The 61,730-nt window shown below is 46.9% G+C and overlaps 2 protein-coding genes and 1 non-coding gene across 3 annotated transcripts; 1 reads left to right on the forward strand and 2 right to left on the reverse strand.

Moving 5' to 3' along the window:
• Window positions 1–245: 245 nt before the first annotated feature.
• On the reverse strand, window positions 246–17,112 carry LOC136626986 (hydroxysteroid 11-beta-dehydrogenase 1-like protein A). Its single transcript, XM_066601940.1, has 7 exons — window positions 17,075–17,112; window positions 16,718–16,971; window positions 14,520–14,650; window positions 10,855–10,966; window positions 5,513–5,701; window positions 1,919–2,062; window positions 246–498 (listed from the first exon to the last, which is right to left on the reverse strand). Exons 2-7 carry the CDS (start codon window positions 16,800–16,802, stop codon window positions 284–286), a joined length of 876 nt encoding a protein of 291 aa, XP_066458037.1. The 5' UTR covers window positions 16,803–16,971; window positions 17,075–17,112; the 3' UTR covers window positions 246–283.
• Window positions 17,113–21,660: 4,548 nt separating this feature from the next.
• SIRT4 (sirtuin 4) lies at window positions 21,661–28,669 on the reverse strand. The gene is given in 5 exon segments (XM_066603652.1): window positions 21,661–21,953; window positions 21,955–22,101; window positions 25,112–25,406; window positions 25,576–26,105; window positions 28,488–28,669. Coding segments are annotated over 4 exon segments (969 nt in total). The 5' UTR covers window positions 26,070–26,105; window positions 28,488–28,669; the 3' UTR covers window positions 21,661–21,920.
• Window positions 28,670–40,585: 11,916 nt separating this feature from the next.
• Window positions 40,586–40,726, forward strand: LOC136630941 (U4 spliceosomal RNA). The gene has a single exon (XR_010792948.1). It is a non-coding gene; the product is annotated as a U4 spliceosomal RNA (small nuclear RNA).
• Window positions 40,727–61,730: the final 21,004 nt, after the last annotated feature.

Consider the following 61,730-nt stretch of genomic DNA (forward strand, 5'->3'; position numbering starts at 1 on the left):
AGTGAAGGGCTGGTTCCCCTCTGCGTAAGACGCAAGGAGCAAGTAAGACGCAGGTCTTTGCAGGGGCATGGGTCCGCATCCCACTGAGAGAATTCTCATAGAGGGATCCAACCCGGCCGTCTGCAGGCGGCCTAATGCAGCAGGTAAAAATCGCATTATTTTTTTCGCCCGTGTGAAACCACCCTAGCTATGATGGAACATAACATTTTAGCATAATTCATCTAGTAAAAGGCTTTACAAAAATATAGAGAAGAAATAGGAGTATTTTATTGATACAGGTGGTTCACTTAATATTTTCTAGGATAAAAAAATGACTTTGTAGATATCCAATCAGAGATGGAGCCAAATCTCGCAACAACACAAATGGTCTAATACCCCAGTAAGGATAAAAGAGCTCTGGCTGGCGTAATACGGCCGCTTTAACCACCTCATCCGCACATTCCTCTTTGGGTGATGCTCTTAAGGTAATCTTGTCCCCTACTTTCTTCACAGCATTCTCTGAAAATAAAAATAATTTGTCAGTCCTCCCATCTGATACAAATAGATCTGAAATCATTGATTACACATCTAGACCATTATTAAATCTGCAATGCAGGTCACTTTATTATATTATACGGGTAGTTCCACCAGGTCAACTTCTGTCCATATGCCCTATTAGTACATATGGACAGGGGCGAAGCTAAAGGCTCAGGGGCCTGGCTACAAAAGTTTATCTTGGGCCTGCCCCCCCCCCCCCAACTTCTCTTAATGTAGAGGCCTAACTTCATGAATGTGTGAGTGCTGCCTCTGATTGGCAGTCATTGAATAGCTGAGAGCTGCTTCTGATTGGTCAAAGTGCTCAGCCAATCAGAGGCAGACCTTTCTGCTGAAAAGACCCAGCTGGATGCAGCTGAGCCCCGGCAGCTGCAGAGAGGTGAGTATATATATTTTTTTTTGCCGGGCAGCCCATTGCTTTCAATGGATCCGGCTGTATTGCTAGCTCTATTGAATTCAATGGGAGAACATCGCTCTCCTCTGCCACAGCTGTGACAGCTGTGGCAGAGGATTTCTACATCTCCGCGGGGAGTCCCATTTTCACTAAACAATGCTGTCACAGTGTCCAGTGACATTGGGACTCCCCGTGGAGATGTAGAAATCCTCTGCCACAGCTGTAGCAGAGGATCGCGATGTTCTCTGTATGTCAATGGGGCCGCCGCAACTGCCACTGGACCCATTGACCACAGGTGAAACCCCTGGATGTGACAGCATCCACGGGTTCCACATCCAAGGAATCCCCTACTGCAGCTGTCACAGTCGCAGCAGGGGATAGGGGCAGCACTCTTTTCGAGCGGATAAACGCTGCCAGCAGCGGTTTTTCCGCCATGACGCCTGCTTTGGTCTCACAAATTTTTAAACGCATAACTGATGCGTTCAAAAATTTGTGCATCAAAACGCCCGTGTGACTGAGGCCTAAGGCTCCTGGGCCTGGGTGCAACCGCATTCCCTGCATCCCCCATAGTTACACCAGTGCATATGGATACCCTAGAGAGTGCTCCCACCTGAGACCCCCCCCTAGGAGCACACCACTAATAACAAGCAGCGGCTCCTACTCTGGCAGAATTGGAACATCCATTTATAATATGGAATATCTAAATCTGATGACAGCTATGTAATAATACAGAACATCATCCAACAACTTCCACCAGCAAAAAAAAGCTATATGCTAGCGGTTTGACTCAAACCCACTGCAATGACAGCTGATTACTGCCACAGCTGTCATATATATGTATTTATATTGTATATTCAGCTTTTTTTTAACAGATGTCATCTGTGGTGGGCCAGTTATTACTTTTTGCTTTTTCTTCTACCCTTGTTTTCTTTACCAGGTGCTCCAGAAATGTTGTTTAAAGCCTATGGGTTAATGATATGTCAACCTCACCTGTATCAATAAATCCCAGAACGGCCACAGTAACAGATACATTATTCTTGTTGAGCATAAATTCTTTGCGGAGAGTACTGTAGAAACCTTCCAGTGCAAACTTGGCTGCGCAGTAATTTGTTGTAAATGGTGATCCAATACGTCCTGTATGGAATGAGAAGAGCTAGGTTTACATGTTCTAGTTGATAAACCCTTGAATTAGGCATTCTATATTATATTTAAATGGTCACTACTACTAGCTTTTCAACAATCCTGTACACATCTAATAGCCAATGTAATGATTAGCAAAATCACATTAATTACTTAAAATTATGTTTTTGTGCCGTCCACTACCTGTTGTCATGTGATGTCTTTCTCTAGTAACAGACATTGAGATAGATTACATGAAGTGAGGTTAGGTATTTGCTGCTGACTCATTTTTCCCATAGAAGTCAATGAAGAGAGAAGGGGGGGGGGGGAGAAAAAGAAGATTCCAATGCATCAGATCAAACGGGCATATTCCTGTGGCGTAGAAGCACTTTCCTGGGCACCTTTACGCCGGCCAGGAGAGATAGTCCTGGATCTATCTTTCTGGCCGGAATATGGTGGCTGCATAGACTCCTATGGGAGCCTATGACAGCTGCCAGAGAAGAGAGGTTGGAGGGAGTTTAGCAGCCTGACTGGTAAACTCCCTCCCCCTTCTCTCCTCCTCTCCGCCCCTTGCCGACTGTTTGCAATGGGAAGGGCAGAATGGGGGCAGAGCTAGTTGCTAAGCTTCTGCCCTGTCCCGCGCCCTCCCATTGCTGGCTGCCAACAAGGAGCGGAGTGGGGCAGTAGCTTAGCACACTAACTCCCGCCCTGTCCTGCCTTCTTCCCTTGCCGAGAGCCAGCCAGGGGGAAGGAAGGGGAAGACAGTTTAGCAGAGCTAAACTGTCTCCTCACACCCACGGCATTGCAGGCTCGGCGTATATATGTGGCGGGCCCAGGCAGTCTGAATGGGCGCACAAGCGTTAGACTTGTGCACGCGTTTTTACGGCACCGGCGGGCAAACGTAAAAACAGCGACGCCCGTGTGAAAGAGCCTATAGGCTGAAGATAGTTCTTAATGACATTGGCTGTATTTTTGGGGCTCATTGTACTACACAAAGGTTGTTAGATTTTTTGGAAACAACTTCCCTGTGTGTAATTTCCTATTAGAGGTGATGTAAGTATTATAGAATCTGTTATCTAAATATAATATGTTCGCTGGTGTTTGTTTAAACATTAGCAGGGAAGTAATTTTTAATCATACCTATAACCAGCTGTAGAAGAATCATGATTAGTTGTGGAGCACAAAACATTTTAGTGACAAACCATAACATAACCTGCAGTCTTGTAATTTCACACAGTCAAAGATGTTGGCAAATTTAGGATAATAGCGCTTCATTAAGCAGCCATATATCTGGTTTGTAGTATTGTGGCAGCAATGAGCAATGACAACAAAACAGCTGAATTATTGTGTGAAAAGTGGGACAGTTTGTAATTTTCCATTGTTACTAATCTTCTAACAGTTCCTGCATCGCCTAAGCAGCTTACCTATAATAATGCACATTCAATTTTTGTTTTAATCTAAAGAAGACAATTTTAAGCATTTTTTCAATTTATTTAATTAACCAATTCTCGGTACGTTTAATAGAAAATTGCTCTAGATACGGCTGCCCCTATCCAATTGAACTATGCAGCTGAAGACAACCTGTGCTCTTGGCACACAGGTGTACATCTAAAGCCCCATTTACATGCAACGATTATTGCTCAAAATTTGTTCAAACAATGGCTTTTGAGCGATAATCCTTGCTTGTAAACGCTTCCATCTTTCACTCTTTGGCTGAACGATGATTTTTAGGAGCGCATAAAATCCATTGTTCAGCTAGAGAGAGATAGCAGGGACCGCATGCTGTGCTCTCCACTGGAGCAGCTGACAGCATTGCATTTAGCCGACTGCCCACAGCAGCCTGTGCGAAGACAATTCAGCTAAGTCCGAAGTCGAGACCACATGCTGGAATTTGCAAACAGCTGCTGGAGGCTCATTTACATGCAAATAAAGCTGATAAAGTGCTAATGGGCATTAGTACTTTATGCAAAATGATCGCTAGAACTGTCAATCTTTCAATCGTTTGAAAGATGGTCTTCGCGTGTAAATAAGCCTTTAGTTTGGTACTAATCCTGGCTTATCTAGCTTTAATCACTTTATTTGCCCTTGGTATCTTCTGTGATGCCTAGCTGCAAACACTGCGACAGAAGCCGTCCTCCCTTAGGCCCCTTTCACACATGCGTTAAGAAAACGGCACTCAAAATCGTGGCATTTTTACCGTGATTTTTAGCAGTAAAAACAGAACAGACAGCGCTCGAAAATTGCGTCATTACAAATGCCGCGTTAAAGCAAATTTCTGCAAGGCCGCATTGAAATCTATGGCGGTGTTGTACCGCGGTGTCCTGAGTGCTGCGCTTATTTGTCGTAGAAAAAAAAAGGCATGTATGAGAGTCGCCTAAGAAGAAGCTGCATTCAGCTGCTCTTCACAGCACGCCATCTCAGCTTCCCAAGTACCTGATGTACTGTATCTTCATCATTGGGTAGAATACTACCCAAGAGACATACCCAATGCACTGAGACACTGAAACACAATGCATTAGGTACTCAGGGAGTGGAGACTACATGCTGGGAATGGATAGGGAATAACTAGTTGATTGCTGGAGACTAACATCTGGGCCAATCTGGAGGACAGTGGTCCTGATCACCCCACATGAATGAAATGATGGTTGCACATGCACACCACCACTCCATTAATTTCAATGGAACTATGGTCAGCCATCTCTGGAAGACCTATTGCAGTAATTGAAGTGTTGATGCACATGTGCAACCGTCCCTCCATTCATGTGAGGACGCTCCAGACCCCTGTTCCCCCTATTGGTCATCCCCTATTCTGTAGATAAGAAATAACACATTAAAAGGTGTAGTCCCACACAATTAAGCTATCTTTGGTAGTTTAGGGTAGTGAAGGGCTCAGTGTCAGCATTAATGGTAGTCTAGATTGGTGAATGGGGGTGAGGGGGGGGGGGTTAATCATCTCCCCAGGTTCCAGGATTGTCTCTTTTCAGGTTCCTCTTCCACTTTGAGATCAATATAAGGCAGAAATAGTGGGACCTGTAAGGAAATCTGTGCCTGTGCAGCGAGAATAGGCAGACAGACAGAAACACTAGGATAGGGCGCAACCTTTTTGCTTGTTTAAAAAAACACTGAGTCAAGATTAACACTTGACTTTTATTTTAATGAAACAGCAAATGTGATGCATTTTAAGGCTAATGCCTCATTCATAGATATAGGGGGTGGAGGGCACTGTTCAGTGAGAACAATGAATAGGTGAATAAAATCGATATATAGAAGGGACACATGGCAAATAAAGAAAGTTTTGATGCTGCATGGACTTGAGGCATTCTCTGAATTCTGACTATTCTTCCAGATTTTTAAAGTTTGGACTGCTAAATTAATCTACTCTTACCATAACATTCTGTTTTCATAAACCTTACAAATAAGGTATAATAAATATACTGGACAGTACAAGCAAGCCATTAATATTACCACTCAGTGAGGACATAACAACGATGCTGCCTTGGGATTCCAGTAGCGCCTTTAAAGCCGTGGACGTCAGTTGGATGTAGCTGAGATAATTTACTTTGTTTGAACTCAGCACTGCCGCCATGTCGCCCTGAAAAGTTCCAAATGATCCACTTCCTCCCACATGATTTAAAACCAGATAATCAAGGCCACCTTGATAAAAAGATCAGAAATAAGGTCTTGGTAAACAGTTTTGTAAAATATCACTCTGGCTGTAGTTACGGGGGCTGCAGACTATTTCACTACATTATACATATCACAATGTGTGAGCTTTTTAGGATTCAGAGATTACAGGTGGAAGAATTGGATGAACAGAATTAGTTAGGAGTAAGAAAACTTTATTGTACAAATGTGTACCATTTAAACATATTGGAGCACTGGCGTAACTATAGAGCATGCAGGGGATGCGGTTGCACCTGGGCCCAGGAGCTTTAGGGGGCCCATAAGGCCTCTCTTTTCCATATAGGGAGCCCAGTACTATGAATAAAGCATTATAGTTGGGGGCCCTGTTACTGGTTTTGCATTGGGGCCCAGGAGCTTCAAGTTACGCCTCTTTATTGGAGGTATACTCACTGAGTCCCTTAACAGTTGTATAATGACACTCAATAAAGAATTGAATGCTATAATTTGTGCTCCAGTAAGGCAACCTTTTATAATCCATCTACACTAAAGTTTGTGTCATTCTTACAAGACTTGAGGGGATGCGTCGTCAGAAAATGGCCTATTGTTTAAATAAAGTTTTTATGTAAAAAAAATACATTTTGTAAAAAAATGTTTATTTTACCATATCATTATGTATATTTTCTAAAATCCTGAAATCTTGCAGTTTTCACACTTACCAATACACTTTAGATACCAGTCAGGCAAACACTCATTAGGACGACACCCATCGCTCCCGACTTTCCCATACACATACAGGCCCAGCCGAGAGTGCATAGGTTTTCGTTAAGAAGGAATGAAATTACTGCTAGATGCCTCTGGCAGAGACTTATGTCCAGTGGGAATATATATAAGGCAACAGAAGCTAAATTACAATATAAATACTGTAACAGAACCAAGCTTTCTACACAGATATGGTAATAGAACCAAGCTAAGTACATACAGTTGCAGAATTTAGCTTAATACATAGATATGATAACAGAACCAAGCTTGTCACATAGACAGCACCCAAACCAGGCTTATATAAATATGGTACCAGAACAAAGCTGTTTACATAGACATGTTACCATAAACAAACTTACTATATAGATATGATAACAGAATCAAGATTATTACATAGATATCTTTCTAGAATAAAGCTTGCTACATAGATATGGTAACAGAACTCAGCTTACTTGATATATATGATAGCAGAACCGAGCTTGTAACATAGATTTAAAAATAGAACAAGGTTTACTACATAGGCACAATACCAGACTTATGTTTGCCTATGTCAAAAAAACATATCCACCAGCATTGAAAAAAAATGAATCCTTCAAAGACAGAATATCATAGACCTACAGTTGCATCCCATATTTCGTAGTGAATGTTACTTCCTTACACTTGAAAACATGGTACAAATGCTGTCCAATTTCCAGATTTTTGTAATATGCCCCAAACATCTGAAGGTTTCCATGTGCTTTTACATACATGTAGTAGTTTTTTAGGGTACATCCATGTGCAGTGCATTACAGTACAAGTAATGTGGATGAGATGTCAGTGGGACTGCGGGTAAAACTCAACCAGATGCTGCAGGAAAAATCTTCAGTATAAAATGATCTGTAGTGCATATTATAAATCCATAGCCTGTTTATTTATGCTGCAGATTTTTGTGGATTTCAGTTCTGCAGAAATGGAGTTCCGGCCGCCCCCTCCTTCCCACTCACTAAAACTAAAATCCCCCAAATGCCAACCGGCGGCTGAACATTCCTAACCCTGCTGGTCACTGGCTGGCTCTGCTAACGCCAACAATTAGCAGAGCCCTGCAGTGCAACATTGCACTATTGGAACGCAGCATTCCTGCAAGTCCATGTTGGACTTTTAAACAAGTCTTATAACAATGAATGCTGCCTTCCAATAGGTGGTGCTGCAGAGGTATTGTTCCATCTTGCCATTTGCATATTTCCCAGAGGAGCATGGATGGCCTTATAAATCTCTTTAACTAGTAACAGCTAGCAGTGACATCAGCGCTTGTGAAGTCGTTTACATGACCGTCAGCCCGTGTAAAAGGGCCCTAAGAGAGACGCAGATCCTACAGAGCGTCTCTGTGTAGTGGCCGGTGCGGAGACTTCCGCTGCTTCTGCCCCAACCTCTGTGTTATTGCGACGCTGATAGCTTGCGCCCGCTCAGCTGATCGGTCGGGGTCCCGAGCGATGGACCCCAGCAGATCAACTATTGATAACCTATCCTAACGATAGGTCACCAATAGTATTCTTCCTGTAAAACCCCTTAATCTTGTTCTGATGGTTATGCTGTATGATGTTAAAATGTGAAAGTGATGTAAATAGCAGATTAGATAACAAGAATATGTACCATTATCTAGTATTAAGTAGAGAAGAATATAGGTGATACATGCCCCTTCATATACACACAGACAAACATTCCTTGAGCAACTTGCTGAAAACCTTTTCACCTAGAAGATATGAGGTAAATCACCATACTTCTTGTCAAACGAAGTCAATGATTAGCAAAATAACGTTATACAGCTTTGAATCGTGGAGAATCCTGACTAACCACACAGAAAAAGAAGACAATACAAATATCATGCAATTCTTTCACTGCAGACACAAGAATTATTTAAAGGTGTATTCTCATTTTAGATCTTATATTTGCTATAGGATGATCAGCAGGCACCTGACCTATGGAGCCTCTACCAATTCCAGGAATCAAGGTTGCTTTTACATTTTTGCTGCACAGAGCAACTCCCATTCATCCACTGGGATGGGACCAGGGAACCAAGGGAGCATTTGCCCCCCGGCTAGTCCCCCAGGGATATTTCGGATTGCCCGATTTTGTGTACAGACCTCAACTCTTACTCTTCTCTCTGGCCCGTTGCCTCAAAGCACTTATAGTTACATTGCAAGAAGGAAGTGCCAGGGCCAGAGACAAGAGCAGGATTTGAGTTCTGCAAATCCTCCCAATACTCCATCAACTGGTCTCCTCACTTCCTAGAGATTGCTGTAACATAAGAGGGGATACTACACAATGGTAGACAAGGCCCTAGTCCAACTTTTTTTAAATGTTTTTCTGCCATAAAATGCTAAATGAGTTAATTTTAAAAAATGAAAATGAAAAATGTCTCACTTTCACCTTCATATCTGCGTTCTTTGTTCTATTGTGTATAAAATATTTTGACATATATGAAATGTTCAAATCATCGCATTCCTTTTTTCTCAACATTTATTTCCATTTTACACAGGATGCCAATTTTACGGCATTGGGGTTGTAAACATGTTGTCTATAGATAGATTTTATTTTTTTTTTGTCGGAGGGGTGGGGGTTTGGAGGCAAAACATATGTCTAGAGGTTTGTGCCCCTGGCTTTTGATCTTTTTTGAGTGAGTATGTGGGAGCCATTATGTGGCACTTTTTATTCCGGGTGCATAACTTCAATCGGGGGGAATTTTTAGGGTGTAGTAAGACTTAATAACTAGCGTGAATGCAGAAAAATTTCAGGATTTATTTTAACAAATGCTAATTGAAAAATATATTTAACAAGTTAGTTATCCAGGGGCGTACCTAAAGGCTCAGGGGCCCGGGTGCAAAAGCTCAGCTCGGGCCCCCCCCCCCCCCCCCCGGGCCCTTTTTCCCCCTCACCCCGTACCTATGCCTGAGGGCCAATGTCCACGTGCGGGTTTTATTTATAAAATCTGCGCGTGGCACCCGCACGAAAGATCCGTGTGTCTTGCTGCCCATAGGGATGCATTAGCATCAGTAGGGCAGCTAAAAGCAGGCAGAGGGGATTCCTTCCCAGCGTGCGGGTCACACTCACAGGAAAAAAATAAAAAAAATTTAAAAATCGCAGCATGCTCCATTTTCCTGCAGATCTACCGCACGGACGGCTCCTGCGGCTTCCATTGAAGCTGTTTTAGTGCTGTGCCGCAGATATGCGGGAGAACCGGAGATTTTTTAACCTTTTCCAATCCAATGTCGGGCCTGCCCCGACATCATCATTTCCCTCCACAGCTCTGATGTCGGGGCAGGCCCGACACTGCAGTGCAGGAGTGCATCTGCACCCGATCATCAGACATATCGGGTGCAGATGCACTCCTGCACTGATCCTCATCAAGCACCTCCGAGAAGAAGGCAGAAAGGGTTTTTAACCCTTTCTGCCTTCTCCTTTACACAGTACATAGCGGTCAATTAGCGCTACGTAATGCAGGAGATTCCGCCCGGCGGTCACATGAACGCCGAGCCAGGAGCCTGCACCGTGGGGGAACCTGCTTACCTGTCCGGCGTCTTCCGCATTCTCCCTTCTGCCTCCTGGCCTGGCGATCATGTGACCGCTGGGTGCCGCCTGACACGATGCAGTGAGCACCTGCACCCTCCTGAACTCAGTTCAGGAGGGTGCAGGGAAAATTTATTTTTTCTCATCCATTCTCCCCAGCTCCAATTTATGGATTGGAAAGGGTTAAAATATTGGTGCACATGCACGCGGCCCGCTGCCGGCGTGCCGAGCATATCCGCCGACCGGGAGAAAGAAAATCCGGCCTGCACAGAGGGGAGCCCCGCAGCGTCCGGAGAGGTGAGTATAATGAGATAGAGAGATAGATATGGGAGAGAGATAGATAGATACCTCGATGCCCAGACTACGTCTCTGGTGAGGAGAACAGCTGTGTCAGCAGGAGGGAAGCAGCAGGAAGACGACATCATCATCCCTGGTCCACTTGATGCCCCGTGCTGTGCTGTGCCTGTGAGTCTGTATCTCTGTCCTCTCTGCTCCTTCCCCCATCCCCCCTCCTCTTCCCCTGTCTTCTCTCCAAGTCCTTCCTTCTCCCTTCTCCTACTGTCATCTCTGGCTCATGCTGTTTGCCGGACCGCACTAAGCACGCGGCCGCCGACAGTGCAGTGCGAAATGAAAGTGTATGGTGGAGTGCGGCCTCTGGGCCCCCTCAAGTGCAGGGGCCGGGTCGCTGTTGCGACCCCAGCACCCCCTGCCGGTACGCCTATGTAGTTATCACTAAAGCATACTAGATTGTCCTTTCATTGGTCACCAAAAACACCCGACAAGAAAAACTCTCCTTATATTATAAGTTATTCAGATGGATTTTACTGTACTCGTAGCTTAGTGATGGTGCAAACACTGGTCTATATAAAATTACAATTTACCTAGTTTTTTAATTGCTTCTTCGGCCACATTCTGAGCTGAAGTCAAATTCTCCATATCAGACACAACATAATGGGCTGATCCTGCCCCTAACTGCAGACACTTCTTTGCCACCTAGGAAACAAAAGCATTAAAAATAAAAGTGGAATGCCATTATTTTGATGATGGCATTTTTAATTTCTTTTATTGACAGTACAATTAGAACTTGCACCAAGGTAGCCATTACCATGAATATTTAGGTATTTCTGCCATGATACGTGAAAAGAGGAAAGAGTCAGCTCACCCGGATTTCTCCCACGTTCCCCTCCAGAGCACAGATAGTCACTTATTTAGAACTTCAACATGATAAAGTAAAAGATCCAGTAAATTAATACATTTTCATAGATGCGGTAAAAATGCTTTTCAAATGCACTTAAGCATTCTTACTCATGGCCTCTCCTGACTAATAAACTGGCACTCAAATACAGGCAATAAAGTAGGCAAACAAAGTCACATGATAAATTCACAAAAATTAATCATTGGCAAAGTCTGTACTGGTATAAAAATCCTCATAGTTCTAATCCGTATAACAACCCTGCTCATGTCCCCACAAGGAGGCTTAGATATCTGGCAGCTGGTAAAAAAAAAACGTTACATGCATAATAGAGGACACCATCGCTGTCTTAGCAGGCTGCGAAAGCAGAGAGACACACACAAGTTTGTATCGCCGACAAATACAAATCATTGAGGATCAGTCAGGAGCTGCGGCCTGAAATTTACAATGGTGGTCCCCATTTACAATGGTGGTGTCTAAGAGGAGATGCGCGCCGGAGCCTGACAGCGCCTGTAGGTGATGTATTCCTTTTTTTATGCAGCCAGGGCTTAGTTTAGGGCTTTTACAGTAGGATTTCCTACTGTAAAAATTGCATCGCACTGTACGAAAACAGCATTTTTGTGCGATGTGATGCAACACAAAGGAAGGGTCCATAGGGAAACATGGGCTACAAAAAAAACCCTCAAATCGCGGATATATAGAGCATGCCGCGATTTGGTAGTCTTGCAGTGTCGCACGCTACAAAACATCGCTTGTGTGGAAGAACTCATAGGAAAGCTAAGGTTCTACATACATGTGATTTGTCGCACTGTCCCATTGCAACAAAATTACATGAGAAAATCGCCCGTGTGAAAGCAGCCTTACAGAACAAAAAATGTCAGTCTATTATTAGGATTAGTGGCCGTAAAGAAAACTGCAAGATTTCAGGATTTTTTTTTTACCATACATAATGACACGTAAAATGTAAAGGAAATAACCAACTTTTTAAAATACATGTTTAACATAAAAACTTGATTTAGGTCTTCTTTAGAAGGCCATAATTTTGTCCTGTTTTGTGTCTGTGATTTTCAAAAAGGGACAAAAGAAAATAATTGATTTCAATGGTTTTGTTTTCACTAGTGGGATTCTCGCGCATTACCACGTGCGAAAAGAATTTTTCTACATGCAAGAAAGATAGGACTTGCCCTATCTTCCTACTTTTTTGTTTCAATAGCGCAGTTTGAATAGTCAAAACAGAAAAACAAAAAAACACCAATTTATGTTCTAATTTGCTCCCTAGTGGCGAGAATATTTTTGCACGCGACAGTCTGTTTTAGCCCTTAAAGTGCAGGAAATTCTCTGATAACACATTCCTTCTAGGGCTTATTCAGACGAACGTATATCGGACGGGTATTCACGTCGGCCGATATACGGCGTCTCTCTCTGCAGGGGGAGGAGGCTGGAAGAGCCGGGAACAGTGCTCTGACCTCTCACCCCCTCTCTGCCTCCTCTCCGCCCCCCTGCACTATTTGCAATGAGAGGGGGCGGGGTCAAGGCTTGTCAATTAGCTCTGCCCCGTCCCGCCTCCACTCATTGCAAATAGTGCAGAGGGGCGGAGAGGGGGTGGAGAGTTAGCGGAGAGTTGGCGGAAGCACTGCTCCCATCTCTTCCAGCCACCTCCCCCTGCAGAGAGGGATGCCGTATATCGACCGGCGTGAATAAGCCCTTAAAGTGTACTTGCACTCCCAAATGACTTTTCAGAATAAGTGGTTATGTGTGTATATTAGGGACAACAATATTTCTGGTCAACATATGACTTGTATCCTGCATTGTTCACCATTTTTCACCTCTGCTGTATCTTAGTTACCTGCTAGTGTCTGTGTGGGTATCTATCCCTCTTCCTCCTCTCCATGCATTGCTATGGGCAGCATGAGACATCACTCTCCTCCATCTCCTGTGTTCTATCCCTTTATTTTTGTTACTAAAGACAGATTTCACTTGACAACAGGAAGTGGACAGCAAAATAAAAGAAAGGGACACCTTTAGGCTGCTCTCACACACAAGTCTGTAAAAAAAACCTGCTTTTTACAGCTTTTTAAACACACCACATCATTGGAAAGGATGATGAGGTACATTAAAAAAAAACCTGAAAATGCACTAAAAATTGTTTGCAGAGCCTCATTGAAATCAATGGAGGAGTTTTAAACGCTGTAAAAACCGGCCTGTGTGAGAGCGGCCTTAGTGATCAGTATTTAAAAGCTCAGTCAGACGCGTGTGTTATATGTGCACGGAAAATGAACGCTCCTCAATAAACCAATGGGTTCTTATAGAAGCATTCATATGTGAGGAATTAGCAGCGCAAAACGGCGCGCACCTAAAAAAGATAGAACACGCATTATCTTAGGTTGTGCGCCGGGCAGGAGTTTCCATTGAGTCCTATGGGAGCAGGAGTTAAGGGCAACTCCTACGCTGGCAATAGATTCCCTGCTGAGCAATTCCCCAGCAGCAGGGAGGGGGGCAGTAGGGGACTCCACCCTCCTCTCCCCCCCCCCCCCGAGAATTCTCTTAAGCGGGGAGAGAGAGGGGGGACGGGTTTCAGGGCTTTTCCTAGAGCTTCCCCCAAGAGCGTGGTAGGAGTGGGCGGGGCTACAGGAATCTGCCCTAGCAAACCATGTAGGAAGGGGGGTTAGGGGGACCTTAACCCCCTCCACCCCCCTCTATCAAGGCCCACCCATTCTATGCTATGGGGATTTCCTCATATAAGAGAGGGACAGCGCTGCTCTGGTTAGTTTCCCCAGAGCAGGGACAGCGAGCTGACCTATGGAGGGGTTCCCCATAGCCACGCTCAGTCTCTCTGTGCTATGGGGAAACCCCCAATATCTCCTCTCACGGTCCATACTCTGAGGAAATCCCGAAGCTCTGCGGGGCTTTTTCTCTCTCTTCCTGGAGTGCAGCTGCTCTAGTCAATGGGCAAAGTTTCATGCCCTGCACATATAAAACTTTGCCCGGTCACGCATTTTCTGCATATGCGAGCAGCGTATTTTTTTTCGCACAAATAGGCGCGCAAAAAAACATGCTTAACTGACTGAGCACTTAGATGGATTTGTCAGTATAAAAGTTTCATTTTAGGTAATTAAGGTGAATTACACCTTTGCAAGTTATCACACTGCCTATCGTATTAACACAAGTTGTCTCATCACAGCAATGGTAACATACGTATAATGAAAGCAGTTAGTTGCAAGTGACAAAAGCTATAAGTGTCACAAAACTGGTACCAGTGTAGACGCATAATGTATGATTGCCACCAATTTGTGGTAGGGTTCATGTAGTGTAAAATGGATCTATACATGGAAAGATGAATCTGTATAAACATACCTCCTCAAGTTGTTTAGCTCTTCGGGCGGTGAGCATCACATGAGCCCCCATTTCTGAAAATTTATATGCAATCTGTTCTCCAATCCCAGTACTTGATCCAGTCACCAGAACTCTCTTCCCTTTTACCATCTCTAGAAGAACCAAGCAAAGTTACACAAAATCCAAACAGCACCGAGGGAGAGGGAGAGAACCAAGAAAAAAAAAAAGCTCGGGACGCGGCGTCCCACATACAAAAATGCTTGAGTCTTCCATTGTAGTCAATGGGGTTCGTTACTCGAGTAGAGCTCTCGAATTTTACGAAAAGCTCAACTCGAATAACACAGACCCGAGCATTTGTGTGCTCTCTCATCTGTATTTACTATTCATGTTAAAAACTGGAAGAAAAGTAGGATACATTTATATCTCTTCTGCATTATATATTTAAAGGTAAATCGCACTGTACACTGTAATCTTGTACTCTGCCCTAATTTTATATCTCTTAATACATTTATATCTCGTATCCCCTTAACGCTCTAGGACGTACATTTACATCACGGAGGTTCGGGATTTGTATGGAGGGGGAATCAGAGGTTGATCCTGCTCCATACAATGCTGGTCCCAGCTGTTTCTTATAGCGAAACCTGGCTGCAAGAGCTCTGATCGGTACTCCTGCTGATTGCAGCTATTGACCCTTTATATGCCACAGTAAATCTGACAGTGGCACTTAAATGTCCTGATTGGAGCTCAGGGTTCCCAAACGGCCTTCCGCGATATGATTGCGGGGTGCTGTTCAGTTGCCATGGCAGCCAGGGCCTTCTGAAAACCTCCAGGGCTGCCATTACAGACTGAGGCTGGATTCAGACGAACGTATATCGGCTGGATTTTCATGCCCAGCCGATATACGTCATCTCTCTCTGCAGGGGGAGGAGGCTGGAAGAGCCAGGAGCAGTGCTCTGAGCTTCCGCCCCCTCTCTGCCTTCTCTCCGCCCCTCTGCACTATTTGCAATGAGGAGAGGCGGGGCTAATTTGCTAAATTGATACATGATACATATTTGGTATCATTGCATCCATAGAAGTCTAATCTATCAAAGCAATGTATTATTTACCCCGCACGCTGAACGTCGTAAAAAAATAATAATATTAATAAGCAAACATTGCCAGAATTGTGCCTTTTTTGGTCACTTCGTCTCCAAGAAATATTTTTTTTAAAAAGTGATCAAAATGTACTCCAAAATAGTGCTAGTGGAAACTACAGAGCGTTCTGCAAAAAAAATGAGCCCTTGCACAACTATGTTGATGGGAAAATAAAAAAGTTATGTCTGTCAGAAGGTGGCAGAAGATAATTTAATTATTTTCCAAAGATATTTTATATTTAAGACTAGTACAGCAACAAAAACTATAAGTTAGTTAGGCTTATTCAGGCGACCGTATATCGGCCGGGTATTCACGCCGGACAATATACAGCGTCTCTTTGTGCAGGGGGGGAGGCGGGAGCAGTGCACTAAGCTCCCATTCCCTCTCTACCCCCTCTGCACTATTTGCAATGAGAGGGGGTGGGATGGGGTGGGGCTAAGTTCCAGCTCCGCCCCGCCTCATTACAAATAGTGCAGAAGGGCGGAGAGGGGGTGGAGAGTTGGTGGAAAGGGGGCGGGAGCTCAGTTCCTGCTCCTGGCTCTTCCAGCCTCCTCCCCCTGCAGAGAGGGACGCCATATATCGGCCGGCGTGAATATGTGGCCGATATACGGTTGTCTGAATAAGCCATCGTAATAATCGTACTGACTTATAGAATAAAGTTATGTCATTTTTGGTGCAGTGTGTAGAAACAAGACCACCCACTGATGGCGGAATTTCATTTTTTTTCCATTTCAATCCTTTTAGAATATTTTTTTAAGTTTTTCAGTACATTAAATAGCACCATTGCAAAATACAACTCATTCCGCAAAAAACAAGCCCTCAGACATCTACGTTGAAGGATAAATAAAAAATTTATGATTTTTTAAAAGTGGCAAGGAATAAAACGAAAATTGAAAAAAAAACCTGCTGTGTGCTTAGGTACTGGTGCATCTTGTCTCAACCAGCAGAATGCTTGGAGAGAAACTGCATGCCCAAATCTACGCTCACAACGTGTCCTTAAAGGGTTAATAGAGAAACTAGCATAGCATACCATGTAGAATACTACATTTAGCGCATGTATTACCATACTATATAAAACTACTCACCTGGAGTTATGGGGTCTGTGCTGTAATAGTAGTAGGCACTGAGCGCTACGAGCAGAGAGGACAGCAGCAGCTTCATCCCGGCCATGCTGCTAGGCTACCTGGTGGTGGCAGGAAAGTGACACCAGGTTAGCAGAGTGCGCTGACTCGCAACTTCTCGGCCGGCCTTGATCTCTGTGAAGTTTAAATGCACCTCCCAGGTAATCTAGTCGGGCAACCTCCCGGAAGTGTCATCACCTGAGCAGTGCCCTCTGTAGCTGCCGCCGGGCACCGGGTAGTGCCATGACCTGAGCAGTGCGCTCTGTACACGCCGCCGGGCACAGGGTGGTGCCATCACTTCTGCAGCACTGCGCTCTGTACCTGCCGCCGGGCACCGGATAGTGCCATCACCTGAGCAGTGAGCTCTGTACATGCCGACGGGCACAGGGTGGTGCCATCACTTCTGCAGCGTTGCGCTCTATACCTGCCGCCGGGAACAGAGTGGTGCCATCACTTCTGCAGCACTGCGCTGTGTACCTGCCGCCGGGCATCGGATAGTGCCATCACCTGAGCAGTGCGCTCTGTACACGCCGACGGGCACAGGGTGGTGCCATCACTTCTGCAGCGCTGCGCTCTGTATCTGCCGCCGGGCACCAGATAGTGCCACCACCTGAGCAGTGCAGTCTGTACACGCCGACGGGCACAGGGTGGTGCCATCACTTCTGCAGCGTTGCGCTCTATACCTGCCGCCGGGCACAGGGTAGTGCCATCACTTCTGCAGCGCTGCGCTCTGTATCTGCCGCCGGGCACCAGATAGTGCCACCACCTGAGCAGTGCAGTCTGTACACGCCGACGGGCACAGGGTGGTGCCATCACTTCTGCAGCGTTGCGCTCTATACCTGCCGCCGGGCACAGGGTAGTGCCATCACTTCTGCAGCGCTGCGCTCTGTATCTGCCGCCGGGCACCAGATAGTGCCACCACCTGAGCAGCGGCGCTGCGCTTAATACCCACGCCGGGCACTACGGAGGGGACCGCTGTATTCTCTGAAATACGTAGCTGATTTCAGTATCTGTACTGATGGTGCAGATGTTTGTTAGGATGCGGAAATGCTGTGGAATTATGCAGCATTTTCGCCTACTGTACACATATCTTTCATACCATATCTCTAACCCCTGGCTCTTTTTCCCCCATTTTCGTTTTTTCTCCCCATTTTTAAAAATCATAACTCCTTTATTTATCCATCGATCTCGCTGTATGAGGGCTTGTTTTTTGCGGGACGAGTTGTACTTTGCAATTGTACTATTTAATGTACCATATAATGTTCTGAAAAACTTGGAATTTTTTTTAAGTGGAGTGAAATAAAAAAGAACCATGAAATTCCACCATCTTTCAGTGCGTCGTTTTGACGGCGCACAAACTGCAAGAAAAATCACCTGACAACCATATTCTATGGGTATTTACTACGATGCCAAACTTATGTTGTTTTTTTGTTTGTTTTTTTTGCTGTATTACTTTTATTTTTTTCAAAGATATTTGATTTTTTAAAATAATTTTCTGCCACCGTCCTCCGAGTGCATTAACTGTCTTATTTTTCTGTCGACATAATTGTGAGAAGACTTATTTTTTGCGTGACGTCTTGTAGTTTGCATTGGTACCATTTTGGAATGCATACATCTTTTTGATGGCTTTTTATTGGAGACAGGGTTACCCAAAAAAGCGCATGTCTGGCTTTTTAATTTTTTTGTACTGACGACGTTCATCATGTGGGGTAAATAATGCATTACTTTGACAGATCGGACTTTTACTGATGCAGCGATATCAAATATGTTTTTTTTGTCTTCTTTAGATTCTTTTATTATAAATAAGACAAAGGTTTTTTCTTTAACTTTTATTACTTTTTAAAAAAATTCTTGATAAATCTTTATTGATCTTATTTTTACTTTTTTTTTTTAGTCCAACAATTTGCAATGCTTTGATCGCTCCTGCAGTATGATGTAATGCCATAGCAGTACATCATACTGCGATCGGGCAGGCATTCTATCAAGCCACCGAATCGGCCATAGGTCTTTCAGAAGGCCCCCGGCTGCCTTGACGCCTGCACGGCTCCCTGTGATCTCAGAATTGACAGCAGCATTTAAAGGGTTAACAGCTCTGATCAGCCACGTGGCTGATCAGAGCTGTTGACGGCAGGTGTCGGCAGTAAGAACCACCCAGCGCCCGTGTTGCATGGAGGGAGATAGCCTTAAAACAAACCCCAATGCTGCAGGACATAACTACGCCCTGCATTGTTAAAGGCCTAAACAGACGGGCACATGACCCTAAACACTTGCCGCTACGGAGCGTATTAGTGCATAAACCAGGTAAAACTATTTTTTTTAACTGTTCAAACCCCGCATTATTGCATGTGAGTTTGTAAAAAAGAGCAGGAAGATAAGTCCTGCCGTATTGTTCTCGTATATAGTATTAATGTGCAAGAATTCCGCTAATCAAGACAAAACCATTGAAATCAATAGTTTGATTTTGCTTCATCATGAAAAAACCCGGCCAAGAGATTTTTGGAAATGCCACAGAATTTCTGTGCGGAGGGTCCACATTGTAATCCTGCTGCAAATCCACCCCGTCTGGACTTCCTCTCCGCTCCTCTGCACTATTTGCAATGAGAGGAGACGGGGGCGGGGCTAAATCCTGGGAATTAGCTCTGCCCCCACCCTGCCTCCCCTCATTGCAAATAGTACAGAGGGGCGGAGAGGGGGTGGAGAGTTGGCGGAGAGGGAGTGGGAGCTCAGAGCACTGCTCCCGGCTTTTCCAACCTCCTCCCCCTGCAGAGAGGAACGCCGTATATATCAGCCGCCGTGAATACGCGGCCGATATACGGTCGTCTGAATAAGCCCTTCAAGATGATTCTTGTACAATTTTCAGTGGATATGTACAGGAGGCTTCACTGTAAATGTATGGGAAGGGATTAATGGCTTATCTTTTAAAATGACTTTTTTTTTATCCATTCATAAATTTGTAAAATCTACATTTCCAGATGGAGCAGTAAACCTTCAGCCATGCAATATATGAAATTATTTGTTACAGGGAAATTCAAAGAAAACCATTTGTTATGCATATGTCAAAATATAGGCTCCAAGAGTTCCAACATCCCTCAGCTCTGCACATTTAAGGAGCGGTCGCTGGATCAGTGGTTCGCAATGGTAGTTGTAATGTTCGCAGTTAGTTGTAATGTTCCTGGGACAACATCTGTGTAGACTGTTCTCCTGTGCTTATGTGGCTTTCTCCAGTGGAAAATCAATAAATACATGAGTGAACGCATTTTTTAGAATAGGGTACATCGAAGGCTGACGTGCATTTAAAAATCTTATACCGTAAATTACATTAAAACTTTTATTATATTATTTCAGGCACCACATTTTAAGGTTTCACAATGTAATCTCTGCTATATCCTATCACCATCCTGCTAGTAATATCATATATTAACCATTGGTTAAAGGGGTTGTACCAAAATAGAGCATTATCCCCCATCCGAGATAAATGTATGATTGTAGGTATCCAACAGCTGGGACCCCTACTCATCCCAAGAATAAGGGTCCCGGTGATCCCTGCATGAATGAATCGGACAACGCTTATGTCATTTCAATGACAGCACCGGAGATTGCCAAGTGTTCGTCACTTTCTGAGGTTATCGTTGAAATGAATGAAGCAGCATTCACAGCAAAAATGCATTAATTACTGAATGTTCTGAGCCATTGTTCTTGGGGACCGGTGGGACCCCAGCAGCTAGACCCCCAGCGATCAGCAAGTTATCCCCTATCCTGTGAATAAGAGATAACTTGTGATTCTGGGAATACCCCTTTACGTTCACAAGTGAGGCACGTAGCAGTTGAGGTAGCTTGATTTCTGCAATATAAGGCCACGGGACCCGACCCGCCTGCAGGGACCAGCGCGTACTCGGCGGCGGGAGAGTGTGACATTTCTGTGCGATAGAACATGCCGCGCGAGATTTCGTGTGGCCAAACCGCGGCCGTCTACATAGGATTGCGTTTGTTAACACAATCCTATGCAGGCTTCCAGTGGCGGAAATCCCACGGGAAATCCCGCCGCGGAATTTCCGCTCGTGTGCAGGAGCCCTAAGTCATATCAGGATTCTACAATCCAAGATAACGCTCTCAGGTACCCCTTTGTACAACCTCTTCAAACCATTTCCAGTACACTCGTGTTTTCTTTTAATTTTTTAAACAGCCAAAAACTAGCAAACATAACCCAGGGGGCACAACGTTCGGGTGAGCGCTGCAGCCCCTCATTCTAGTGAGTGGAGGGGATCTCGGCAGTGAACCCTCTCTGATCAATACTTTTGACATGTGCCTATAACATGTCAAAAGTTAGTTGAAAGTATAGCTTCTCTTTAGGCTGCATTGCCACAGGGAGGATTTGCGCGGTTCTGCCGCAGCAGATCCGCCCGCGGCCGCTAATCTCGGGATTAGCCAGCCATGTGGACGAGGTTTCTCAGAAACCTCGTCCACACGGGACGGCTAATCCGCAGTGGTAAATCCGGTTGAAACCGCGGCTGCCGCAGCCACGGTTTCCAAAGATTGAGCATGTCTGTTTACTTTCGTTTTTTTGTTTATTTATGTCACGGCCGCGCTCTCCTCTATGGGAGAGCCGGCCGCAACGGAAAAGCATGCAGCCGAGCCGCTTCAAAGCCGCGGCGGTTCTCCCGGCGGAAATCTCGCAGTTTTTGCTGCGGCCAAACCGCGAGATTTCCGACGGGAATCCGCCCTGTGTGAACCCTGCCTTAAACTAACATTAATTTTCTCATGTGCTGCATAATCATTGACACCCTAGTACTCTAGGTGCGGAAGGGAATTAGAATCACTTATTCCTCATCTTTCTAAATGTCAAATGTACCACAAATGTGTATTTTTATACATTGTTGCTTTTTATTTTCTAGAAAGTAACAATCTGATTGCAGTGTGCAACAAGTTTATTCTTCCCTTGCGTTAGTTTATATAACTCTCCCTCAGTATGCATTGTTAACAGAGACTGTGCTCCCAGGGCCTTGGCTGTGGATGGAGATAACATAAATGTTGGCACAACACTACTAAGCGCCCTCTTGTGGTGGATGTAGGCAGGCAGCATGATAGCTTAAACTAGCTCAAATTTTTAACCTAAAAAAGACGTGACGATAAAAAGGTGGGGATTCACTTTAAGTTCATGTAACAACGTTCAGCCCCCAATTCTTTGCTGCTGTTGATGCATTCGCCATTATCTTTGGTAAAACATCTCCGCAACGAGCCATAACTTTAACGCTTGCCAGGTGATCTGCTCTGGTGGCTCCAATGTTAAGTATAGCAAATGGAATTCTCTTTTCTTGAGATTTCAGTGCAAAACGGTATCCAGAATAAACCTAGAGAAACATAAAAAAAATTAGACGTAGGAGTCATTAATCTATAAGTTTCAAGTAACATACTTAAAAAAATGTAATTTATCAGTGTACTTTTGAGTTTTGAAGACCCTTATAGTTCAAGGTAGGCAGCTGCAGTAGACATGGGAAGATCTAGTCTGTAGTTGACAGTCAGCAGATATGGACAGTTCAATATAAGGTCACTGGCGTAATCCTAGTTATCAATTAACAGTTTATAAGCGGCACCTGCATGCCAAGTCTTAGACAATGCAGAAGGTGAACGCACTCTGTGTCTATGTGCATGAAGCTCGTATACAAGAATCTCTATGTACAATACAGGTCAGTGCATTTTACTGCTCTTTGGTGGAACAAAACAAAGTTTGCTGGAAACCTCAAAAAAAAAAAAATAAAAGAAGAAGCTTCAGTTATTCTATGTAAGCTAATCATAGCTCCGATTCATCCAATATTATGATATTTTGGGTTATTAATGAGCTTTAATACAAAGCTATCTGGCTGACCCAGTATTAAGGTCCATGCACACTACTGTATTATAGCTCCATATAACCTCTGAGTTGTAATAATATGGAGTTTTTTGTGTGATTCTGTATGTATCTGACAGAAGTTCCATCAGAAACCCTATTACCGAGGTATTCTCCCCAAGAAGCATTAACCCTTTCCAATCCACTGTCTGACCTCTGAAGACTTTATGATTTAAGGCTGTACAGCTCCAATGTTGGAAGACGTCCGTCAGGGTTCTCTTACTGTATATTACCAGCCTCTCTGCTGTCAGAGCCTATCCAACATGTCACCTCATGCAGTACTGGCTTTAGCCAGTAGATAGCGCCGTTTTATAACGGCAGAAAAAGAGTAAGCCCCCCTAGGAAAACCAGGATACAAATTGGATTAGAAAGGGTTAAAATGGTACAGTTGAAAAGAATTATAAAGCAGCACTGAGAGTATCTACACTCCGTATTTTCTGTCTGGTGGCCTAAAAGCTAGAAATAGAGGCTAAGCTGTTCCCCTTCAAATTAAGCAAACGGCTTAGAGGGGTTTTCCGCAGGGCTATGGAGTCAGTAGGTGATAAATTTACTGTATTAAAATTGTAGCATCAGGCTTTTCATCCCCATTATGATAAAATAATCCATTTAGATGAACATAAAATATATTTATTGAAATACTAAGTTTTGTGTTCTGAAATTGTATGAAAGAAAATCTGCAACAAATTCTGAATTGAATTATACCATATTTATAATATATTTATTTATAAGCTGCCGTCAGAGTAGGTACATTTCTACCGACTCCAACTCCCTAGAAATGGGACTCTGACTCCGACTCCACATCCCTGGTTTTCCAAGCAATTTTTATTGATGGTTGATCGGCTGGAGTCAGCAGCTGGAAATCCCCACAGCGCCACAACACAGTGTACAGAGTGGAAGAAGATGGCTTCTACGCAGGGGTCAGAGCTGACGCTGGTAATTGCGGATACCGATCCCATTGAAATCAATTTGGCAGTTATCTGCGCCAGCTACTACACCAGAGTCAGAGCGATCTACTTACACTCCATGTTGTGGTGCTGTCAGCGGGCACCCAAACAGCTAATCGGCCAGAGTCCCGTGCGGTAGACCCCAGATGATCAATTATTGCTGAACTATCATGAGGATAGGTCATCAATAGAAATAGCCTGGAAAACCCCATTAATGGTTTGGCTACCTTTTAAGCCCACAGGAGTACTTTGCAACTATTGGCCTAATTTTCTCATGAAAAATATGGCAGAAATCATTTTGATTCACACTTGCATACATCCCTGTTAATAATTATAGAATAAAAACTAGGATAGGAACTGAGAGTTGAAAACAAAGAAAAATTTTTAAGTGTGTGTAATAAATTTTCAGAATGATGAAACAGATATCCTAAGGGCTCATACCGACACCCGCGTTTTCACCGCGCATCACGTATCAATGTAGTGAATGAAAGTCAGTGGACTTTCACTGTTCCATGAACACCGGCATGTGGACACTTTGTATTGATACGCAAGAGAAATAAATTGCAGTATGTAGTATATGCATCCTCGCTCTGAACAAAGCGGGAAATTAAAAAAAATAAATAAATCACACTGTGCATGTCTGTGAGTGTGTGATTCGCGGGTATGCGCAATGCCATACGCGGTCTCTGCTGGTAGAGAGTATGGCTGCAAAATGTGTAAAACGCTGCGTGAAGACCCACAGGGTGGTATGCATACGGCTGTAGGCATGAGCCCTTAACCCTTTCCAATCCAATGTCGGGCCTGCCCCGACATCATCATTTCTCTCCACAGCTCCAATGTCGGGACAGGCCCGACACTGCAGTGCAGGGGTGTATCTGCACCCGATCATCAGACATATTGGGTGCAGATACACTCCTGCACTGGTCCTCATCAAGGAGCCCCGAGGAGAAGGCAGAAAGGGGTTTTAACCCTTTCTGGCTTCTCTTTTACACATTACATAGCGCTCTATTAGCGCTATGTAATGCATGCAGATTCCGCCCGGCGATCAAGTCACCGCCGGTTGTCACCTGACCCCAGCTGTTACATGATCGCCGGGCCGGGAGGCTGAAGGGAGAATGCGGAAGTAATACTTCCACATTCCCCCGATGGTGATTTGACTACCGACACCCTCCTAAACTCTTTCAGATTAGCAAGGTGAAGGAAGAATTTATTTTTTCTCATCCATTCTCCTAAGCTCCAATTTATTTGGAGCTGGGGAGAATGGATGAGAAAAAAATAGATGGATTGGAAAGGGTTAAAGGGGTTGTCCAAGGATAGAAAGTCGTATGATCTCAGCGGTCAAGTGACATAGTTACCACCATCACCACTGCAAATATTTATTGTTGCTGTCGTGTGAACAAAAACTGATAGGGGATTACTAAAGCATCGACACTGAAGTCATAGGAGATTTGAAAGGTGAGTAACATTAAATATGTAGTGTATCAGTAATAGAGATTATCAACACGAATGCTCCGGCAAACAGACGCTCACCTCAAGTGAAGATCCAACAATGAGCATTGCGTCTGCTTCACTTAAACGCTCATAAAGAGAGTACACCAATTCACGGCTTACTGTGTCACCAAAGAAGGTCACTTGCGGTTTTAGAATACCCCCACACGTATCACACGATGGAACACGGAAGTGTGATACTTGCTCATCTGTGAGGAAGACATCGCCATCTGGTGCCACTCCATACGCCTGCTCATTCCAGAATGGATTCAGAGCTATAAACTTTTCTTGAAGTTCAGATCTCTTAATGACTGTGTGACAGCCAAGGCAAATCACCCTAAGGAGGCAGATAAATCATGATACAGTATGTTAGGCAGTATAGGAATGGGTGGATGTGAAAGGTAACTCTAGAAATTAGCCAAACAAAGGATTTGCATAAGGTGTTAAACATGAAGTCGGGAAATAAAACTAATTATTGTTAAAAATGACTTTACACAAACGCCTACCTATGAGTGCAGCCATGCAACTCAGTCATGTGCCGTTGTCCAGCCTTGGCATGTAGAGCATCCACATTTTGCGTCACTAACCAGTGCAACTTCCCGGTATTCTCCCAGTTAGCTAGAGCCAGGTGTGCCGCGTTGGGCTGATGAGAAGAAAATTGTGGCCACCCTACAAAGTTGCGAGCCCAGTACCGTTTGCGTGCAGCCTGGCTTCTGACAAATTCTGCATGCTGAATGGGTCTCTGTTCAGTCCTGGCATAAAGTCCTACACCCTCTGAGCGATAATCAGGAATTCCCGACTCGGTGGAGATCCCAGCGCCTGTCATGACAAACAGTCGCTGAGAACGAAGTAGGAAGTTCTGGAGCTTCTGCACCTCATTTGGATCTGTAGGGGAACAAGCCGGGACGTACGCCGCTGCGCTAAGGTGGGAGCTGTGTCTGGTCAAACCAACGCTTTGCATGCGGAGTACAGGGGGGCATTTCAAAACACAGATCCACATTACTCAGTATGCTGTATGGATCCAGAGGCCGCACATCTGCAAGAGAAGCAGAGCAGCTGTTAACGTGGGTGAGGCAGCCGCACTCCAAGATCTGACAGTGGAAAGACCATTAGAATTGTAAAGGGGTTGGCGCCACCCTAATAATGCCCATGTTTAAGTATGACTATATAGCAATATGGCGCCAGTATAGTACATGGCGTGCCCAGTTCGTGTCACATATCACCATACATGGTACATTGAGTACTATATTCTTCTAACACGGTGTCATACACAACGCCATACCGTGCTGACACAATCTGCTGGTGCATATTTGTCCTGTTTTTCTGTGAGCGATGTCTTAGGCTAGTTTCACACAGGTGATCGCGATATTACCGCAAGAAAATTGTGTCAAAATCGTGACTTTTTCCCCGCGATTTTTGAGTGTCAGCACTGCTTTTTCCCACAAAAACATTGCTGCCACTTGGGATTTTTTTTTTTTATTCCCCCCCCCCCCCCTTTTCCTTTTTTTTGTGCGATTTTAATTAATTTTTTTTATTTAGCGCAAAAGTCAATAGGACTTTCTAATGTAAAAACGCATTGCACGAAAATTGCCAGTTGGTGCTTTGCGATGCGATAAAAAGGAGGCTCCACAGGGAAACATGGGAGATTTTAAAAAATGCAAAAGGCAGAAAGATAGGACATGCTGCGATTTAAATTTTTTTCCCACTCTCAACATTGCATAACTGAAAACCTAACAAATGTGAAGGAAACCACTGAAAAAGACTGCTATTAAAATTCAGCGGTTTTGCTCACTCTTGCATCGGGTGAAAATCACTTGATTTTATCGCCCATGTGAAACCACTCTCAACAGGGGTGTAACTTGAAGCTCCTGGGCCCCAATGCAAAACCTGTAACAGGGCCCCCAACTATAATGCATTACTCATAGTACTGGGTTCCCTACATGGAGAAGAGAGGCCTTATGGGCCCCCTAAGGGTCCTGGGCCCGGGTGCAACCGCATCCACTGCATCCCCTATAGTTATGCTCCTGACTCTCAATACAGATGTGTGTCACAGTAAGAAGAGACAAATACACCCGCCATGTTGTGGGGGTTTGCGTGGCATTTTATTGCCATGTACGCCTTTTTGGTCCGGCATTTCATGCTGGATCTGCGCGGGACGCTCTGAACGAAGTGTCTGACTCAGATGTGAAAAGAGCTTCAGGGCTTATTCACACAAATGCATCTGTGCTGCGTATTACGTGCGCAAGATTTACGCATACAATACTCAGTGAATAGAGCCCAATGATTTCAATGGGTTTGCTCACATGAACGTATTTCGCACTTGCATTAAATTCACGTAAAAAAAATACGCAGCATGTTCTATTTTCCTGTGAATATAGCTCATATTAAACTAAACCCAATTCCCCTCTGAAATCAATAGAAGCATATTTGTGTTTTTGGTTTTTTTTGCGTACTACCGTAATATGTAGAAATAATAATAAGTTGTCTCCCCTTCTTAGCTGCTTGCGGTGCTTGTAGTCTGTGCATGCAGAGAAAATCATACTCCCATCCGTTCTGCCATTCGGTCCTATGGCTTGTTCAAATGATAGTGGATACATGGGAATACGGACACACCATGGTGGTGAACAAGGCATTGCGCCGAAACGCGTTCTTCTTTGTATCATGTACCTGATTGTACGAGCATAATGAAAGAATAAAGCAAAGAAAAATCATCTGATGTGTCCGTATTCCCATGTATCCACTATCGTAATACGTAGAGCATGCATGCACAAAAACTACTGGAAAATACACACACGTGTGCAATAACGCATTGCCCACTGCGCAAATATGTGTAAATTTAGCTTACGCCTGTGTGAACAGTCACGCTGCAAGTAGGTAATGGCTGCATGACGCCAGTAGTCATGCATTATCTTGGCGTGTATGCGCGCATAATACGCACCAAGATAGAACATACTGCGATCCTTATTGCGCATGTATTTGGCGCAAGATGTGTGAGCGGGAGCATGGCAGCCTGTGGCACATTGGTACAGAGTCTAAAGGGTGCAAAACCCGCCGGTGCCATACGCTGTAACCATACGTTCGTGTGAAGGAGCCCTTAAGCCCCATTCAGACAATACGAGATGGTGATGATGTCACCCGCTCCTTCGGTCAGGCAAATGAGAATCATGTGATTCTTGACCTGTGTAACAGAGCCATTACTATGGGAGCTGCAGCAGGAGACAATATATGGAGGAGTGAGGAGGACACAGGAGAAGGTGGAGGCACAGCTACACCACACAGCCTGGGACTACAGAGGAAGCTCGGGGATAAGACGATACAATGCCCTCCACCCTGACGGCACAGTAACGTTGTTGGTCCGCAGGCTTTGTCCCAGGCTACACACAAGTACAGAAGACACACTAGTACACTACACACTCACCTCACTAGCTGTAGCCAATAGGAGCAGTAAACTACAATTCCCACAGTCCTTTGCGTGGCAACCGGAAGTTTGCGTATTATACAATGTGGGACAGGCAGGAATAGCTTCACGTTGTGGAGAGCAACTATACACCTCCTGACTCCTGTCACTGCAGAAGGCCCTTGAGTGTCGTCCGTTGGAAATCCGTACATAATGCGCCCTTCACAGCCCCTACAGGACGCATATATCTATATTAATCCCCAAATCCACACCATTCACAACCTGATTGGTTGTTTGGATTTACTCATTCCCGGTGATTGGTTATTTGAGTTGGCTGATTCACGGTGATTGGTTGTTTAGGTCGGCTTGTGTAGAAGTAGGGAGTAAAACGCTAATATGCCTACAGGACTGCACTGACATTGAATGTCTACACTAAATAACCCTCAGGGTGGTTTCACACCGGCGAGAATTGTTTATTTTAATCTCCCATGTTTCCCTATGGAGCCTTCTTTTTATCGTTGCGCAACTCCCGAAACATGCATTGCGATGCGATTTTAAAATTAGAGAGTCCTATTGACTTTTGAGATTAAAAAAAATCACGCTATTTTATATCAGGGGCGGCAGCGATGTGATGGGAGATTATCCTAAAAGACAAAAAAAAAGAAACATTGATCACGCTCAAAAATCACAGGAACAAAGATGCGATTTTTGCTATGATTTTCTTATGGCAAAATCGCGATCGCCCGAGTGAAACTAGACTGGTACAGTATGAAGCAGAACACTCCGACCCCTGTGTAATGTCCAGCACTGGTACAGTATGAAGCAGAACACTCCGACCCCTGTGTAGTGTCCGGCACTGGTACAGTATGAAGCAGAAGCAGAACACTTCGACCCCTGTGTAGTGTCCGGCACTGGTACAGTATGGAGCGGAAGCAGAAGACTCCGACCCCTGTGTAGTGTCAGGCACTGGTACAGTGTGGTGCGGAAGCACAACACTCCGACCCCTGTGTAGTGTCCGGCACTGGTACAGTATGGAGCGGAAGCAGAACACTCCGACCCCTGTGTAGTGTCCGGCACTGGTACAGTATGGAGCGGAAGCAGAACACTCCGACCCCTGTGTAGTGTCAGGCACTGGTACAGTATGGAGCGGAAGCAGAACACTCCGACCCCTGTGTAGTGTCCGGCACTGGTACAGTATGGAGCGGAAGCAGAACACTCCGACCCCTGTGTAGTGTCCGGCACTGGTACAGTATGGAGCGGAAGCAGAACACTCCGACCCCTGTGTAGTGTCCGGCACTGGTACAGTATGGAGCGGAAGCAGAACACTCCGACCCCTGTGTAGTGTCCGGCACTGGTACAGTATGGAGCGGAGGCACAACACTCCGACCCCTGTGTAGTGTCCGGCACTGGTACAGTATGGAGCGGAAGCAAAACACTCCTGACCCCTGTGTAGTGTCCGGCACTGGTACAGTATGGAGCGGAAGCAGAAGACTCCAACCCCTGTGTAGTGTCCGGCACTGGTACAGTATGGAGCGGAAGCAGAACACTCCGACCCCTGTGTAGTGTCCGGCACTGGTACAGTATGGAGCGGAAGCAGAACACTCCGACCCCTGTGTAGTGTCAGGCACTGGTACAGTATGGAGCGGAAGCAGAACACTCCGACCCCTGTGTAGTGTCCGGCACTGGTACAGTATGGAGCGGAAGCAGAACACTCCGACCCCTGTGTAGTGTCCGGCACTGGTACAGTATGGAGCGGAAGCAGAACACTCCGACCCCTGTGTAGTGTCCGGCACTGGTACAGTATGGAGCGGAAGCAGAACACTCCGACCCCTGTGTAGTGTCCGGCACTGGTACAGTATGGAGCGGAGGCACAACACTCCGACCCCTGTGTAGTGTCCGGCACTGGTACAGTATGGAGCGGAAGCAAAACACTCCTGACCCCTGTGTAGTGTCCGGCACTGGTACAGTATGGAGCGGAAGCAGAAGACTCCAACCCCTGTGTAGTGTCCGGCACTGGTACAGTATGGAGCGGAAGCAGAACACTCCGACCCCTGTGTAGTGTCCGGCACTGGTACAGTATGGAGCGGAAGCAGAACACTCCGACCCCTGTGTAGTGTCCGGCACTGGTACAGTATGGAGCGGAGGCACAACACTCCGACCCCTGTGTAGTGTCCAGCACTGGTACAGTATGGAGCGGAAGCAGAAGACTCCGACACCTGTGTAGTGTCAGGCACTGGTACAGTATGGAGCGGAAGCAGAACACTCCGACCCCTGTGTAGTGTCCGGCACTGGTACAGTATGGAGCGGAAGCAGAACACTCCGACCTCTGTGTAGTGTCAGGCACTGGTACAGTATGGAGCGGAGGCACAACACTCCGACCCCTGTGTAGTGTCCAGCACTGGTACAGTATGGAGCGGAAGCAAAACACTCCGACCCCTGTGTAGTGTCCGGCACTGGTACAGTATGGAGCGGAAGCAGAACACTCCGACCCCTGTGTAGTGTCCGGCACTGGTACAGTATGGAGCGGAAGCAGAACACTCCGACCTCTGTGTAGTGTCCGGCACTGGTACAGTATGGAGCAGAAGCACAACACTCCGACCCCTGTGTAGTGTCCGGCACTGGTACAGTATGGAGCGGAAGCAGAACACTCCGACCCCTGTGTAGTGTCCGGCACTGGTACAGTATGGAGCGGAAGCAGAACACTCCGACCCCTGTGTAGTGTCCGGCACTGGTACAGTATGGAGCGGAACAGAAGACTCCGACCCCTGTGTAGTGTCCGGCACTGGTACAGTATGGAGCGGAACAGAAGACTCCGACCCCTGTATAGTGTCCGGCACTGTTACAGTATGGAACGGAAGCACAACACTCCGACCCCTGTATAGTATCTGGCACTGGTACAGTATGGAGTGAAAGCACAGCACTCCGACCCCTGTGTAGTGTCCCGCACTGGTACAGTATGGAGCGGAAGCACAACACTCCGACCCCTGTGTAGTGTCCGGCACTGGCATTCGCAGGCGCTGCTAGAGTTGTGTCTGCAATTACAAATGCCAGCAGCAACATGGGTGAGAGCTTTCTGCTTTCATTCCATATACTGGGGCTCATTTACTAATACTGTCTAAAAGTTAGACAATGCAAACTTGCACTAGACAGCCTAAAGGCCCATTTAGATGGGACGAATGTCGGACAAACGACGCCCAACACTCGTCCCCGCATACACTCGCTTCTGTTGCACGGTAGCTAGCATCGCTGGCTCACTCACAGAGCGGGGAGCTGCAGGAGATTTCACTCCACACTTTCCCCTGCCCCTCTCTATTGATTTAACATAGCGGCTGTTCAGTACTGAATGGCTGCTATTTACACTGAGCGATCAGCGTTCAGCTCAATGCGCGGATGTGGCTCCATTCATCTCAATGGGAGCTTAGGATCCGCAGTGCATCCGCAAATACATTTGTGGATTCACTGCGGATTTAAAGGTTAAAATCAATTAGGCCCAATGTCCACGGATTTGATTAGCGATGTCATACGCATGTCATTTTTTTTCTCAGCATGCTCCATTTTCTGTGGATTCCAATGGAAGCCGTCTAATCCGCAGGACTACCCGCAGCTGAAACTGGACGTGCATCCGCAGTGCAGAAAAAAAGAAGATTTAGCCGTGGACTGAAAAAACCCGCACCGTCTCCAGACAGGTGAGAAAATGCTTTTTAGGCCTCATGGCTACAGGCACGGCCAAAAAAATGCAATCCACGATCTCCCGCAAGCCATGGAAAATCCTTTTAATGACGACTCACTGTGAATCTGCTAGGCTCCCCCCGGCCCAGCGCTAGTTCCCCCGGCCTAGCGACAGCCCCCCCGGCCTAGCGACAGCCCCCCCCCCGGCCCAGCGCTAGTTCCCCCCGCCTAGCGACAGCCCCCCCCGGCCCAGCGCTAGTTCCCCCGGCCTAGCGACAGCCCCCCCATCGCAGCGACAGCCCCCCCGGCCCAGCGCTAGTTCCCCCGGCCTAGCGACAGCCCCCCCATCGCAGCGACAGCCCCCCCGGCCCAGCGACAGCCCCCCCCCCCGGTCCAGCGCTAGTTCCCCCGGCCTAGCGACAGCCCCCCCCATCGCAGCGACAGCCCCCCCATCGCAGTGACAGCCCCCCCCCCGGCACAGCGACGACAGCCCCCCCACCCCCCCGGCGCAGCGGCAGCCCCCCCGGCCCATCACTTACCAGGACACCAGGACACCAGGACGGCAGGACGGCAGGACAGCTGGGCGGCTTCTCCGGACAGCTGGGCGGCTCTGCACCTTCCTCTAACAGAGGATGGTACAGAATGGCCGCTCCAGCGCGCTCCCGAGCAGTGACAGCTCATCTGCGCATGGCAGAAGAGCTGTAGCGGGGAGCACACTGAAGCGGCTCGTGCTGAAAGGAGAAGACCGGACTGCGCAAGCGCGTCTAAAAAAAGCAAGCTGCCAGCGAATTTATACGGAACCATGGAGACGAGGACGCTACCAACGGAGCAGGTAAGTGAATAACTTCTGTATGGCTCATATTTAATGCACGATGTATATTACAAAGTGCATTAATATGGCCATACAGAAGTGTATACCCCCACTTGATTTCGCGAGACAACCCCTTTAAGGACATGGCCTATTTTGGCCATAAGGGCGCAACACTTTTGGGGGGGATTTTCATCTCCACTTTTCAAAAGCCATAACTTATTTATTTTTCTGTCGACACGGCCGTATGAGGGTTTGTTTTTTACATGGCGAAATGTAGTCTTTATTGGTACCATTTTTGGGTGCATATAATATATCGTCAAACTTTTAGATTTTATTTTTTGACAGCAGAGAGAGAAAACGCATCAATTCTCCGTTAATTATGCAGCGTAAATAACATGATAATTTTTTTCTGCAGGTCGGTACGATAATGACGCTGCCAAAAATATTATAATTTTTTTTTTTTTAGATTTTTCCACTATTTCACAATAAAATCCATTTTTTGAAAAAGTATTATTTTTTTTCATTGCTGCATTCAAAAAAATAAAAAAAATTCTCAATCAACGAATTCAAAGACCCCTAACATTTTTCTTTTTTTTTGTTAATGATACTGTGTGAGTATTTTTTATTTTTTGCGGGACAGGTTGTATTTTTTTAATGCTACCTACTGTTGATCTATACGACTTTTTGATTACTTTCCCTTTATTGTAAGGCGAATAGGCAAATTTAGCTATTTTCACCATGTTTTTCTTTTTTTCTTTTTAATAACTTGCACCTTATAGGTTAAATAATGTACAAAATTTTTTACTTGGGTCATTAGGGCTTATTCACACGTCCGTATATCAGCTGGGTTTTCACGCCTGACCGATATGCGGTGTCCCTTTCTGCAGGGGGAGGAGGCAGGGCCGGGAGCAGTGCACTGAGCTCCCACCCCCTCTCCACTGTTTGCAGTGGGAAGGGTGGGATGAGGGCGGGGCTAAGTTCTGCCCCCTCACAATGCAAAAAGTGGCGAGGGGCGGAGAGGGGGCGGGAGCTCAGTGCACTGCTCCCAGCCTGGCCTGCCTCTTCCCCCTGCAGAAAGGGACACTGCATATCAGCTGGGCGTAAAAACCCAGCTGATATACGAATGTGTGAATAAGCCCTAAGAATGCGATGGTACTAAATTTGTGGTGTTTTTTTTTAATCTACTAAGGTGGGAGGGAATGGGATTTTGACTTTTTTATTGTTCATTATTTATTCCTTTACTAGTTTATTTTTTTTTTACTTTTGTCCCAATACACCACTTTTGATTGTTGTTATAATACATTACTATAGTATATAATCTACTATAATATAGCAGTGTATTAGAAAGTCTATGAAGCTCAGCCAAAGGCTGAGCCTTATAGCCCACCAGTCAGTGCCTTAGCAACCCATCGGTACCCCACGATCACTTTGCGGTGGTCCAATGGGTGACAGAGGGAGCCCCTTCCATCTGTCAGCCCTTTACATGCTGCGGTTGCATTGACTTTGGTGTGCAAAGGGTTAAACAACGGGGATCAGTGGTTTCTCCCGTCCCCACTGTTAAAGTAAATGCCAGGTGTACCAGGCTTCTTATGGAGCGCTGTAAACAGGCGAATGCAGTAGAATAAGGCCTCTTAACGACCACCGTAAAAAATGTATAGACTGTCGTTAAGGAGTTAATTCTATAGCAGCATACTTCATATTTATACTACAGGGTCAGACTACTGAGTAAGGGCTGGTGATATTTTCTTTCTTGCGCTACGAGAGCATGTGAAAACTCTTGCCTCGCAGCGCAAGAAAGACGCCGAAATAAGACCAGGATATCGCCAGTCTTTTCAATGGGGCCAGCGGCAGCAGCGCTAGCCCCATTGAAAAGATATGGAGAATACAGCGGACTTCTGCCACAGCTGTGACAGCTGAGACAGCTGTGGCAGTAGTTTCCTTCATCCCCGCGGGGACCCCGGGGATAAAGGAATCCTCTGCCACAGCTGTGGCAGAAGTCCGCGGAATTCTCCATATCTTTTCAATGGGGCGAGCGCTGCTGCCGCTGGCCCCATTGAAAAGACTGACGATATCCCAGCATGATCCCGTTTTTTTTCTCACACTGCGCTGCGAGAGTTTTCACTTACTCTCGCAGCGCAGTGGAGAAAAAACCGCCAGTGGGTGTCCACCCTAACAGGCCTATTTAAATATATTTTTGTTATTGACCCATTTCTAAGCATACCTACGAATTTATTTTTTTTTAAACTTTCCTGTGTTACATGCAAATAGTGCAGTCCCGCCTGTCCCTTGCTGCTGCTGGTTTTAGCATACGCCCGCCCCCGCTGCTGCTGTGTTATGTCATTCTGACTGCAGTTGGAACTTCACGCATGCACGGGATGTTCCGTGGACTGGCGTATGCGCAGAACATGTATCCCTATTGTGGACAGTTTTGTTATTCCGATCTGTGCACAGTTATGCTATATTATATCAGGGGCGAGGATGGGGGCGAATGTTATTAGTACCAATGTGCAAACATTACAGGCTTCATTCAGCCATGTAGTGGGAGTAATAGAAAAATTGTAAGTTCAAATAGCTGCTGGGATCCAGTCATCCCTCAAATGAACCGCACTAAATAATTATGTCATGCACAATGTATTTGGTAGGGAGTGTTTGCTCATTGTGTTTAATGCTGGCTAGTGTGAGATCACCAGCAAATCCTTCCCATGTATGGAAACTGCAATCCTCAGAACTGCACTACTCCGACACTGCACCCTGATTAGGAAGCAGCGACAGTCTAGAGAATATCTAATTTAGATCTCAGATCAGGGGTTTTCCTCAAAACAGAAAACCTCAAATCTATATTGATTGATCTCTCCCTGAGCACTTGGCGCAAAATGTTAGACCATTTAGGGTAATTTCCCCAATAGGAAAAACGCTGCATTTCAAAAAAATATTTTGGGTCTATAGCAGTTTTTATTTTCAGAATGCAACATGCCGTAGTTATGGTGGTTTTTGTTTTTAGGTGCTTTCTCATAGACTTCTCTATATGGAAAAAAAAACACTTGAGAAAAACGCCAAAAAAGCTATAGCGCTATATAGTACTATTGGTCTATGCTATGGTACTACTGTGTGATCATGGTGTAGCAGTGTTATTTGGCCCACCAATAGTATTATTATTGGCAATATTTATCTTTGTAGTGCTCGTTATTCAGTGTCAGGATGTTGGTATTAATCTTTATGCGATGGTAATATGTGGTCGTGGTGTGGCGGTATTATTTGGTACTTATATGGTGTTATTATTGTTGGCGTTGGTCGCAATTTTCGACCGATGTTTTATCCTGGCAAAATGGCCGCGATAAAATGTTTGTGTGATTAAGGCCTAAGGGTACCATCCCACACTGCGATAGTCGATTGCTTGGGTTGCAGCAGTGATGTCGGTGATGCGATTCCATGTGGCTTGCTAATGAAAGATGTGTTCACTCGCAGTAAATTGTTAATGGCTGTACGGTTTGCAGTGAGCTACACGGACCTGCATCACCAGTGGAGTTATCGCCCACAACCCTTCTGCGCGGCAGCTGCTGGATCATATCCTAAGTATACAATATTCCTCATCAGGTATGTGCATGTTAGGGCATATAGAGCAGCGTACACGTATTACTTCTCTATATATGCCAAACTGGGTTCCTGTGTGACATTCCAAAGATGAATCTGAACTAAAACATCACGTCACTCCTCTTTTCAGGAAAAAAAGCTTTCTGTATTTACATGAACACTGTAATTGCCAGCATTGATAAGTCGTACTGCCCACTAGCTGGCGCCAGTGAGTAATCTAAAGTCATGCAATTCCAGATGCATAATGAAAAAAGTTTGGTACGGTGTTAGCCAGTAGAGTAAAGTGTGATTTTTCCCAGCAAGAGAAACCAAGTAATCTTGTAGATATGATACCTTTTAATGGCTAACAAAAATACACGATGTTACAGCGAGCTTTCGAACCTCTCAGGGTCCTTCCTCAGGCATAATGAAATAGATCCGAAGAGGCATGCTTATATATATTCACATACTTATAACAAGGCGTGTGTGTGTATCTGTATCTGTATATGTATGTATGTGTGTATATATATTACACACATGCCTCTTAAGATCTGTTTCATTATGCCTGAGGAAGGACCCTGAGAGGTTCGAAAGCTCTCTATAACATCATGTATTTTTGTTAGCCATTAAAAAGTATCATATCTACAAGATTACTTGGTTTCTCTTGCTGGGAACAATCACATTTCATTCCAGATGCAGACTTGCTGGTGACCGGACGCTGATCATCCACCATGTAGTGATAGGTCATTCCCAAACCAGTTCTTTCTGATGAGGATGGGAATTGTAAGTTACAGGTTGTAACTAGAGATGAGCGAGTATATTCGGTAAAGGCAATTGCTCGAGCGAGCATTGCCTTTAGCGAGTACCTGCCCGCTCGAGATGAAAGGTTCGGGTGCCGGCTGCGGGGGAGAGCAGGGCGGAACAGAGGGGAGATCTCTCTCCCTCTCTCCCCCCGCTCCCTCCTGCTGACAGCCTCTACTCACCTCTCCCCCGCGCCGGCACCCGAACCTTTCGTCTCGAGCGGGCAGGAACTCGATAAAGGCAATGCTCGGTCGAGCAATTGCCTTTAGCGAGTATACTCGCTCATCTCTAGTTGTAACCCTTCCACTGTTGGAGAGGTGACCTGTGCTCCAGCCCTGAAGCAGTAAAGACAATTAGGAGTTTAAAGGTCTGTCACCTACTTTTAGTTCTATTAGCTAAACCTATGGACTCAAAGCAGGTGACGCTGAGTCCGGGGTTTGTAAGTCTTACACTTGCTTCTCCTATCGCCATTCTCCCCTCCACCCCCACACCGGTGTCAGCGCATTGACCGATGCCACTAAGTAGACCGCCCATTATAAAATGTAGTTTATAGGACTAAAAGGAGGTGACAGTGTCTCTTTAATTGGGATTCCGTTGCCACTGAGCCCTGCAGGGGCTATGAAGGAAGCATTACACACTGAGCCCACTAAGGGATTTATGACAGACGACAGCTCAGAGGCTTTCTGCAGTGACAAGAAGATATCAGAACATGGTCTGTTTGTAGGTTCGGGTGAATCCTCCACACTGGCAAGGGCAATTTATGGAAAACTTACATGTCATTTTTTTATTAGATTCACTCAAAGGCCGCTTTAATTTGGAAGCGCACAAATCTCACACAAATATGAACCCCATTAATTAGCGATGTTTTCCTGCATTGCACCACGCATGTTCTATCTTCCTGCGGTATCACCTATTTTTATCAATGTGGCTGACGTCAGCAGCACCGAAACCATGAAAAGCAATGGGAGAACTCTGCGATCCTCTGCGGCGGCTTTGACAGCCATGGCGGTGATTACCTGCATCCTCACATCACTGGGGCTGTCACATGGATGGCGAAGGCGATATTGGGCGCTGTAATTCGCAGCTCAATATCGCCCCCGCCTGTGTGAAACTAGCCTAAGGCTGGAGTCACACAAAAGTATTAGTGCACAAAAACTTTGCAAGCACAATACGCAGAAAATACAATCCATTGATTTCCAAGGGCTCGTTTACACGCACATATCTGGCGTGTGCAATTCTGTTACTCAAAAAACCCCACAGCATTCTCTATCTTTCTGCGCATTTGTGCAGGAATAGAACACGTCTTAAACTCATTAAACTAATTGGCCATTTCAATGGCTGAGTGCGTCGGTGTGTGTGTTTTTTATTTTTTTTGTACGCGCAAAAAGTACAGTAAAGAACACAGTTGCGCACACAAATACACAATGCTGATGGTCTAAGTCATACAGAGGATAAAGAGCCTGCAATACGTCTGGTGTGAGCACAAAGGTTCTACGGAAAGAAACACTTAAGAGAGTTGCGCTAAAGTACAATTAAGGCCGTTTTCACCCGGCCGACAAGATTCGTACATTGCGAGATGCACAAATCTCATGGGAATATGAACGCCATTCTTTTAAATGGGGTCATACACAACCCTCGCATTGCAACATCCATTGTTTTCAATGGGGCAGCATTGCACTGTGTGCTAGGTGAACGTGGTTCGCTACGATGTTTCCCTATTGAAAACAATGGGAGACACTTTGTGATCCCTTGCCGCGGCTGACAGCGAGGTGATGTGCGGCGGTGTTGAGATACAAACTGTGGGATATCGCATTGTTGGAGGGCGCTCGCACGTGTGAGGTTAGCGTAACTTTTTGCGCATCAGGGTTTATATGAAGCGTGATTGGGAGCTAATTCCTCGCCATACACGGCAGACACTGCCTGTCATTGACAGCTGAACTTGCTGGCAACAGCCGCGATCAGTGCCGATCACAGCTGGCAATCTTTTTAGTGCCCCGATCCAAGTTTGGGAGTTCTGACTGGACCACACGCAATGAGATCGCGAGGTACCGTTCAGTTATCATGGCAGCCCGGGGCTTTGTGATGGCCACTAGGGCCGCCATGTATTTCTGCCTATTAGGAATGCCAGCAGCAATACCATATATTGTAGTACTGACAGATTGCAGTTTATGGTATAAGCGATCAAACAATCGCAAGTTCAAGTGCCCTATGGGGACTGTAAAAATATGTGAAAACTGGGATTGAGACAATGAAAATAAAAAAAAGGGTGGTTGGTGCCGTTCCTCTGTTATTCCTATGGGAAATATCTGAATAAATTGAGAACTGGGTGCTATCAGTTGGGAAGGGGGGTTCTGCGCTGTATCACACTGTCCAATCTGTGATTACAGCACCACATTGTCCGGCTTCCTATATGCTGTCCTGTACTTTCCTAGACAGGATGGTGCAGAACGCTGCGCTATTTCTTCCTGGATTTTAACATAAATCTGCAACAGATGCTTCGAATGGAAGGCGGACCTATAGGCACTGTTCCCAATTTTGGCTACAGGTTTGGTGGGAACATCTCAGTATGTTCGATGCCCCTCACGGTGACTCTCTTTGTAGGAGTCTGTGATGTGGAGCCCCTTACTGATCATGGACTGTTCTTCCTGTGGAAGCCTCCCAGGAATCTACAAGTGCTTCCAGTCACTGCAGAGGGTCCCTGGAATCACTCCTTGGTCTCAGTGTGTAATATGCTCACCCTCACAGCCCTGTTATACTGCTATATACACAAGACTCGGGGCCATGGGGTGTATACTCAGTAACCATTGCTCCAGGAGTGGAAGGGTTACTGCTGTGTCACCTCTCCAGGAGTGGAAGGGTTACTGCCTGCATCTTACTGCCTCCCATAAAGAGACGGTTCATAGAGGTAAGTTGTCCGCCAGCCGCCGTCACTACTCTAGTGATGCTGCTGATGCAATACGATCCCTGTCCGCCGCATCAGCCATCTGCACGCTTTGGAGTTCTTAGGTGAATCCCGGGTTGAGGGGCGGGTGACGTCATGGGTCTGTCCCCTTATTTGCATAGAATACCCATCATGCACCATCACATGCGGTCATTCATATCATCGGTTTTATACATTATACGGGGAGTATTAACGGAGGAGATAGAGCAGAAGGGTTGAGAAGTAGAAGGAGATGAAGCTCTGAGGCAGGATATTGTGCAGTGTGCCTCGCTCTAATGTAGCAGCAGACGCCGTGTAAGTGGGCTCTCAGTCCGGCCAGTAGTCGGTAGCTTTGCGCAGTGGCAGTATCGTAGCCAATGAGGTTTATCCGAGGCGCGATTATTGCTAATTGAAAACTTTTCCCAATACCCCGCCGTGACGGCTTGAAATATAGCCGGCACCGGCAATTTTTGACAGTCTCTACGGAGACTGAATTCTACTGGTTGAACATTAGATCTAGATTTGTGTGATGTTATTATGTAAATATGGAAGTTAGTGTATAGCTTATTAACTTTGTAACTAGATGTAGTATATCAGATGATTGTAACTGTGATATGTGATGCACAATGGGACCTCCACCCATGATTGTACAACTCATTTCAAACGGGGTCAAATATGAACTATTAACCCCTTAAAGACCAAACCCTATTTAGGGATTCTACCCATTTGGTGGTTTTACTGCCCTTTTTTTCCCTTCAGCTATCAAAATTAATTTTGCTGCTTTATTTCTGTGACTTATTGTACTACTTTTAAAATATTTTTTCACTGATTTTTTTTTTCCCCCCGTTTTTTAGTTTTTATTCGAAATAAAAATTTTAAAAAAAGAATATATATTTTCATTTGTAGTTATTTTTTTATTAGTATATTTATGCTAAAATAGTGTATGGGAATGGGTTCCTCATTTTGTTTTCGACATTTTGATATATGATATGTATGCTTTTGGATTACAGAGCGCATACTGCAACGGTTTTGGTTAGCGTCGGCTTTGGGCTATTTTCTTTGTTATGTATATATTTTTATTTTATTCTGTAATTTTGTTTTACTTATTTGTGCAATTATTATTTTTACTATCTATGTCCCCCATGATATCGTATAAGATCTCTGGAGGAGTCACATGTTTTTAGGTTTTTTTATTTGACACTTTTGCACTGTAGCTGGGGCTGACATAGGAGCCTCAGGTACAGGGGAAAACATTCCCTTTTAGTGGCAATAGTCACTTTCAAGCTGATCAGGGTCTGCAAGGACCCTGCAGCTCGGCTGTAACGGGATTCCGGTGGTCACATGATCACCGGATCGCGTAGTGGAAGAAACGCTTCCACTTTTACTTCTTGGTACATTGCGTTCATTGAGCGCAATGGAGCTGGGAAAGGAGAAGGCAGAAGTGCTTAAAAATCGCTTCTGCTTGATTGCAGGCACAGAGGCTTTAATCTCGTGCCGTATTTTTATTATCGTCTGGGATTAAAGCCCTGGACCAAGCGCCATATATTTACCGCACTTGGTCCTTTTAATGAGTTAAAAAGATGAGCACTATAGGACTTAAATGGTGACTATGTCGTTTTCTTTTAGTTGTATGACAGGGGTATCAAACGCATTTTCATAGAGGGCCACTTTAGAATTATGGCTGCCTTCAAAGGGACAATTGTAATCCTATAGTAAGGGCTCATTCACACAAGCACATTTGCACAGCGTTCTATGCAATGAATAGGACACATTAACTGGGTTCATTCATGAGTGTATTTTTTCATGCCATGTGCAATGGCATGAAAAAATAGGCAGCATTACGCACCGCCATAAGCCATTGTAGTGAATGGGTGGGTGTAAATACGCTGGAGACCTGCGTATTCACTGTGTACTTGCATATCATTTGAGCCTATCTGCGTTCTTTTTTGCGTACGCAAATACACTGTGAGCAATTTTAGGTTGCACAATTATGCAGCGCATTTAAACGACCGAAATGCGCTCCTACTCGTGTGAACGAGCATTAAGACAGCTTTCACATGGCGAGAAAATCGTGCGAGATTTGTGCTTTCAACCCCATTCTTTTTAATGAGGTCAGACACATGAGCGATTTTTTTATTTTTTATTTTTTTCTGCATCACAGTTTGAGAAGTAATCGCTGCATGCTCTGTCTTTGGATGGTCCCTTGGAACACCTCGCATGACATCGCCCATTGTTTTCAAGGTGCACGCGAGTGTGATGCGAGGTTTACCCATTGAAAACCATGGGTAGTGTATCTTCTCGCCAGTCCTGGTGGAGTCAAGATTGACAGGGGTGACGCCCCCTGAAAGTGATTGGCTGCACATGTGCTGATCCTGGAGGTCCTAGAAGGCAGTAACGAATCGTAACTGCGGAGAGCCACTGCCTTAGGAGCAGTGAGCGCTCATCAGGACTGAGGCGGCGACCATAAAAAATGTAACAGCCGGCACTCAGCAAACATGGCGCCGGACCACATTGGGAGCGCTGAGCGGGGAAGCGTCCGTGAGTCAACACGGAGGCGGCGGCCGGCAGGCTCTCCCGACAGAGGCGGAACACATGTGCTGCCAGCGCCAACATCGGGGTGAGCGGGGGAATGGCAGTCAGCTAGCACAGAGGCTGCAAGAGCTGGGAGAATGCAGCACTCAGCCGTCGGGCGTCCGACAGCCGGGAACGGAAGGTGCACTTACACAGATTGCTGTGCATTGATTAATGGGTGCCCTGCAGCCTTAGGCTCACGGTTACTTTGGTTCTTGCCTTACGTTATTACATGTGAATGCTGCCCTGTAACAGCGGTCACATGGCAGCATTGACCCCTCATAATGTAAGGCTACGAAGGAAAGTAACCGTCAGCGTAAGGCTGCAGGGCACCCATTAATCAATGTGCAGTGTGCAGCTAGGACCTTTGTGCCTTCACCCTATTGGGAGCTGGGGGTGTGAGAGGGGCGTTTTCCTGTCAAACCCCTAGCTTCCGGTGGCGTCAAGATACACTAATACCGAGGATCTCTACCTCCCTGAAGTGATGCTAGGAGGTTTTAACACAAAAAGGCCTTGCTTCCATGGGGACATCGCACGTTGTAGAGTGTGATATCGGGCCGAGTTTCATGGCCCGATTTCGCACTCTTCCAAGTGAAATCAGCCTAAGGCCTCTTTCACATGGGCTAAAAAATCATCGCTACAGAATGCTATAGAACTCTGTATGTGAAGCTCATGGTTTCCAATGTGTTCTTTCACATGAGATGTTTTGTAGCCTGAAAGAACCCATTGGAAACCATGAGCTTCACAGACATTCGTTTCGTAGCGATGATTTTGTAACCCATGTGAAAGAGGCCTAATAATGACCCCCATAGAGACCACAGTTGTTAAGTCGCCACCATAGTGGCTGTAGTAGTAACTGTGCCCCTATATTGGTCCCAGTAGTAATAGTGACCCCCGTAGTCGCTGCAGTAGTAATAGTGTCCCCTATATTGGCTCCAGTGGTAATAGTGACTCCCAGAGTGGTTTGAGGGATGCTGCCCGGCCAGAAGCCAATAACAATCCCCCTATTGCCTTCTGTACAGGCATAGAATCATAGAATGGTAGACTTGGAAGGGACCTCCAGGGTCATCGGGTCCAACCCCCTGCTCAGGGCAGGATTTACTAAATTATCCCAGACAGATATTTGTCCAGCCTTTGTTGGAACACTTCCATTGGAGGAGAACTCGCCACCTCCCGCAGTAACCTGTTCCACTCATTGATCATCCTCAATGTAAAGCCTGTAGGCAGCATTCCTACAGGCTTTACATTCACCCCGCCAGCAATGTAGGTCCAGTAGAATCCACAGCTGAACTTTTGACCACCGACCTCTCACCTAGGTACAGAGGACAGCAGTCACAGATTCTACACTGCGCCATGGACCGGAGCTGCAGGCGGGGTGAGTAGAATTCCTTTAAAGGGCTTATCCAGGCAGCACTTGTTGGGATACACTGTGGTTGGAGTGGAAGCGCTGCTCCGACATCTGTGTAGCGGCTGGTGCTCGTAATTGATTTCAATGAGAGCTGCGCCTGCAGTTAAGAGCGCCAACCGCTACACAGGGGTGAGAGCAGCGCTACTGCTCCAACATCGTTGTATCTTGTCGGAGGCTGCCTGGATAACCCCCTTTAAGGTTTATGCACGGCTGGGTGGCCACATGCAATGAGGCGCAGGCCTTGTGTTTCTTGTATGGTGTTCGTCTTTGTGTTTTTAAGATGTTGGAAAACCTTCTTAACATGCAGAGGTAATAGTTTATGGTGTAGATTCTGCACTGAAGATCCACCATCATGTACATTACAATTGAATTTCAAAATGCCATCACCATGTACTGGAAAATTTCTGCAAAGAAATACAAGCATGCTAAGAATCTTTAAATTTGCAGCATGCTTATTATCTAGCAGTAATGTTCTGCATTTCGCTGTGGATTTCACCCTCTACAATGCAAAGAGCAAAATCGGTAGCGACTAGAGATGAGCGAGCATACTCGCTAAGGGCAATTGCTCGAGCGAACATTGCTCTTAGCGAGTACCTGCCCGCTCGAGAGAAAAGGTTCGGCTGCCGGCCCGGGTGACCGGTGAGTTGCGGCAGTGAGCAGGGGGAGCGAGGGAGAGAGAGATCTTCCCTCCGTTCCTCCCCTCTCTCCCCCGCCGCTCCCTGCCCGCCGCCGACAGCCAAACCTTTTCTCTCAAGTGGGCAGGTACTCGCTAAGGGCAATGCTCGCTCGAGCAATTGCCCTTAGCGAGTATGCTCGCTCATCACTAGTAGCGACGTCTAAAACAGAATCCACATGGTTTTGCAGTGGATTTGCAGCACAATTTGCAATGGAAGTTATAGGGGTTTTCCAGGGAAATACTATCGATGACCTATCCTCAGGACAGGTCATCAATAGTTGATTGGCCAGTGTCTATCGCTACACAGAGGTCAGCACGACGGCTTCTGCTCTGACCTCTGTGTATTTGTGGCAGAGACAACATGCGCCCGATCAGCTGGCCAATCAACTATTGATGTGTTTTGTGTGAAACGAGTTGTATTGAAAAACATCACTTTTTTGTTTTTGTTTTTTTAGAGCAGTGGAAAAAAATTTACCCTCCTTGGATTGGACTACAGCACACAGGCTGTGCATGCCAGGTCAGTGAGCCTGGAGACAGTGCTGCCAGTTGGATGGCCGTGTGGTGGCACAGACAAGTATTTCCATATCCAGATTGTTGAGGACCACGCAGAATGGCATCATGGGCCACAGGTTGTGCATCCCTGTTATAAAGAGTCTGGTTTTGAGTTCAGTAAATTGAAGCCTTGAGAAAGTGTCAGGAGACACAAAATGGTTCATTGGTCAATTCACTTGTATCTCTGCTCCTTGCATGTACAGTTGCAATCAAAATTATTCAACCTCCATTGCAAATTAGGGTTATTTGTCAAATGTACAAACTTTCAGCTGTTTGAAAAAAAAACAAACTCAATGAAACAAGAACAATTTAAATAGCTCAAGACAAAAAAAAACTGGTTTCTCAAAAATCAACACAAAATGCCATTTTTAATGACCACCACAGTCCCAGAATTATTTAACCCCTACATGACAAATGTCCTTAGTACTTAGTAGAGCACCCTTTTGCTGTTATGACCTGCTGGAAATGTGATGCATAGCCAGACAACAGCATCTAATAGTTTCTGAGGAATCTTAGCCCTTATTCATAGGTAATGGCCTCGAGTTCACTTTCTTGGGTTTGTGTGCTGCAACGACCTTTTTCAAATCCTAGCAAAGATATTCGATGGTGTGCAAATCAGGTGACTGTGACATTCACTGCAGACTCTTTTCATAACTTCTTCTGAAACCAAGCCTTGGTGGACCTTGAGGTATGCCTGGGATTATTGTCCTGTTTGGAGGTCCAATTATGCCCAAGCTTCAGCTTCCTCACAGAGTGCTTATGCTTCATTCTTCCTCGTCCAAACATACCATTGATCCATAGGCCTGAACAGTTGTGATGCCTGTCGTGATCAGCCGAAACATAAAATCGGTTCATTTTTGCAAAATTGTGTCGGGTCATCTTGACCTAATTTTTTTGCAAAAGTTTTTTTAAAAAATAAATGATGTATGTGTGTCCGACTACATTTTCAGTGTTTCAGTTGCTAGTACTCTTGCCTTTCACTGCTGGGGTTCTAGGTTCAAATCCCATCAAGGATAACCTCTGCATGAACTTTGAAAAGCTCCATCTAGGTGTTGCCTTTGGTCAGATTTAAACCTACAACTCCTCCAGCACCACAAGGCAACAATGCTAACACCTGAGCCACCTTATTTGGTTATTCTGCTCTGTACGAAAAGAACAACAAGAATAAACACAAAGAGAACATAAAAAACTCATCCAAATTTTGCCCCTGGTCAGATCTGAACCTACAACTCCAGCACTGCAAATAGCAGTACTAACAACTGAGCCACCACACTTGTCCATTCTACTCTGGATGAGAAGAACAACAAGAATAACCACAAAGAAAACCTAAAAAATTCATCCAGATGTTGCCCTTGGTTAGATTTGAACGTACAACTCCAGCACCACTAAAAACTGAGCCACAGCCTTTGCCCATTCGAACAAGGACAATATCTAGATGATTTTTTTTTTTTTTTCTTTGTGTTTATACTTGTTGTTGTTCTCATCCATAGTGGAATGGCTTAAAGGGGTTGTCCCGCGCCGAAACGGGTTTTTTTTTTTTTCAACCCCCCCCCCCGTTCGGCGCGAGACAACCCCGATGCAGGGAGGTAAAGAAAGCTCACCGGAGCGCTTACCTGAATCCCCGCGCTCCGGTGACTTCTCTACTCACCGCTGAAGATGGCCTCTTCCTCCGTGGACCGCAGCTCTTCTGTGCGGTCCACTGCCGATTCCAGCCTCCTGATTGGCTGGAATCGGCACGTGACGGGGCGGAGCTACACGGAGCTACACGGAGCCCCATAGAAGACTGCAGAAGACCCGGACTGCGCAAGCGCGGCTAATTTGGCCATCGGAGGGCGAAAATTAGTCGGCACCATGGAGACGAGGACGCCAGCAACGGAACAGGTAAGTATAAAACTTTTTATAACTTCTGCATGGCTCATAATTAATGCACAATGTACATTACAAAGTGCATTATTATGGCCATGCAGAAGTGTACAGACCCACTTGCTGCCTCGGGACAACCCCTTTAATGTAGTGGCTCTGGTTTTTATGTTCTCTTTATTTTTATTTTTATTGTTCTTCTCCTCCTCCAGAGTAAAAAAAAGCACTAGTTGTTAGTACTGCTGCTTTGCAGTACTGGAGTTGTAGGTTAAAATCTGACAAAGGGCAACATAAGTTTTTTTTTTCTTTTTGTTTTAAATGTTCCCTGTGTTTAGAGCAGAATGCACAAGTGTGGTGGCTCAGTTGTTATCACTGCTGTAGTTGTAGGTTCAAATCTGACCAAGAGCAACATCTAGATAAGTGTTTTTTTTCTCTCTGTGTTTAGAGCAGAATGCACAAGTGTGGCGGCTCAGTTGTTATCACTGCTGTAGTTGTAGGTTCAAATCTGACCAAGAGCGACATCTGGATGGAGTTTTTCAAAGCCCACACAGATGTTATCCTTGATGGAATTTGAACTTAGGATATCGCGATCGCAAGTGTGAAGGCAGCCTTAAGCCCCATTTACACTGAAAGATAATCGCTCAAATGACAGTTTGAGTGACAGTTTTGAGCGATCACCTTTGCATAGTCTATAGTAGCTAATTAGCTACTAAAGAGCTATGCAGGCGGAGTGGGACACTGGAACGATCACTACGAGAACAATACAACTGTTTTGCATAAGCAAACAGCTGCATTGTTCTGTGTGCTTACAGCTTGCGTCCCGCTGTGAACTACTAGCAGGACATGAGCTGAAAGAATCTTATCAGCGCTGCCAACTGTGATAACAGCCTGCATCGCTGATAAGAGTTCATCGCTCAATTCTAGAAAATTTCTGTGGCTCATTTATATGATGTGGAGCATATTGGATTAAACTTTTCATTTGCTTTTGGGTCACTAGAGGTGTCTGTCTTGGCGTTCGGGCATTATGACCTTCAGCATTCAGTTTGCGCTTTTACTGTTTAAATAGAAACCTCAGTGCTTGTTGCCACCAAATATTGCTGCAGGTCTTTTTCCGTCACCCAAGGGTTTTTGACCACCTGCCTCCTCAGAAATATGGTGGTAGCCAGTGGTAGTGTTGTCTTTCTGCCATGTCTATGTAGTGTAGCCACTGTTCCTTTAAAGGGATTTTCCAGGGAGAATGCTAATGATAACCTTTCCTTAGGATAGGTCATTAATAGTTCACTGGCTGGGGCCCGTCGCTCGGGACCCCGACCGATCAGCTGAGCGGGCGCATACTATCAGTGCCGCAAATACATAGAGTTCAGAGCGGAAGTCCCTGTGCCGACCTCTGTGTAGTGGCCAGCGCTTAAAACTGCAGGCACGGCTCAAATTGAAATCAACGCGAGCTGTGCCTGCAGTTACAAATGACGGCCACTACACGGAGGTCGGCATGTAGGCCTCTGATACGACCTCTGTATATTTGTGGCACTGACAGCTTGCGCGCACTCATCTGAACAATCAGGGTCCCGAGCGACGGACCCCAGCTGATCACGTATTGATTACCTATCCTGAGAATAGGTCATCAATAGGATTTAACCCCTTTAACTTTGAGCTATGCAAGTGCCTTCACTAAAGGCCCTTTAAGACGATTTTAGCTAAAAAATAAGCCGTCACTGATCGCTAACCAATCAGCGATCAGTTATCAGGAGTTCACAGTGGGATACAGCTGATACTATTGTTTCAGCTATATCCCACTCCCTGATGACAGGCTGGGTATGAAGAACAGAGCTGTCCAGCTGTGTTCTCCATACCCTGCTCGGAGCGTCCGACTGTATAACAGAGAACAGCTGGATGTAGAAGACAAGCGGGGACATCCCGCTTGTCTTCTGCATCCTCTGCTCTGAGTGCTCAGCTGTATAATAGCCGGGTGCTCCGAGCGTAGAACAGCTGGATGCAGAAGACAAGCGGGGATACGCCACTTGTTTTCTGTATCGTCCGCTCTGACCGCAAGGTGATCATTCAACATTTGAGTGATCACCTTGCGCTGTAAGGGCTCTTGCACACTTGCGTTTTTCATACGCGTTTTTTTCACATAATGTCGCAGCGTTTTTTTCACGCGACTGTCAATGGCACTTTCTAATGTTAAAAACGCATTGCACAAAGATCCCAAGTTTGTGCTTTGCAATTTTTGTGCAATGCGTTTTTAACATTAGAAAGTCCCATTGACATTTGCGTGAAAAAAACGCAGCAATATTGCATTTAAAAAAAAGCGCAAGAAAAACGCAAGTGTGCAGGAGCCCTAAGAAGAACACAACGATTATTGCTCAAAATTCGCTCAAAAGATTTTTTTGAGCGATAATCGCTTTATCTAAACCAGCCTTAAGGCTGCCTGTCCTCAGGCGTTGCGGTATCCCGTGACAGATCGTCGCCACTCGGAAGCAGGAGCCGGCAGACGAATCTCCGCTGTCAGCCTATCTGACAGATAGGCTGACTGCAGAGAATCGCGGCAATTCGAATGCCTGTTGCGAGCGGAGAATCACAATGATTCCCCACTCCTGGACAGGGGGGTGGCGCTTTCCATAGCAACGCTATGGAAAGCTTCAGACAGTGTGATTCAACGGCGATTTACCGCCAGCGAAACATCGCCCGTGGACAGGAGCCCTAAGATTCCGTGTCTGTGCTAACTTTTTTGTATTCTCTTCCTTGTTTATGCACGGTAATCAGATGTCACAGTCAATAAGGCTGTAGTTAGTCCAAATATTTGATGTGTTTTATTTCAAGCACACCTGATTCAACTAAAGGCCCATTTACACGGGCAGATAATCGCTCAAAGATCGCTCAAAAGACAGCTTTGAGCGATCATTTTGCATAAAAATTAATTGGTATTTAAGTAGCTACTCAGCTACTTAAATACCAATTAGGTAACAAATGAAGCCTTCACTGAATGCAGCTAATAGCCGGAGGCTATATCTGCACTCAGATCCTTTGTTCTCCATGGGGAAACAATGCTATCAGCTCTCCCCATGGAGAACTACTGATAAAAATGAGCAACGATTTTTATGTTGGACTGATTTTAACGATCAGATGAAAAGCGCACATTTACACCTATCAATTATCGCTAAAACAATCGCCGATTAGCGATTTTAATTTTTTTTAGCGATAATCGTCCAGTGTAAATGGGCCGTAATGAAGCCCTTGATTGAATTGCATCAGATATGCTTGAGACAACACCTGGTTTGCAAATGTGTGTTCTCTTGAGGGATTCTATTTAGGAGACTGAAAAAAAGGCCCATTTACACCAGCCGATGATCGCTAAAAAATCGGCGATCGTTTTAGCGATAATCAGTGCATGTAAATGTGCGCCCATCGCCTGCTTTTCGGGCACTACTAGCTCATCATTAAATTCAGTCAAACCTAAAAATCGTCCTTCAGCCTTATTAGCAGTTCTCCACGGGGAGTGCTGATAGCATTGTTTCCCTGTGGAGAACAAAGGATCTTAGTGCAGATAGGCCTATTAACTGCATTCAGCGAAGGCTTCTGTCAGAACCGGCAACTCTCGGGGCCGCCGTGCCCGCACCACCGGTCCGGCCACCCGGGGTACAGGAGCACGGCGCAGAGGTACCCCGGTTCTTGTGATCTCCCCGGGCCGCTGTAAGACTGGTCGCCGCCGGGTTGCTAGGGAGGCAGCTGGTGCTTCTAGTCGCTTGACTACCAGGCTGGCTTCCCTGGTAACTGTCTGTGCAGTGAGACTGGGGGCGTGCCCCCAGCACCGCCCTGATTAGCCCTGCTGCTGTCAGGCTCCCCGCCCCAATCAGCTTCTGGGGCGGGAGCGCTGACAGCATTTAAATAGGTGTGTTTTCCTCTCAGGCCTTGCCAGTGTTAGTTTGGTCTTCCAGCTGCACCCGCGTATTCTTTTGACTCCTGTTTGTGACCCCGGCTTTCTTGACCTCTGCTTTTGGACCTTGACTACGTTTTTGCCTGACCCCCCTGTACTGCGTACCCTCCTGTTGCCGACCCGGATTGTCTGACCGTTCCACCGTTGTTTGTCTTCAGTGTCTGTTTGTCTTCCCGTGTCCCGCTTCCCTAGTGAGGGTAGGGACCGCCGCCCAGTTGTCGCCCTGGGGGTTAGCCCAGGGGGGCAAGTAGGCAGGGACAGGGGTTGCGGGATATATCAGGGACCCCCATATCCCGGACACTGCCCTGACAGTAACACTGGCCGAAGGTAGGTCAGACTCGTGCATCCGCCCGGCTACTTTGAATCCCTCGATGGAGGCCGTGGCTGCGTTAGCGAACCAGGTCCAGGTCCTTACTAACCTTGTCCAGGACCTAACCGCCCGCATGCAGCTACAGGAACAAGTGGCGGCTGCAGGTCCCATGCAGCCCCCTTCCGCTCCCGGGACTATGTCAGAACCCCGAGCCACGCTGCCGGACTGCTTCTCTGGAGAGAGAGGTCAGTTCTTTGCATTTAGAGAGAGCTGCAAGCTCTACTTTGATCTCCGACCCCACTCCTCTGGTACTGAATATCAGAAAGTGGGAATTGTAATTACCCGCCTGAGGGGGGACCCCCAAAATTGGGCTTTCTCGCTACCAGCAGGCTCTCCAGCCCGACTATCCCTTGACGCCTTTTTTTCCGCCCTGGGTCAAATTTATGACGAACCCGACCGGGCGAGCTACGCAGTCTCCAAACTTCTGGCCCTGCGCCAGGGTTGTAAAATGGCGGAGGACTACTGTTCCCAATTCCGTCAACATTGTACGGAATCCGGGTGGAACGATGCCGCCCTAAAAGACTTATTTTTGACCGGTCTGTCTGAGGGTCTCAAGGACCTACTTGTGGCCCACCCAGAGCCTAGAACCCTGGAGCAAGCCATGACGCTTGCTATTCGGGCCGACCGACGTTTGAGGGGCCGACACGCCGCTCGGGCCACTCCACTCCCCACGCCCACTTCTTCTACTGACCTGACTCTCTCACTTCCCACCACCGAGCCCATGGAACTGGGAGCCATGAACCCCAAGCAGCGACGGGAATATCGCCTGAAGAAGAATCTTTGCTTCTACTGTGGGGAGCCGGGTCACCGCATTGCCACCTGCACTAAGAAGCCACGGCAGGAAAACTCCCGCTCCTAGGCAGTTGTCGGGAGGACTGTCTAGGAGCTAAGGTACTCCCTGTGTTATCCAAAATGTTATTGCCTTGCACCCTAGAATTTCATGCTTTCCACCGTACTGGGCAAGCCTTTGTTGATTCTGGGGCTGGTTGCTCAACTGTCCGGGGTTTTTTTACGCTTAGAGACCCCGATTCTGGTTTCAGGAGTGGACTCCACCCCATTGCAAGCAGGGGTGGTTCATCTGGTTACCCCTGAAGTAAGGTTTACGATAGGAGCCTTACACGTGGAAACCTGCACCTTTCTAGTGATGAGAGATTTGTCTGTGGACGTCGTCCTAGGCCTCCCCTGGCTCCGGGAGCACAACCCGGTAGTAAATTGGGACACGTTGGAACTGGTAAAGTGGGGTCCCCGCTGTGCCAACCACCTTTGTGCGGTGAAGGTGGGAATCTCCACCTGCGAGGGGACCCCCCTACCAGATTACCTCTCCGAGTTTTCTGACGTGTTCTCCAAACAATTATCTGAAGCTCTGCCCCCTCATAGGGAATGGGACTGTAAAATAGACTTGATTCCTGGGGCCAAACTTCCTAAGGGCCGCATTTATAACGTTACGGTTCCTGAGAGAGAATCCATGAGGGACTATATCCAGGACAGCCTGGCCAAGGGGCACATCCGGCCCTCAGAATCCCCGGTGGGTGCCGGGTTTTTCTTCGTTGAGAAGAAGGATGGGGGCCTCCGGCCCTGTATTGACTATAGAGAGCTAAACAAAATCACAGTACGAAACCAGTATGCCCTTCCACTCATTCCTGACCTCCTCAACCAGGTCGCTGGTGCCCGATGGTTTTCTAAACTTGATCTCAGGGGAGCATACAACCTCATCCGCATTCGGGAGGGGGATGAGTGGAAAACCGCCTTCAATACGCCCCTCGGGCATTTTGAATACCTAGTTATGCCTTTTGGATTGTGTAACGCCCCCGCCATTTTTCAGGGGTACATGAACTCAGTGTTTCAGGATATCATGGGGGTGTTCGTGGTTGTATATCTAGACGACATTTTGATTTTTTCCTCCGACTTGCCAAGTCACCATACTCACGTTCAGACTGTACTAGCTCGACTCAGACATAACAAGCTGTTTGCTAAACTCGAGAAATGTGTGTTCGGGGTACAAAAGATATCATTTTTGGGGTATATCATCACGCCATGCGACTTCCAGATGGATCCTGAAAAGGTGAAAGCCATCACGGAGTGGGCCCAGCCAGGGTCGTTGAAAGCCCTTTAACGCTTCCTCGGCTTCGCCAACTACTATCGCAAATTCATCAAAGACTTCTCCGTGGTGGCTAAACCTCTAACGGACCTCACCAGAAAGGGGGCAGATGTGAGGACCTGGTCTTCTGAGGCTCTGAGGGCCTTCGATACCCTAAAGGCGGCGTTCTCTTCTGCACCTGTCCTAGTACAACCAGATCTGTCCAGCCCTTTTTTGGTGGAAGTAGATGCCTCTGAGTTTGGTGTGGGAGCGGTACTGTCCCAAGGTCCCTCCACTCTCACCAACCTTAGACCGTGTGCCTATTTTTCTAGGAAGTTTTCTTCCACCGAACGGAACTATGATATAGGCAACCGGGAATTGCTGGCGATTAAGTGGGCTTTCGAAGAGTGGAGGCATTTTTTGGAAGGAGCCCATCACCAGATCACGGTACTCACAGACCATAAAAACCTCACCTATCTAGATTCCGCTAAGAGGTTAAATGCTCGGCAAGCCCGCTGGGCCTTGTTCTTCTCTCGGTTCAATTTTGTTGTTACCTATAGACCCGGTTCTAAGAATGTCAAGGCTGATGCCCTGTCTAGGAGCTTTGGTTCTCCGGAACCTGCCGAGCCGGAGCCTGAGAGCATTCTCTCCCCTGGGGTGGTCCTCGCTGCTGTCTCCTCCGACCTTTCACCTCTCATTCACGCCGCTCAACAATCTGCTCCTGAAGCCCTTCCGGAAGGCAAATTATTTGTCCCATTGTCACTGAGATTGAAAGTGTTAGAGGAGACACACGCTTCTGTCCTAGCTGGACACCCCGGCATCAGGGGTACGCTGGAGTTAGTATCCAGACTCTATTGGTGGCCGCACATGGCCAAGGAGGTACGGGTATTTGTGTCCGCGTGCCCGGTTTGCGCAAGGGGGAAGAATCTCAGGAGACGTCCTGAGGGTCCTCTTCTTCCCTTGCCCATTCCGTCCAGGCCATGGTCCCATTTGTCCATGGATTTTATTACTGATCTGCCATCCTCGCTGGGGAATACGGTCATCTGGGTAATAGTAGACCGTTTCTCTAAAATGTCACATTTTGTTCCGCTTTGCAAGTTGCCTAACGCCAAACTTCTGTCTGAAATGTTCATCAAGGAGATTGTTCGGTTACATGGGATCCCCGAGGACATTGTGTCAGATAGAGGGGTTCAGTTCGTCGCTCGCTTCTGGCGAGCCTTCTGTAAAAATCTAAACGTAAATTTGTCCTTCTCCTCCGCTTTCCATCCCGAGAGTAACGGACAAACGGAACGAATGAACCAAGAACTTATCCAGTATCTGCGACTGTTTGTCTCTGATAACCAGTATCAGTGGGCCAACTACTTACCTCTCGCCGAATTTGCTATCAACAACCATGTTAACTCGTCGACCCAATTGTCACCTTTTTTTTGTAACTATGGGTTTCATCCCCGGTTCTCGCTTTCCACTCCTGTGGTCTCGAACAATCCGGCCGCCGACATATCCTCTGAGGAACTGTGCACAGTTTGGGCCCAGGTTCGTAAGAACCTTCAGGGTTCCCAAGAGAAACTGCGTAAATACGCAAATAAAAGATGTACCATCTCTGCACCTTTTGTAGTCGGGGAGCAAGTTTTGTTGTCCTCCAAGAATCTGAGATTCAAGGTTCCCTCCCTGAAACTTGCTCCTCGGTTCATTGGCCCATTTACTGTTTCTCAGGTCATCAACCCGGTGTCATATAAGTTGGCACTTCCTGACCCCTGGAAGGTCCACAAGGTGTTTCACAAAAGCTTACTTAAGAAGTATGTGACTCCAGTTCTACCCACCCAGAACCCGCCTCCTCCTTCTCTGGTACAGGGGGAACTGGAGTATGAAGTAGAAAGGCTGGTGGATGCCCGACGGGTTAGAGGTGTGCTGCAGTACCTGGTCCACTGGAGAGGATTTGGCCCTGAGGATAGGACGTGGGTCCCTGCCAGGGACGTTCATGCGCCACGCCTAGTCCAGGCATTCCACAGGGCTTTCCCGCTTAAGCCCGCACCTGGCCATGGGGGTCCGGTGTCCCCCCGTAGAAGGGGGGGTACTGTCAGAACCGGCAACTCTCGGGGCCGCCGTGCCCGCACCACCGGTCCGGCCACCCGGGGTACAGGAGCACGGCGCAGAGGTACCCCGGTTCTTGTGATCTCCCCGGGCCGCTGTAAGACTGGTCGCCGCCGGGTTGCTAGGGAGGCAGCTGGTGCTTCTAGTCGCTTGACTACCAGGCTGGCTTCCCTGGTAACTGTCTGTGCAGTGAGACTGGGGGCGTGCCCCCAGCACCGCCCTGATTAGCCCTGCTGCTGTCAGGCTCCCCGCCCCAATCAGCTTCTGGGGCGGGAGCGCTGACAGCATTTAAATAGGTGTGTTTTCCTCTCAGGCCTTGCCAGTGTTAGTTTGGTCTTCCAGCTGCACCCGCGTATTCTTTTGACTCCTGTTTGTGACCCCGGCTTTCTTGACCTCTGCTTTTGGACCTTGACTACGTTTTTGCCTGACCCCCCTGTACTGCGTACCCTCCTGTTGCCGACCCGGATTGTCTGACCGTTCCACCGTTGTTTGTCTTCAGTGTCTGTTTGTCTTCCCGTGTCCCGCTTCCCTAGTGAGGGTAGGGACCGCCGCCCAGTTGTCGCCCTGGGGGTTAGCCCAGGGGGGCAAGTAGGCAGGGACAGGGGTTGCGGGATATATCAGGGACCCCCATATCCCGGACACTGCCCTGACAGCTTCATTGGCACACCTAATTGGTACTTAGGTAGTCCAGTAGCTACTTAACAGTTTATGCAAAATGATCGCTCAAAGCTGTCACTCAGCGATCATCAGCCCGTGTAAACCAGCCTTAATTCTGAGACAGCAGTAGTCAATAACACTTTGCAATCCAATTTTGGATTCAGGGTTTCCTAGGGGGCTTTCTCTTTCTGCCATTATACAATGGCGCCATCTGCTGGCTAGCACCAGTACTGTGGTATAATACATGCTGGAGAGGCCCCTGACAACAGAGCGGCCAGTAATCTAAAGTAAGGATACCCTGCCGGACGACTTCCGACATCGGAGCTGTACAGCCTTCAAATCAGAATGTCTTTAGACGTCAGACAGTGGATTGGAAAGGGTTAAAAGTGGCTTTTTAAGTTGTGTTTGGAGAAATCACTTGTTATAATAGTTGTGTTGAGCTAATTTTTTTAGATTATGAAATTTTTATTAAGGCCCAATGTCCACGGGCAAATTTGATTTGCAGAATCCGCACATGTCATTGTAAAGTCTTGTCATGCTTGAAAAAGATGCTGCAGAGCGTCAAAACGCTTTGCACCCATGTGTTTTGTCTGTCAGAATTAACTAAGTTCTTTTTGACATTAACGGTGGTCACCTTGGGGTGCCTGTTATAAGGAGTGCAGGGAAACCTTTTTGTTTTTGGCTTATTTGTCACTGTGACACTTCTATTGGAAAGTTGCCATATATTTCCCAAGCAGTTCTCCTGGATCCACAGGAAAAAAGGGCGGCAGAGGTCCACTACCTACTGAGGAGCTAACTGGGACATTAAGGTGCTAGTGGAGCATTCTCTGTGCCTCCACTGGGCACAGAGTAAGTCTCTTTTTTTCGTATGCGGTTAGCCTTTATAGAGGCATATTACAACTCATATTGCGGAGTGCTGTCCATATTTCTGTTTCTATGTTGGTCTTGGAATAAGTTCGAGAACCTCAGGTGGGTTCATTATTAGGTTAATGCCCATAACTTTTTTACCTTTTGTGGCAGCTCTGGCTAGATATTCTGCTTTATTGGCATCCTGTAACATACAGCAGAATATAAATGCTTTATCTTTATCATCACAGATATGTGATGAGGAAAACAGGCACTATCTACTTAGAACCATGGGCCTAGACCAGCGGTGGCGAACCTATGGCACACATGCCATATGGGGCACGCAGAGCCCTCCTTGCTGGCACGTGCCGCCGTCGGCCACTCACCACGTTAGTGAATACCGGCAGGGGTTGTGGCTCCCCTGCTGGTATTCACTCAGCTGCGCTGCTAGCGACGCTGATCCCGGCGCACACTGTGACATCAGTGTGCAACTGGGATCCTCCTCCCCCTCCCCTGACATCTCCTCTTAGGTTCCACGAGAGCAGGGGAGAAGGTGTCCGGCAGCACACTGACATGACAATGTGCACCTGGGATCAGCACTGCTAGCAGCGCCAAGCAGAGGGGCAGCGGTGGTTTCATGAGGAGGAGAAGGAAGGGGTAAGTGTATGGGTCTCAGGGGGTCACTATTACTACTGGCACCGCTGTGGGGTGTCACTATTACTACTGGGGGTGCTGTGGTTTGTCACTATTACTACTGGGGCCCTGTGGGATATCACTATTACTACTGGGGCCACTGTGGGATGTTACTATTACTACTGGGGCTGCTGTGGGAGGGTCACTATTACTACTGGGGCCGCTGTGGGAGGGTCACTATTACTACTGGAGCCGCTATGGGAGGGTCACTATTACCACTGGGGCCGCTGTGGGGGCGTCACTATTACCACTGGGGCCGCTGTGGGGGCGTCACTATTACCACTGGGACCGCTGTGGGGGGTCACTATTACCACTGGGACCGCTGTGGGGGGTCACTATTACCACTGGGACCGCTGTGGGGGGTCACTATTACCACTGGGACCGCTGTGGGGGGCACTATTACCACTGGGTCCACTGGGGGGGCACTATTACCACTGGGACCGCTGTGGGGTGTCACTATTACTACTGGGGGTGCTGTGGTTTGTCACTATTACTACTGGGGCCCTGTGGGATGTCACTATCACTACTGGGGCTGCTGTGGGATGTTACTATTACTACTGGGGCCGCTGTGGGAGGGTCACTATTACTACTGGGGCCGCTGTGGGAGGGTCACTATTACTACTGGAGCCGCTATGGGAGGGTCACTATTACCACTGGGGCCGCTGTGGGGGCGTCACTATTACCACTGGGACCGCTGTGGGGGCGTCACTATTACCACTGGGACCGCTGTGGGGGCATCACTATTACCACTGGGACCACTGTGGGGGCATCACTATTACCACTGGGACCGCTGTGGGGGGTCACTTTTACCACTGGGGCTGCTTTGGGATGTCACTATTACCACTGGGGCTGCTGTCGGGGAGGGTCACTATTACCACAGGGGCTGCTGTGGTGGTGGGGGTCACTGTTACCACTGAGGCCGCTGTGGGGGGGTCATTATTACCACTGGGACTGCTGTGGTGGAGGGTGTCACTATTACCACTGGGGCCGCTGTGGGGGAGGAGGGGCACTATTACCACTGTGGAGGGGGTCACTATTACGACTGGAGCCGCTGTGGGGGGGGGGCACTATTACCACTGGGGCCGCTGTAGGGGGGGCACTATTACCACTGGGGCCGCTGGCGGGGGGCACTATTACCACTGGGGCCGCTGGCGGGGGGCACTATTACCACTGGGGCCGCTGGCGGGGGGCACTATTACCACTGGGGCCGCTGGCGGGGGGCACTATTACCACTGGGGCCGCTGGCGGGGGGCACTATTACCACTGGGGCCGCTGGCGGGGGGCACTATTACCACTGGGGCCGCTGGAGGGGCACTATTACCACTGGGGCCCCTGGGGGGGCACTATTACCACTGAGGCCACTGGGGGGGGCACTATTACCACTGGGGCTTCTGGGGGAGGTCACTATTACCACTGGGGCCGCTGTGGCGGGGGTCACTATTACCACTGGGGCTGTTGTGGAGGGGGTCACTATTACCACTGGGGCTGCCATTGGGGGGTCGCTATTACTACTGGGGCTGTTGTGGGGTCACTGTTACCGCTGGGGCTGTGTCTCTGTTACCACCGTGGCCGCTGTGAAGGGGTCACTGTTACCACTGTGGGGGGGATCACTGTTACTGCTGGGGCCAATGTGGGTAGGGGTGGGGTCACTGTTACTGCTGGGGGCACTGTGGGGGGGGCTGACTGTTACTGCTGGGGCCACTGTGGGGGTCACTATTACCGCTGGGCCCGCTCTGGGGGAGGGCGCTATTACCGCTGGGGTATGTTCACACATGGCGGAAATGTTGCAGAATGTCCTCAGCGGAAATTTCAGTGGCAAATTCTCAGCATTTCCGCATCCAAAAAGCAGTCAAAATCTGCACACTGTCTATTTTGAAGCGGCCCTGTCCTTTTTATAACGATGGAGGTAAAAATCATACGTCGTGATAAGCCCCGCCCCCTGATGTATTGGCACTTTGCGATAAATAAGTGGATTTTGAGTAGCATTTTGGGTACCGGGTCTCTAAAAGGTTCGCCATCCCTGGCCTAGACCATCCTAAATCCACTAGCCACAGCACAGGTGCCATTTATGACCATTTTTTCATCTGCTGAGGATAAGATTTTTGTTCAGAAATAGCCCCTCGTGTGTGTGACCCTGTGGTGGGTGGGCACTTTCCTGATATCTAATCCACACCAAAACCACAATAAAAATAGACATGTGCTGTGTGGCTTATGTATGTTACTAGAGATAGGCAGCCTCCTCCAGGCTAAAAATACAGAAAACAACTGAAAGCTAACTTGGGATGTGCCAGTCCAGACTCATCTTTCTCAGCTTATAAATATGCTTGCTCTCTCAGCCCCTTCTTCACTTTATTTTCTATGTCCACTGGATTTCTAAAGAGAGTGTGGGGTCTACCTAATAAGATGACCAACATAATACTAACCAGCTGAGTACACAAGAAACTGCTTAATAAGGGTCGATTCCTTGCAAGGAAGCGCCCAAAAGAAGGACATGCAGCAGCTTCTGAATCTCGCAGCATTGCTGCAAGAGAAAACTCATTCAAGTGAAATAACATTGAAATCCAATGTGTCATTTTCATGAGCGGGTTCTGTCCAAATTGCAATCGGACGGGACTCACACATGAAAATTGCCCATGTGAATCCTACCTTAGGCTGCATTTATACGAACGTATATCAGCTTGGTTTTCACGCCGAGCCGATATACGTCGTCCTCATCTGCAGGGGGGGAGGATGGAAGAGCCAGGAGCAGGAACTGAGCTCCCGCCCCCTCTTTGCCTCCTCTCCACCCCTCTGCACTATTTGCAATGGGGAGAGGCGAGACGGGGGCAGGACTAATTCACGCAACTTAGCCCCGCCCCATCCCGCCTCCTTTCATTGCAAATAGTGGGGTGGAGAGGAGGCAGAGAGGGGGCGGGAGCTCAGTTCCTGCCCCTGGCTCTTCCATCCTCCCCCCCCCCCCCCCCCCCTGCAGATGAGGACGACGTATATCGGCTCGGAGTGAAAACCGAGCCGATATACGTTCGTGTGAATGCAGCTTTAGCCCAGGCTCACACAAACAATCTGGATTCTGCATACGCGTTCTCCCAGCGTAATCCGGCTGTGACCCCGCGTACCTTTTTTTTCTGTACTGTGGATGACCATGGATGCTCGCTGTCGGTCATGCATAGTACAGATTTTTTTCTTTAAATATTTGTTTTTCCTGCGCCGTCGCTAGGCGATGACACAGGTATCCACAGCCTAGCCGCAATGTCAATTGGCAGATGGGCTGCAGTCAGACTGCTTTCATTGACTTCAATGGAGGCCGTCCACACAGAGTCCGCAGCGAAATAGAGTATCCTGCAATTTTTCCTCCACTTGGGGAAATCGCAATTCGTGAAGGAAAAAGCATTTTTTTACACATACTTTCCAATGCATGCTGTGGATCCTCTGTGCCGAGGCTGACCGCAGATTCCGCAATTCAAATCCACCCATGTGTGACCGGCCTCAAGGAGCCCTTAGGCTTCTTTCACATGCATGCTTTTGCTATAGTCTTTTAAAGCCAAAACTAAAAGTGTTTCTTCTCTCCGTGTTTATGTGGGTTTCCTCCAGGTACTCAGGTTTTCTCCCACACTCCAAAAAACATGCTAATAGGTAATTCTAGAATGTGAGTTCCAATGGGAATAGAGCCCAATATCAAGTGAAGACAATTTGTGTAGAGCGCTGGGGAATATGTATGTGGTATATAAATAAGTAGAAGAGGATTCAAAATAACAGAAGTA

This window comes from Eleutherodactylus coqui, chromosome 5 (assembly GCF_035609145.1).
Source record: "Eleutherodactylus coqui strain aEleCoq1 chromosome 5, aEleCoq1.hap1, whole genome shotgun sequence".
Taxonomy (NCBI): domain Eukaryota; kingdom Metazoa; phylum Chordata; class Amphibia; order Anura; family Eleutherodactylidae; genus Eleutherodactylus; species Eleutherodactylus coqui.

What these genes read in the sequence shown, in the direction of transcription:
- LOC136626986 (XM_066601940.1), bottom strand. Translation starts at nt 16,802, where the DNA reads ATGGCCGGGATGAAGCTGCTGCTGTCCTCTCTGCTCGTAGCGCTCAGT. An exon ending in AGAAGCAATTAAAAAACTAG is followed by an intron (nt 5,702 to 10,854) that starts GTAAATTGTAAT and finishes CTTTTTATCAAG; the next exon opens with GTGGCCTTGATTATCTGGTT. An exon ending in TGTTATGTCCTCACTGAGTG is followed by an intron (nt 2,063 to 5,512) that starts GTAATATTAATG and finishes CATTCCATACAG; the next exon opens with GACGTATTGGATCACCATTT.